Source organism: Chrysemys picta, chromosome 21 (genome assembly GCF_011386835.1).
Source record: "Chrysemys picta bellii isolate R12L10 chromosome 21, ASM1138683v2, whole genome shotgun sequence".
Taxonomy (NCBI): domain Eukaryota; kingdom Metazoa; phylum Chordata; order Testudines; family Emydidae; genus Chrysemys; species Chrysemys picta.
This window is the reverse complement of record NC_088811.1, coordinates 13,288,146-13,359,906: the sequence shown is the minus strand read 5'-3', so window position 1 is coordinate 13,359,906 and position 71,761 is coordinate 13,288,146. Positions and strand designations below refer to the sequence as shown.

At 42.1% G+C, this 71,761-nt stretch overlaps 1 protein-coding gene across 2 annotated transcripts; it reads right to left on the bottom strand.

Annotated features, from left to right (window-relative positions):
• Nucleotides 1-24,778: 24,778 nt before the first annotated feature.
• On the bottom strand, nucleotides 24,779-51,709 carry PDPN (podoplanin). 2 transcript variants are annotated; one of them, XM_005292789.5, is made up of 6 exons: nucleotides 51,345-51,709; nucleotides 36,644-36,723; nucleotides 35,308-35,437; nucleotides 31,560-31,598; nucleotides 30,717-30,828; nucleotides 24,779-26,049 (listed from the first exon to the last, which is right to left on the bottom strand). In XM_005292789.5, the coding sequence occupies exons 1-6, from the start codon at nucleotides 51,412-51,414 to the stop codon at nucleotides 26,043-26,045; spliced, it is 438 nt and encodes a 145-aa protein (XP_005292846.1). In that variant the 5' UTR covers nucleotides 51,415-51,709; the 3' UTR covers nucleotides 24,779-26,042. The 2 variants fall into 2 exon arrangements, with proteins under 2 accessions (XP_005292846.1, XP_005292847.1); XM_005292790.5 differs by having other exon boundaries at nucleotides 30,723-30,828; nucleotides 51,345-51,684.
• Between the last annotated feature and the right edge of the window lie 20,052 nt (nucleotides 51,710-71,761).

Sequence of the window (71,761 nt, the reverse complement as noted above, 5' to 3'; positions counted from 1 at the left end):
AGTGCAAGGTGCATTTCTTTGACTTTGATTTTTCCAGTATAAACATATAGTGGTGTGTGATATATACATATAAAAGCCAAAACACTTAACATTTATTATGGATAATTTTTCATTGAATGACTTATGCACACACATTTTGCTTAGGGGTTGCTTTTACTTTGATTATTGTTATTCATGGTCTGTTACTGGTCATTTAGGAGTATTTCTGCTCCCTGTTTCGATGACTGAAACTTTTTAAACAGAAAAACAAATGGTAAATGATGGGAAACAAAGAATAATAAGTAACACACCTAGTATGAATGTTTAAATGAGTGATCATTCATGCTAAAATTTTTGACACTGTTTAGGATTTGTTAATTTTCACAAATATCCATTAGCCATCCAAATACTCAAAAACAATAATACAACCCCAATGAACTGAACCCACCCCTTTTATCTGTGTAAATATTCATCTATTAATTTTGGAATTATTCAGACAGTTCTATTCCTTAACGCCTAGTCTCAGCACATAAGATACCCTAGCAATAGGCAATTTTAGAAATACCTGAGACAGATAAATGGTACTTTGTCAGCATTATATGTGTCAGATCATAGGGATTCCACCACCTTCCCTGGGAAAAGGAAATCTTTAGTGAGCTCACTGTTACAAAACTTTTCAGCCTGTATTTACCTTTTCCTTGTTTTAGCCCGTTACTCCTACTTACAGCTCACTAGACCCAAAACAATTCTACTCCTCCTTGGTGTTCATATCCTTCAAATACTAATAAAAAGTTCTTGTATTGCCTCATTAGTTTTTATTTAATCAGGCTATAAATATTTAGGTCTGGAGACATTAGAGAAATTTGCACAGGTATAAATACCTCACTGGTGCAAATTTTCAAAAACGTTCCTAATGTAAATTTAATCTTTCCCTGTAAGTTAGATCAGCCCCTTCATGTTTTTTGTTGCTGTTTTCTGACTCCCCTCCAGATTGCCTAAATCTTTCTAGTATTTCTTGCCATTTGCTGCTTTAATTCAGTACAGCGTAAATACAGTAGATGTAGAAAGTGAGAGATATATTTGCAACTTACTGGCTGGCATTTAAAACAATTTTTTATTTAAACAATTAGGATGACCACATAAAATACATGGTAGGCTGCCATGTGTCCTCCTGGAAACCAAAGGTCTGATGCGGTTGCAATAACTGGTGCTTTTCTAAGGTAAAATACTAGCTCCTGAGTCTGTGTTTACTTTGAAGGGGAAGAAATATCACCAGAGAAAAAACTTTGATGAGACTGAACTCCTCTTGCTGTCAAAGTCTTATTAGCATATGAAAGGGGACTTCTGCGAACTATGCAGTGTGGACAGTACATTTTCAAAGTCATAGTCTCCAACACAAGAGAGAACCTTCATCAGAATTCAAAAGCCACATTTGTCTCTGGAAATAACCGAGGTTCATTTCATAACTGCAATAACAAAGGTATTGACACTGGGTAAATTGGAGTTCCTGCTGTGAACCAAGGCATTTGCAATCCAGAAGTGACATTACAGGTTTACTTATGGAAGACAAAAAATAGTAGAGACCATACTTTCATCTTTATGCACAACAATTTAATATCACCAGCCAGGTGCTTCTACTTACTTGAAACCTACATTTATTGTGAGCTGCTGAAATATGTATAAGTGAAGCACAATTCCTTCATGCATTATCAGGACTCTCAAGCTGCGATCATTTAAATGAGCAATCTGAGATAATAAATGTCTTGTCAAAACAAATCATAAAATCCTTCCTCACAAGAGAGGAACTTTAAAAAAAAAAAAAAAGACTTCAGACTCAACCCGGACTGAGTGAGTCTCATAAGGAATGTGTGAAAGTTAGCAGGTCTGCAGCATTAAGGAAAAAACAACAACAAACCAAAAACCAGACAGTGAACATGACACCTTATTAACTCTGTTATTACAGCTCAAAACAGAAGAGTTTCCAGTAGCAACCTCACGGTCTCATGCAACACTTAACTCAGGATCTCTTCCCTCTATGGTATTTTAATACAAGACTCAGTCTTTTGTATTTCATGGTCCATCAATGATTCAGCTCTCAGTGTTGTTTCTCAGTGGTTGATCATTCAGCCATTTTGAGCCAAACTGAGCTGCTTAACTTTAGCATAGAATATGTCAGACTGGATGCCATTAGACTCTGCTGCCTGCAAACCTGTTTGGCTTCATTGGTTGGTTTTCTTGGGATAGCCACATGTTTGCTTCTACTTGGAGTCATTTACATGAATCTGGCTACTCACCTATAAGATGCTTTCTTCTTTTTTCCTGCATTTACTGTGTATGAAAATTTGCACCATCTGGTGGCAATCGTGCAGACATACAATTCAATTTCCATTTTATTTCCCTCAGTAAAGTCCCCAGACCTTTATCTGATTACGGGCACAGACTAGAGTGATGTCAAACATGCAAGCCATATTTCTGTGTTTCATGATTTCAGGATTGTCAACCCCAAATAGGTAAAGCACAGGTAAAGCAGTGTCCACCCTGGCGTTTTGTCAGTGGAAGTATGTCAGCTTTGGACTCAAGTCTTTCGAGGAGATGATGTAATGATGGGGACTACATCTGTGGGAGACAAATTTAGCTGTAAATGCATGCAAAACTGTCAACAAAAGTGGAGTTATGTCAAAAACCCTTGTGGTATAGATATAGAACGTCTCCTCTCCCAAAGAGTAACTTGAATGAACCACTGTGTCACACACTCTCAAAGAAACTGCGAAACCACCTGATCAGCATCCTATACAGCAAACAGGGAAAGATTAAGAATGAGCTCTCAGAACTGGATACTCTCATAAGAAACCAACCTTCCACACAAACTTCCTCATGGATAGACTTTACAAAAACTAGACAAGCCATTTACAAGACAAACTTTGCCTCTCTACAAAGGAAAAAGGACACTAAACTATCTAAACTGCTACATGCTACAAGCAGCCACAACAGTAGTTCCCTTAACCCACCCAGCAATATTGTTAATCTTTCCAGCTATACTCTTAGCCCAGCAGAAGAGTCTGTCCTATCTCGGGGCCTCTCCTTTTGTCCCTCCAGACCCATGAATATGATACAGTTCTGCGGTGACCTAGAATCCTACTTTTGACGTCTCCGACTCAAAGAATATTTCCAACATACCTCTGAACAGCATACTAACCCACAGAATCCCCCCTACCAGCACTACAAAAAAAAAGGATTCTGCGTGGACTCCTCCGGACGGTCGAAACAACAGACTGGATTTCTACATAGATTGCTTCCGTCAACGTGCAAAGGCTGAAATTGTGGAAAAGCAACATCACTTGCCACATAACCTCAGCAATGCTGAACACAACGCCATCTACAGCCTCAGAAACAACCCTGACATCATAATCAAAAAGGCTGACAAAGGAGGTGCTGTCATCATCATGAATAAATTGGAATACGACCAAGAGGCTGCTAGACAGCTCTCTAACACCACATTCTACAGGCCATTATCCTCTGATCCCACTGAGGATTACCTAAAGAAACTACACCATCTGCTAAAATGCACAAAGCACAGGAACAAATCTGTACAGACACATGCCTAGAACCCCGACCAGGGGTATTCTATTTGCTACCCAAGATCCATAAACCTGGAAATCCTGGACGCCCCATCATCTCAGACATTGGCACCCTAACATCAGGCTTGTCTGGTTATGTGGACTCTCTCCTCAGACCCTACGCTACCAGCACTCCCAGCTATCTTCGAGACACCACTGACTTCCTGAGGAAACTACAATCCATCGGTGATCTTCCAGAAAACACTGTCCTGGCCACTATGGACATAGAAGCCCTCTACATCAATATTCCACACAAAGATGGACTACAAGCTATCAAGAACAGTATCCCCGATAATGTCACAGCTAACCTGATGGCTGAACTTTGTGATTTTGTCCTCACCCACAACTATTTCATATTTGGGGACAATATATACCTTCAAGTCAGCGGCACTGCTATGGGTACCCGCATGGCCCCACAATATGCCAACATTTTTATGGCTGACTTAGAACAACGCTTCCTTAGCTCTCATCCCCTAACGCCCCTACTCTACTTGCGCTACATTGATGACATCTTCATCATCTGGACCCATGGAAAAGAAGCCCTTGAGGAATTTCACCATGATTTCAATAATTTCCATCCCACCATCAACCTCAGCCTAGATCAATCCACACAAGCGGTCCATTTCCTGGACACTACTGTGCTAATAAGCGATGATCACATAAATGCCACCCTATACCGGAAACCTACAGACTGCTACACTTACCTACATGCCTCCAGCTTCCATCCAGGACACACCACACGATCCATTGTCTACAGCCAAGCTCTAAGATATAACCGCATTTGCTCCAATCCCTCAGATAGAGACAAGCACCTACAAGATCTCTATCAAGCATTCTTAAAACTACAATACCCACCTGCTGAAGTGAAAAAACAGATTGACAGAGCCAGATGAGTACCCAGAAGTCACCTCCTACAAGACAGGCCCAACAAAGAAAATAACAGAACACCACTAGCCGTCACCTTCAGCCCCCAACTAAAACCTCTCCAGCGCATCATCAGAGATCTACAACCTATCCTGAAAGATGATCCTTTACTCTCACAGATCTTGGGAGACAGACCTGTCCTCGCTTACAGACAACCCCCCAACCTAAAGCAAATACTCACCAGCAACCACATATCACTGAACAAAACCACTGACCCAGGAACCTATCCTTGTAACAAAGCCCGATGCCAACTCTGTCCACATATCTATTCAAGTGACATCATCATAGGACCTAATCACATCAGCCATACCATCAGGGGCTCGTTCACCTGCACATCTACCAATGCGATATATGCCATCATGTGCCAGCAATGCCCCTCTGCCATGTACATTGGCCAAACCGGACAGTCTCTCCGCAAAAGAATTAATGGAAACAAATCTGACATCAGGAATCATAATACTCAAAAACCAGTGGGAGAACACTTTAACCTGTCTGGTCATTCAATGTCAGACCTGCGGGTGGCTATATTACAACAGAAAAACTTCAAAAACAGACTCCAACGAGAGACTGCTGAGCTGGAATTGATATGCAAAGTAGACACAATCAACTCAGGATTGAATAAGGACTGGGAATGGCTGAGCCATTACAAACATTGAATCTATCTCCCCTTGTAAGTATTCTCACACTTCTTATCAAACTGTCTGTACTGGGCTAGCTTGATTATCACTTCAAAAGTTTTTTTTTCTCTTACTTAATTGGTCTCTCAGAGTTGGTAAGACAACTCCCACCTGTTTATGCTCTCTGTATGTGTGTATATATATCTCCTCAATATTTATTCCACTCTGTATGCATCTGAAGAAGTGGGCTGTAGTCCACGAAAGCTTATGCTCTAATAAATTTGTTAGTCTCTAAGGTGCCACAAGTACTCCTGTTCTTTTTTTGAATGAACCACACAGAGCACACACATTCTTGTTGACTGTCGTTAAAATAACCCTATATTTAGCCCTGAGTTTCTGATTTCTGCACCTCTTTTTATCAGCTCAATGAAAACTAGCAATGCCTCCTGTCAGAATGAGCCTCTTGCAGCAATCGAAATTTGTTTAATGTGGTTATATTCAAAGAAGTGACTTCGATAGCATTGCAGGGTTCATTGTTTGCTGGCTTACAAATAAAGAGGTGGCTTTGGTAAATGACCACCCAGCACACTCATCCTGGGATTTGAAAGTCAAACTGGATCCTTTCCATACGTCAGCACCATACGAAAAATTCTGCATTCAGAACTTAGTTACCTATCGTGTATATGTTGCACAAACAAGAACAGAATCCAACTCACTCTCTCTTAAAGGAAGAAAATGTCTGTCCCTCTCTGTTTTATCCATGCATGCACGTGTATAATATATTATATTCAGTACAAGTAGGAATTAAAAAAAAATTTCTCAGAAGAATCAGCAGATCTGACTCAGAATAAATACTGGGAGAAGATGTGATGACTAAAAAGGTAACTTGTTTACATAATCACTTTTCTAACCACGATCACACTTTAAGGATCCTTCTCCCCCCACCCCAGTATTACAGAACCTTAATATGAACAGTAACTAATAAAACTGGAGGCACATGAAATATGGATCACTAGGAAGGAATCTATGAGCTATACAGTCTGAAGTAGCCTTGAAAATAACTTAACAGATGCTGATATGTGTAAGTTTTTCTTTTGCTAATTGGAACAAGGTCCGTATTATCAAACTTCTCTGTGCCACTCCTGCTTGTTTTGGTAAACACAGGAGACAATGTGCTGGGTGTTGTTGTTATGGCTAATGCTAGCAATTTCTCAGGGTAATAGCAATAAAGACACAAATTAACTGCTTGTTTGGCAAAAAGCATTGGGAGATTTATTTTTCAAACTAGACCTGAATTATATATATGGTCTGCTTTTCAAATAGAACTTTTCTGAATGCTGGTGAGATGAAAGAATTCTCTGAACTGTTAAGATTGCTAGCGTCCAGTTCAAATGCTCTAGAGTGTACCCAATTGACTCATGTTAAGACTGCTGATTAAAACTGAGCTACAACAATCATGAGAGAGCTGAAGAAGCACCCATCCTGCCTTTACCTGCTTCCTGGGAAGGTTCTGCTTTTTAATTCAGCCAGCCTCAAAGGTCCTACGCACCAGCCAGGCTGGGAGTGTCGTCTGTCTCAAAAGGGCCTAAATATTAAACTTGATTGGGTCCATCAAAGGAAACACTCTCAATTCTGAGTAGCAATCAGGAAGTCTGATCAACCCGAAGGACATTGTATAAACTTACAATCACCACAAGGTCTTACCCCAATGGGGAAAAATACCGTAACCAGCCAAGCTTTGACTAAAGGTTTCAACAAAGACTCTACTAAGTATAATATCCAGAAGGCAGAAGTGGAGTTCTGAGTTTAACAGCAAAGTGGATATTGACTGAACCAAATTTTGTTATCAATTAAATGAGTCTTTCTATTCAGCCAGAAAGATCCAGGTAGAATGGGATTTAGGTGTTTTGTTACCTGGCAGTTCATACCTTTTCTTTACAGGAGGAAACTGAGACTATCATAATAAGGATTTAATTTAAATAACTATACATGTATGCATAGGAATAAGCAAATAACTCTTATGTGATTATTTTAAGCATTGCCCTTCCTTTTTTTATTTTATTTATTTCCTGTCTTTTTCTTTGTCCATTTTAATAACCCTCTGCATAGAGACACATCATTGCATTGTATGAATGAGTGGAAGGAAATGTGATGTAGGGCTACAGCCTACTATGGGTGGGTTGAGTTTGTCTAGTAGGTTAAGTAGAGGTTGGAGAGTTTGGATGCAGGGTTCTATTCCTGGCTCTTCCACTGACCCATTTAGAGACTTTAATCAAGTCATTTCACCTCTCTGTGCATCATTTATACCCTCTGTGATATGGGAATAAAAATTAGGGCTAGGTGAAATCGTTGTAAATTGTTTTTTGGCAAAAATTGTCACCTATTTGTTTTGCTAAGATTTCAAGTCCCTCAAATTATTTTGCAGGTTGGCTTGCAAAATCTACTCCCAGCTTGAACTGTCAAGCTTTCAAAACTTCAGATGACTGGTTGTACCATAGCTGTTATCTCTGGCAGCTTTGAGTTGTGGAGAAAAGACAAGAGAAACAGGCATCAGGTACACACACATTTGTAATATATTATATGAACTTATCATGCCAGGCAGGGATAGTAGCAGCTGAGGAGTATATTTAGATTGTAAATTCTTTTGGGCAGGGACTCTTACTATATGTACTGTAGTTAAAACAATGGGGCCCTAAACTCAGTTGTGGCCTCCAAGTGCTACCATAATACAAATAACTTGGCACTGGGATCTGCACTGGATTCATAGATTCATAGACTCTAGGACTGGAAGGGACCTCGAGAGGTCATCGAGTCCAATCCCGTGCCCTCCTGCACTCTTAGATGACTCACTCTGTTGACCAGTCAGGGTGAAAGGCAAAGCTAAACCATCAGCAGCCAAAAGGTGTGACAGCAAGTGCCAAGACTTTCCACTGAGTGGTATCAGGTGGTGACCCTTATAAGAGCAATCTCCCAGGGCTTTGCGACTGCCTTCTCCTAAAACCGACCAGGCTCTGTGGGAGTTGGATCAGGCACTAGAGGACTGTGAGCTTATCGCTAGTGAGATGACTGAGTCTGAATCAATGCCCTACAATTCATTGTCTTACCCATTCCCAGCTTCCCCTCTCAAAGGAAGGGAGAACATTATAAAAAATATTAAAGCAACCTCTCTAGCCTTAAACTCTTGCTATGAGCTAAAAAAGGTTGGGCAACGACAGGCCTGGATCTGAGCAGATTAAATAGCACAATGAATGGAAAAAAACACATGAACTTCTTCCAGTGTTACCACATGTTGGGCTGCACATATGCAGAATTATGATTCCAAAACAACTAATATAGACAAGACCTTTGAGGCCACTTCATAGCCTTGGTTTTATTAAAAATATTCTATATGTTTAAAAGGATGGAAGATAGGAAGTTTTCCTGTGACAAACATATTCCCTATTTTTCTTGTAAATAATAATGTCTCCATTAATTCTTGCCACTAGCTGGTGCTAGGATACAATTTACTAAGCATGCAATTATAATGAAACATCTGCATTATTGGCCTGCAGTAGGGAATTCTTCCCTCTTAATAGTCTGCCTGTGTGTCACTGTTAGTCTTTCTCCGTGGTCTGATTTATTGATGTTTAAGGCATTTTTGTGGTTTCTACCCTGTTCCTGTCATGAAGCACACCTGGTCTGGTTGGTATTTCAGACAGTTTACATGCACTGGTGTTTTAACAAAGCATTACCTCCTTCCCCTCTCTCACACATACTTTCTCTTATTGCTTTCTACTGGGTTGCTTCCAAGATATTCCCCGGGAAAGCAAGGTATTCGTTTGTTAATCGTTACATCATTAACTAGAAGAATCCCCCCTGAAAAGCAGTTTTCAAAAGACTAAACTGCAATGAGTGGGTTAAATATTTCCCAGAGCCAACACATCTAGGTCCTAATGAACAGATGGTATTTTCAATCTCCCCATGCATCACGGTTAATAGCAATGAATGTTTTCATGATCTCATTAACATTTTAGGGCCTACAAACAGCATGTCCTAGTGCCAAGGATACTTTCAAGTGGGTGAATCTAGCTCTGGTCCAGCTAGAAAGTCTTGTGCTGCTGCCTGAACTAAATGCTTTTCACTAGTAAAACAAGTGCTATGGAATGGCAAAAAGCTGTATGGTAAAAGGGTTTTTTTTTGTTTTTTGTAATTTAATGTTTCTCAACCAAAATAACACAAATATCCCATCAAGTTCTAAGGGTTTGTTTAGGCTAGAAGAGTAGACTGAGATTAGGTGTTAAACTAAATCAAGGTGACCTGCATCTACATACATTAGGTTTCAGAGTAACAGCCGTGTTAGTCTGTATCCGCAAAAAGAAGAACAGGAGTACTTGTGGCACCTTAGAGACTAACAAATTTATTAGAGCATAAGCTTTCGTGGACTACAGCCCACTTCTTCGGATGCATATAGAATGGAACATATATTGAGGAGATATATATACACACATACAGAGAGCATAAACAGGTGGGAGTTGTCTTACCAACTCTGAGAGGCCAATTAATTAAGAGAAAAAAAACTTTTGAAGTGATAATCAAGCTAGCCCAGTACAGACAGTTTGATAATAAGTGTGAGAGTACTTACAAGGGAAGATAGAGTCAATGTTTGTAATGGCTCAGCCATTCCCAGTCCTTATTCAAACCGGAGTTGATTGTGTCTAGTTTGCATATCAATTCTAGCTCAGCAGTCTCTCTTTGGAGTCTGTTTTTGAAGTTTTTCTGTTGTAATATAGCCACCCGCAGGTCTGTCACTGAATGACCAGACAGGTTAAAGTGTTCTCCCACTGGTTTTTGAGTATTTTGATTCCTGATGTCAGATTTGTGTCCATTAATTCTCTACGCAAAAGAATCAAAATACTCAAAAATACTTTTGTTTGATTGTCAGGGCTATGTCTTTTGGGGACAGCAGGTCTTGAGTTCTATTCCTGTTGTTGTGTACTGTGAAGTCTTGTTCAGGTAATGCATTGCTGCTCCTTTGCCAAGCTGGAGTAGTAGATTTCAAGGCCTTGCGAGTCAGATTCCCATTGGGAGCAGAAATTGATGACACAGCATCAGGTATTTTCTTAGTGTAAGTTGTTTATTTACAAAATGTGCACAACAAGTCCTCTTGCCTCAAAGAAGGGTGGCAACAAACTCCATGCAAGTAACTTCAGGAAAGGCCGCATTACTACTGCCCTGTCCCAAGAAGGAGCTGCCTTGAGCATCTGTTTGTCTCCGGGATTCACAAAAAATACTCCATGCCCCCTTTCCTCCCTCATTTCCTGAACTGTACACTTGGGAACCGCCTAGTTCAAAGTTCCACTTGGACCAGATGGTTTGGATACAGTGGCTCTGTTATTAAACGCCCCCCCCCCTTTTGTGCTACTGTTTTTGCAGACACAAAAAAAGCTTAGAAAGGTCCAACAGCCCAGATGTAGGAGAGTGCCTTAATTCACACAATACCGTTAACAACTTGCTGAGGGCAGGTGTCTGCCTGGTGTCTTCAATCCTTTCTATGAAGAGTGTCATCCTGGGTGCTTATGAATCAATGGCCCCAAATGGGCAACACATTAGCACCTCTTGCCAGAGCATTGTATGGATTAGCCTGGGTGCCCACAGAATCATTGCAGTGTGCATCCTGGCTAAGGAAAGACTGGAAATGAATCGTTGTGAAGATTCACATACTGCCTCTTGTTGTGACTGTGATGATCAGGGTCCCGACACCCCAGGGGGAGGACACGGGGCCTGAACCCCAAAGAATAAGCAATTGAATCAACTGATTGTATGCAATATTACTGTATTATAAATGTGTACCAAGCAAGGTCTTTTATGAAAGCCAGTGTCATGTTGGTGATTAATAGCCTGACTCTGGTGACAAAACAATGACTTTGGGGAAATATAAGTAGAAGCAAAAAAGCCATTTTGGCATCCCTCACGGATGGGACAGAGGTACAGCAGCCTCTGAGCCTGTGAAAGTTGGATCCCCTATTCTGGAGGGCTAAGGATGCTGGTAACCTGATGTAAGAAAGAAAACTGCTTAGGCAAAGATTGTAACTTGCTAAGATTAAGTTTTAGTGACTAGAAAGCGTGTTTTGTTTTGTTTTGTTTGTAACCAAACCCCTCTCTCTTTCTCTTGCTTAGTATCACTTAAATCTCTGTTCTTTGTTAATAGTTTTGTAATAAAACAAGAATAAATTTATCTGCATGCCGTGTAGTAAAGTGAAGAGTGAGTTTTCAGCTAACCTGAAAGGCTGGTGTGCGCTTCATCTTTTTGGAGACAGTGAACTTAGTAACTTCTGTGAGTGTCCAGTGAGAGGGACTGCAGAGAGATATGTGACATCTCAGGAGTTGGGGGTTCACTGACCGTTACCTACCAGGGAAGGTTTTGACTGGCAGAGTCTTGAAGAATTTTCTGGCAAGGCAGACAGGCTGGTGTGTCAGGAAGCAGACACAAAGTTTAGTATCAGCAATAGGATGACCAGATGTCCCGATTTTATAGGGACAGTCCCGATATTTGGAGCTTTTTCTTATATAGGCTCCTATTACCTCCGACCCTCTATCCCGATTTTTCATACTTGCTGTCTGGTCACCCTAATCAGCAAAGCTCTCATGCTTGCTAAGGCAGAGGGGTAACTCAGTGGATCACAGTTCTGGGTGTCGGGACTAGAGGATCACAGTGACCCCTTTGGTATTAATGAGAATTCTGATGCAGATGGGGGCAGCATATTCCTCCAAGAAGAAAGCTAGTGTTCTGCCCATGGAACCTCTTCACATTCCTGTCTAGGGTGACCAGACGTCCCGATTTTGAGGAGTCTGTCCCGCGTCCCGACCAAAGTACAGTTGGGACGCCATTTGTCCCGATATTTTGTTTCAGGCCTTTTTTTTTTTACACTCACCTGTCCGGGTCTTCGGCGGCAATTCAGTCGCTGACGGTCTTCAGTGGCATTTCGGTGGCGGGGACTTCTATCTTTGGCGGCAAAGTTTATTACCCGCTGCCGAAATACTGCCGAAGACTGTCAGCGACTGAAGGACTCTCCGCCGAATTGCCGCCGAAGACCCGGACAGGTGAGTGTAAAAACAAAAACAAAAAACGCCCCTCCCTGCGGTAGTCCTGATATTTTCCCCTTACCATCTGGTCATCCTATTCCTGTCTCCTGACATACTGAGTACAGAATGGCAGACAGGAAACAAGGAAGAGCTCGCAGTCCCATCTTTTTCTCCTGGGAGTGTACCTGGGAGGATTGCCAGTTCTTCCCGTTTCCTGCATGATATTATGTTTCGGGACAGGAATGTGAAAAATATCCTCAGGCATTCAAAAAGAAAAAGTGTCATTTGAGAACAGAACAAGTGCTGATAGCAGGAAACTGAGTTGTTTCCTAGTTTGAGTGAGGCACAAGTCACAAAAGGTTTCCCAGGAATAATATGTATGCATCAATACACTAGAAAATGTCTAGGGTAGGGACTGGATGATTCAGGGAATTGGCAACGGGGATTCAGGGTATGTCTGTGCTGCAAAGAAAAACCCTCAGCACCAAGTCTCAGAGCTTGGGTGAACTGGCTCAGGTGTGGGGCTAAAAATAGCAGTGTGCATATTCCCTCTTGGGCTGCAGCCAGGTTTTGAGACCCACCCCCTCTACTGGGTTTCAGTTAACCACTGGTACAACTTATCAAGGATCTGGTGGCTTATCCATACCTTGAAATCTTTACATCAAGACTGGAAGATTTTTTTTAAAAAGCTATGTTCTAATTCAAACAGAAATTATGGTCTTGATGCAGGAATCCCTGTGTAAAAATCTCTGGAATGAGTTATGCTTGAGGTTAGACTTAACTTGATGATCATAATGGTCCCTTGGGCCTAAATATCTATGAATTTGTGCATATGTGTGCATGTATGAACGCCCAGCTTTAACCTTCAAGGTCTCAGTGTAGAGATGAGGGTGATGTGACAGTCGGTATCTTAAGACTCTGTGATTTCTTTTTCCAACTGATAATCCTTTAACTAAAATTTCATAAAGGTCTTTTAGTGTGTGAATCTGAGCAAGAGTTTCCAAGAGTTTTACCTGTCACGGTGTATCCTCCTTCGTCTTTTGAAGATGGTGCCCCTTCTAAAAGGTTTTAAGGGGAAAAAGGCAGTTCTTTCTACATGACTGAACTTCAGAGTGAAAACTGAGGCTCAATGTTTGATCATCTAAAGGAGCCCGGTTCAATATAAAAATAAGCACGTCCATGGTCTGCACTGTGGAAGGCTGCAAAAGCCACTTAGGATGAAATGTCTGTGGCTTCCATGTCCTTGCATGGCCTTATGCAGCATGCAAACCTGGAGAGATTTGTTGCTGAATTAAGGTCCTAATGCAAGTCATCCCTGACATGCGACACCTTCTGCAGGACCCTAGTCAGTGAGCACAAACCTTATGCTTGCATCAGGTGGTAGGTCTGTGATGTGGACACACGAAAACGCAGCTTCTCTGGTGACTGACATGAGCTTTGAACATGGGTGAAAAGTCAGAATGCTAAGCTACGCCACGCCTTTGCCATGTAACCCCTATGCATCGAGTTACATTGCAGGCACTATGTCTGGGTATTTAAGGTTCTCTTTTGGGGTATTAAAAATCCCAATCCTGATCTATTCTCATCAAGCCGTACACATTTCTAAGATTTTTGCACTTTCCCCCTAATGTTAACTTCAGCTGAGATACCATTTTGCTTTAACACCTGAAACTGCCCAGTCAGGTCAGATTGGTGGCGTACCTGAATTTTATACTGCTATTAGATGCAGCCGTACTTCGATTTAATAAACTGTGGGACATTTTTTAATTGTATCTTTCTTGGCACATGACAGTTCATTGTTCCCATGAGCTGATGATACTGTATATTTTGCACAGTAGCCATGTGGTTGGAGGGATGATCAAGCAGCGGCTTTTCTCATCTTCTAAGGCTCGTTCTGGGAAAATAAACTTGACATACTAGAAAAACTGTGTTAAAGAAAATTAGCCTCCATTACAAGTTGCTTCAAATCTGCTGGCTGGAACATGCTATTTTGGGGCAGTATTGACACAATCAAATATTTATTCTGCTCCACAATGGTGTCCCTACAGCTGAAGGGATATTTAAGCTTTATCCTAAAATTACTTCTTTGGAACGAGGACTGAATTGCAAGCCAGATTTCTCAGGCATCATCCCAGGCCACTACTTCCACTCAAACAAAATTATCTGTGTTCGTTGATTGCAGTAGCAGTGTCTACTAGTTGTGTGTGTTTTTGCAGAACTGAAAACTTTTAGTGTGTATATATAGCTTGGTATGTTTGAAGTAACAATATTTAAAAGTCTAGAGGTGAGTTAGAAAAATAATTACTTTAATTAGGATATAAACTCAACTACATGAGGTAGCTGGGGCAGGAAAGTTCTGACTCCATCCAGCGTTCCTCTAACACAACTCCACTCCCCCAGGGGCCTACTGACTGAGAGAACACTCAGCCATTGAAACACAAGAGAGTCATATCCATGGTTTTCAAGCTGTTTCATTGTGGACCCACCTCCCTTTCCAAAAGAGACGGCTGAATAATAGTTGTTGAATAATGCATTCAGCTAATTTCTAGAATAAATTGTTACTTATTCTTCCCAAAACACACACGTACACATTTATATTCTGAGCTGTACTGCTGGGTGAATAATTTGCAAATATGTTCATCAAAAATTAATTTTATGAATTTCACTACCAAAAGGTTGACTGGGCCAGCTGTGTGTTATATATTTTTATTGTCAATTAATGTCTGCGCTGCACCTGTTTCTGACAGTGAATTTAAAAAACAAACGCCCCACAGTCGAAAGAACACAGGAACAGACCAGGGACAAAACATCAGTGAACGAATTCAACGTCTAGATCAGATATTCAGATTACAAATATTTGCAAGTGTGTGTGAAACCTGAAAGAGAAACAAAACAAGCTTGCCAGCTACACCTCACGCCAGCACTGAGAAGATTACTGGGCAGAACTGCCATTCATCAGTCTCTTACTCTAATCTTTTGGCATCACAATAACTGACAGCATACCTAGGAGACAAATAGCAATAATCTAATTCCTTCTCTCTGGATGCCACTTCTGGATTCTTTTTAGCTAAAGCATTGCAAACTGGCCATTTGGAACCCACTGCAGAACTAATATAAGCAGCAACACCTCTGGGGATGGAATGTGAATATTATGCAAAAACCAGAGGTGGTGACATTCCCCTCTTCAGAATTACTGTGATAGAGATTTATTAGCCCATTGGCGACTGCAAAAATAATAAAGGCTCATGACAAAGAGCAGGAAAGAGAGAAGAGCTGACATTCCACTAACCCAGCTCTCATTCCTGATGGATACAGAGCAAACCTTGAGCATATTAGAAGGGACTCCTTTTGTCCCTAATCCAGCAAAGCATTTAAGCATGTGCTAAAATGAAGCACGTAAAACATTTAAGCACAGACTACTTACTGAAGCAAAGCGTGTGAGTGGTTCGGTTGAAATAACAGGACTACTCACAAGTTAAGCACCTGTGAAGGTGCTTTCCTGGATTGGGGCATCTATTAACTTGGTGTCATCAAATCTCAAACTTTTTCCTGAGTATTGAAAAGAGAGGCTGGAAAGGAACAAGAGCATGTGGGATTTTTTCCTTATATGTACTATAGATCCATCATATGACAGTAAGGCCTTCTTATTCTGCAACTACCAATACTGGTTGACAGATACGGCTCAGCAACGGGAAAGTAGCCTAGTTATAACCAGAATTTGACTAATAAAGGAGTACAGAAAAGGCACCAGGAAAACGATGTATCTTGTATATAAAATGCTGTTACTCTGACCTATCAGCTCATTTGGGGGGGAGTGTCTACGAAAGCACCCCTGTAGCTTTTGTTTAGTCTTGAGAAGTTTCTATTTTAGCTTTAGGGATGCAGTTTATAAATGTGTGCAGTGTACACACACAAAGAGACGTCAATGGAAATCCAGCAGAGACACAAAGTCTACCCAGAAAAAGCAACAAGTGTCCTGTGGCACCTTATAGACTATCAGACATATTGGAGCATAAGCTTTTTGTGGGTGAATACCCACTTCGTCAGACGCAAAGTCTATCTGAAAGGTCATATGGCCTACAAGTGAATGAATATATGTTTGAAATTTGGCTCTGTGGTAGAAACATGTAGTTTGGCTGTGGGCTGAAAAGAGGCCTCTTGTCGATCTATACATGCTATAAAACGGTTAAGAGTTATGGGACATTAAATAGATTGGGGGGGGGGGTAAGAGTGTGTCTTTTCTTAAATAACCCACTATCTTGATAACATTGTTAAACTCCTGCCCACTATTAAACTGATCTGAACGGTCTAATCTTGCTTAGAGAAGGAATCAGAAGGAAAAGCTTAATGGTTAGACAAGTCAAAATGTTGCTCTCCAAAACCGGTTGATGTTTAATGTTTAAACAAAATGGGCCTGATTCACTCTGCTGTTGCGTCTCAGGGTTTGAGGCTCCAGCAATAAATTCCGAGCTGCTCACAGTATCCGTGACACTAGAGAATCTGGAGGAGTTAGTCCTCACTTCCTGTTCTCAAGCAGTGGGGTAGTTGTTGCTGGCTCTAACTGTTCACTATGTTCTACTGTGCAGTGACTGTATTTCAGAGACTGGTGAAGCGATCACTGCAAAGAGCCCAGTTTTCAAAGCTGGCTGCCTGGCTCTGGGGCACCAGCTTTGCATTTTGGGTGCTAAAATCATGCTCTGGATGTGACTTTCCAAGGTACTGAGCACCCCACAGCTCCAGATGATGTCCACAGGAACTGTGGGAGCTCAGCACCTTTGCTGCCTAACCGCTGATGTGAGCATTCAGCTGTGGAAATGAGAGCTCCAGCATAGATGCCTATGTCTGAGAATTGAGCCTGTAGTCCACAAAGAGCTTTGGAATCTTTTAGGATGAAAAATGTTGCATAAATGCAAAAGACTATATTATTATTATTAATTATTAAAAGAGCATGTATCATGGCCCATTGTGGCTTTTTAGAGTGGTTTGGAAGAGTTGATGTAAATGGATTTTCAACCAAAAAGAGAAACTTCAATTTTTATGATTCTCCCCTCCCCCCCTTCCCTTTTTTTTGAACATCTCTAGTTCTTATGTTGCAGGAGGCCAAATTGTTCTTGCTCATTTGTTGTTTTTGAAATCTCCTGTTTCTATTGACACTCTCTGTAATTAATCAATCATTCTTGCCAACTGCTTTCTGGAAACAGAATACGTACCCTTGAAAATGTATGGAATCTGCAAGGCTCTTTGCCTGTTAAGACACTTGCCAATTGAGCATTTACAGGAGTCTGAAAATCTACCCTCTCCAGCCTAGAGAAGTCTAACAAGCTACTTGACTGAATGGGGACCTTTGTGTCCTAACCCAACTGTTTGTTGCTGAACAGGGGGCTGCGGATTTGGTCTGACGCCTAAATCCACAAGGCCCAGACAAAGAGACACATGGCTAGTGTGATGCCGGGTTTATTTATACATAAATGGCTCCATGCTACAGCTGCAAGAAATGTACAAAGCAGTAATTCAAATTTCTTATTATGGCACCTAGTGTTAAGTTACACACCCACTACCACTTTCTACATCCTGTTAATAACTATGGGTTACCACTAACAACACTAGATGCTATAAACTTCAGTGTGATTAAGAAGCTATCTGTGATGAGGTGCTGATGTTGATGGAGAATCTAATATTTAATCTCGCTAACTGGAAGAGACTATGAATAGTTATGCCAGTCTATTCAGGAATGATACTGAGGGCCAGCTGTGATAGTTACTGAGTTAGTCATAGTGGTTTGCTGTTATTTTCAATGCAACCTTTGGATGGTCTAAGAGGGGTTAGTTTAGATGTTGGGTGGGTTTTCACTGTATTAAATTAATGTGGGTTTCCACAGAGCAGACATTTCTCACTTCAGGATTTTTGGCATATTAGTCAAGTTACCCTGTTTACTGTGCCATTAGTTGCAGTCTATATGCACCATATTAAAGGGCATAAAAGTGCCATGTTATACATAAAATGTGTAATGGAAAGTTACTTCATCTGTGAAGTAATGTGGCCAAGTTGTTACTGGACTGACTCTTATGAACTCCTGGAATTCTAGTTGTAGCTCTGTCACTGACTTACTGTGTGACCCTGGGAAGTCATTTAACCTCTCTGCCTCACTTTCTCCATCTGTGAAATGGGGGTAATACTTACTTATCTCACAAGGCTGATGTATAATTAAGATTTTTGAAAACCTAATATGAAAGGGGCTGTTGATGCGTAAAATAGTACCTAGCCATTTCAACATACATCTAAGATAATATGCAGTGGTAATTAGTTTCAAATGGTAAATATCCACATTTTAATGGCAAACACTGAATTCTTGTTTTGATTTTAATCATTAGTGTAAAAGATTTGCACACTTTTAAAATTAGAGTGAGAGTGCCTTATGAGCTTTTATGATGGCTACAGTAAAGTTGTTTTTTGTGTTAACTTGTTCTGATATCTCAGCATATCCCCAGCAACTTGTTTTAAGTTATCACAGTGAAAATATGGTGGAAGGCGGAAATTTGTAGGACTTATTGTACTGATACTTCTGCAGCATATACGCAGTAACAATTGCCTTTATTGTCCATTGCACTGTCTTCCTCCCAGACATCCATAAACCGAGATGACAACGTTTTATGAAGGTCCAGTGACATCCGGTTTTCTCACAGGAAACCTGGTCTCTGCCTGTCCATTGTTAGTGAGAGTCACACTCATGACCCAGAGCTAAGTTGCAAAGGGAGCATTACCGCTGTGAACTTGATGAGGAATTGGAGGTGTTTGCCTGACAATAGAAAGTGTTGAAATGTTAAATGTTATTCTTTGTGAATGAAATCCTGATGTGGCCAACAAGTCATGGTGGGGGAGCAGTCATTCCCTGGTGCACTTTTGGTTACAGGAATCCAGCTGATCTGGGGTCCGATCCTGTAAACAGTTTTGCACATGTTAACTAATCCAGTTTGCTGGATTAGGCACCAGGTCAGGATTTCACAGCCCAGCCCAGGACAATGTGCTGCTCCCCTGAACAAGAAGCAATGTGCATCCCCATCTGCTGGCTACTGTTTGCTGCTGGTGGCAGAATGATCCCAGTCCAACACCCACTGGATTAAACCTTGTTACGGGTTGAGTTAAAACCTCATTGCAACTGATGTTTGATTGTACCCTTCACTTAAGATTTCAGCAAGAGAGAATTAAGAGGCCCTTCCTAAAGCAAGACGTAAGGGAGTCTGATGAGAAACTACCATGTGGATGGTGTGTTCCACTGGGTATTGTTTTGACTGTGTGTGTGTGTGTGTGTGTATATATATATATATATATATATATAAAAAGTCTAGTGGGGATAGGGAAGGGGGCAGACTTGGGCCAGATTCAAGGGCTCACTGCTCCGTAACATGACCATATAAAGGGGCCATAACAGCCTTCAGGGGAACTTCTCTAGTGCACGAACAGTATCGGCCCAGATAACACAACATAAATTAGCAGCAGGTAACTTATGTTGGGGGAATGACCTCTGGAGCAGCCCAGAATTCAGGAAGTCCAAAGCATAAAGCAGAACTCAACCCTCAACAAAAGACAGAAGCCTCTCTCCAACACAGATCTAACCCACAGACCCATGCAGCCTGGAATCTTAAAATTTCTCTCGTTGTAAAGGGCATTATTTCGAGCACAATGAAAACCAATGAGTGGTTTTCATTGTGGGATTTTAAGTCTTCAGCACTTTACTTACTGGAATGAGATTCTGAATTAGGAACAAGCTGTGTTTGATTTCTAGAGCCTTTGCATTCATATATGTATGAATATTTACTTGTGATACTCAATATATTTCTATTGCATCTGTGGGAGCAATGGTGTTTCCCTCCAGAGGCCAAAACTCACATCTTGAACTAGGGATGGAACGGACTCTCACTCCTAGCAACATCTCTTGGAAACTGACACTTCTGCACTCTGTACAGTGTGCTTTGTTCTTCTGCTCCTCCCTTGTCCTTAATAGCTAGAAAACCAAACCCAAATAAAAAATCATATGCTCAGAAGATAAATCCATTCTGCAAAGCTGCCCATCACTTCATTGCCTATCCTGCTCACTCAGATGTCTCTGCAATTGACAGTTCTAAACAATGCAGGGATGACATCCTCGAGTTGGAAAAATAAAGGATTGTTTGTGCTACATGTGGGGTGCACTTCTGTCAATAACTGAATAAACAATCAGAACAAACACTGTTTGTTACTATATTATGATCAGTTCACAACCACCAATTGGTCTAAACACAAATTGGTGCCATGAACCAGGAACTGACTAGCAACTGCATATGAAACCATTTAAAAGTGGACTGGTTACGTTACTAAGTATGCCCTGAAAGGAGGATGAATTAGAGAGCTTAATAAGTATGTTCCATTTCTAATTTACTATTCTATCAATACCATGCACATGTAGCACATATATGAGATTGGGATATATATACATTTGCAGAATAAGACCTGTGTGTTTGTCTGGCTTAGAATTTAACACAAAAAATAAAGAATAGGTGAGACAGAGAAATGGAAATACGTTGTACATGAAGCACAGTCCTATATGGAAGGAATTTCTCTGAAGCATTACCAGGAGTTAAAGCCCATCAGTAAAGTAAGTGATATACCTTGACAAAGAGGGATCAGATGTTTTACATAGTAAACTTTCTGACCAGAGGCCCAGCACAAAGCCTATACAATGCTCAAGCCTTCAAAACGGGACTTTGATGGTGCATAGGCCTTGAGCTGGCCATCTGCTTAGAGTTAATTTCACCCTTTAAGATTTAGGTTTTTCTTTGTGTGAGTTAATGGTCAAAGTGCAGAATTTACAGCTATGTTCAGAATAACTGTGGCAGTTCCATGCATGGAATAAGGGTAGTTTATGGCCCTTAGTGAGAATCTCTGAATTATTGGCCAAAAAACCTCAAAACAAAACACCTTATATGGATGCTGATGCTTATCTTTGAGCAGGCATGTTGTGAATGATCAAGGAGAACTCTGGAAACAATCCATAAAGATTGCCTGACCTCCTGCCATGCTATTTTTGGCGAGCGTGTGCTGTTACTTCTGGCTTAACCACTATGGGAATTCAGGTAGTGGGATAGGCACAGGAAAGGATTTATTTTCTTTTTTTGCAAGTGCAAGTCAGCAGCAGCAAACTGAACTGTTGCAGAGGAAACTGGTGAAATCTGCGATATTCCCTGTAATGGCTGAATAATTCATAATTCCAGATGGCATCCATTTGGTCAGTGATCAAGTGCACCACACAGGGAAGTTTCTAGTACAGACATTTTTCAGAGTCTAGACTGACGCAATTTACTCTTCATATAATCGTATCTTGCCACAGTAAGAAAAATCAGAACAGGAGTACTTGTGGCACCTTAGAGACTAACAAATTTATTAGAGCATAAGCTTTCGTGGACTACAGCCCACTTCTTCGGATGCATCGTGGGCTGTAGTCCACGAAAGCTTATGCTCTAATAAATTTGTTAGTCTCTAAGGTGCCACAAGTACTCCTGTTCTTCTTTTTGCGGATACAGACTAACACGGCTGCTACTCTGAAACCTAAGAAAAATCAATATCTTTCCTGCTTTCACATGGATTTACACACATTTCAGCAACTTCATACAGGTCATGTATGAAGTTAAAATCAGATAGGAAAGTCATGTACGTGAGATTCACAAACAAGTACATAATAATCCTTTAAAAATATCAATGATAAATATGGATTCCCCTCGTCCTCTAAGGATACTGATAGTAAACTAGTTCCCTCAAAATTCCAACATATAACTATGCAGAGAAATAAACAAAACAAAGGATATTAGTGGGAAATGATGAAATACAAAACTTATTTCTAAATTATTAAGAAACACAAATGTCTGTATATGAGCTGAGCTATATGAAATAGGAATTCTGTAGAGATGCTCACCTCAGGGCATATTTTCTTTTCAATGCACATGTGTGAGTTTCACTTATCCTACTGCATGTTACCAGATGTGTTTACCCGGAAGAAGACTGTACAGCCCTTAATATTTAAAAGGCAATTAAAGGCTAAGTTGTCAGAACTGTTTAAAACAATTGGGCAGCTCACGAGTACTCCTACTGAAGGCAATGAAACTATCTGTGTGAGACCTTATCTACATACCAGCTTAACTATAATTTAATTATTTTAGTTAACCCGATGTGGCCTGTGGGGGTGAAACCCTTGCCCCACTCAAGTCAATGGGAGTCTTGCCATTGACTTAGCTGGAGCTGGGACTTCACCCCCTGTGGTTTAAAAATGCTGTATATCAATTCAGCCTAATTTGGTAAGGAATTGTTCTGTAGCTAAATTGAAACACACCATGTTTAAATTGGTTTCAGAATGTCCACATGTGTTTAGCACAATGGTCTATCAAACTGATTTTAGTTAATCAGAGCAACTTTGTGTGTAGACAAAATTTAAGTCAAATTAGATTGAAGTGAAGTAGGCATGTATTTTTTCAGAAATGTATTCCATAGCTATAGAAAAATATCCCTTTACATTACAACAGAGTAATATTAGGGTGACAACACTTTGATAATTGAATTACATTGCATAGCAGTAGTCTTTAATGAACAACAAATTAATAGCAATAATTCAGTTTTATGCTTTTCACCATCCTATGCAGGCAACTCTAAATTCCATCTTGTCCATCACAGAAACAGCTCACTTTAAATGTACAGCTCTTGATTATATTTTTAGGAGAGCAGTCACCCAAAATCAAGCCTAAAAGGCATATTGCCATTTTATTCTAAGTCAGGCTCCTCAAACATTAAAGATATTCTGGTACCATTAGTTGGAGGGAACTTCACCCCTGTGTAGAGGGCCAGTCCCATTTAAGTCTTCAAAGTAGGCCTTAAGTTTATGGCCCTTAGTGAGAATCTCTGAATTATTGGCCAAAAAAACCTCAAAACAAAACACCTTATATGGATGCTGATGCTTATCATTGAGCAGGCATGTTGTGAATGATCGAGGAGAACTCTGGAAACAATCCATAAAGGTTGCTTGACCTCCTACCATCCTTTATAATTAGTTGATGATGAAGAGAATGTTACATTCCACTTTTGACATTACAAATGTCCTCTCAGTGACTGTGGAAGCAAATAGATTTAAAGATACAGGCCCAAACCCAAATCCTGTATCGAAGCATGTCTGAATTCTGAGATTTTTTTTTTAATCCCAGCTCTGCAAATTGGACTCTATAAATGGGCCAGAGCAAAAGCCTGTATCAAAACATCCCAACCCCCAGATCCAGATTTGATATTTTTTTTTCCAGTTTGGGCCCTTCTCTTGATAGAAAAGTTTGCACAAGCTCAGCTTGACGAAACACAGGGCTGAACGTGATGGAGGCCATATTAAAATGCCCTAAACTTGAAGTCTGCTAAATTAAAATGTTTACTGATCACTAGAATTTCTTTCATCTCCTATTCTCTCTATACTTTATGAGCTCAACATAGTCACCAGAGATCAGGATTCACCGATGCACAAGTTGGAGCCTTGCACTGCAAACCGTTTCTAAATTATTTTTTCTCACGAGTGTATCTAGACTGGTACATAGAAGTTTTTAAATACACTTGATTTTTTTAGTAAAAGAAATGTGCCAAAGTCTGTAAAAGACAAACAGAATCCAGGACAGACAGACAGTAACAGAAGGAAGAAAGATTCAGGAAGGTAAGAATTTAAGTGGTTTGTGTATAGCAGGGGTCGGCAACCTACGGCACGCGTGCCGATTTTTGATGGCACGTGGGGTGGGCTGAGCCGCTCAGCCCGCCGCCGCTCTGGGGTTTCCGCTGCTGGCCCCTTGCCAGCCGGGGTCCCGCTGCCAGTCCCACTCAGCACCCGCTGCTGGCCTGAGTGAAGGAACCCCAGGCTGGCAGTGGGCTGAGACCCCGACTGGCAGGAGCCGGCGGCTGAAACCCCAGAGCGGGGGCGGGCGGAGACGCTCAGCCTGCTGCCACTCTGGGGTTCCAGCTGCTGGCCCCTTGCCAGCTGGGGTCCTCACTGCAGCCCCACTCACCTTGCTTCCAGTTGGAGTTCCAGCGCAGGCCCCCTGCCATACAGGGTCCAGGCCTCTGGCCCTGCTCAGCCCTACCAGCCGCCAGCTCCACGCACCTCAGCTGCCGATCTGGAGTTCCAGCTGCTGACCTCCTGCCAGCCAGTTATCAACTGATCACTCAGAAGCCTGTGTGCAGCTTAAAGTATCCAAATCCGTGCCACCAGACGTTGGAAAACTCAGCAAGGAAAAGCAAGGGCAAGGATCACACTAAACTAATAAGATCTGCATTTTAACTTAATTTTAAATAAAGCTTCTAAAACATTTTGAAAACCTTGTTTACTTTACTTTACATATAACAGTAGTTTGATTATATATTATAGACTTATAGAGAGACCGTCTAAAAAACATTAAAATGTATTACCGGCACGCGAAGCCTTAAATTAGAGTGAATAAATGAAGACTCGGCACACCACTGCTGAAAGGTTGCTGACCCCTGGTGTATAGTGTAAAAGAAAATAAAGACTAACGGTTGCAAAATCTGACATAAGATACACCATAGTTTTTTATTTCCAAAGCTCAGCTCTATATGATAGATCATAGCAGACAAAGGAAATGGAAGAGCAAATCTGGAAACGTTGGCATGTTTAGTCCACTCTGCAGAAGTGGATTCCAGAGTAGGCCCTTACAAAACATGACATTTTGCAGCCATTTGGAACTTAAAGCCTTTTACTTGGAAATCTGTCACATCCTGTCCCACGGCATCATGTATACCATGGTAAAAATTATGTTGTGTCCAGAGAAGTGTTACACCTCATCAATATGTGCAGTGATCTGATGTGGCACAGTGTGTGGCCAAACTCAGCCTGCCATACAGTTAAAAAGAAAAGAAAAGTAAAGAAAAGAAAAAGGTATACAAGAATGCCATTTACTGATTCAGACATCGTCTACACATCAAATCCAACTCTTATTGAGTAATAGGTTACGATGACCCATCAAAAATGGGTATTTTCCTAGTACTGCTTAAGTTAGGATGTGTATTCCAATCCCTGCACATCTCTGCAACAGAGAAGACAGAAGGTCTTGGCACAACAGTCAGAGAGATGAGTTGGTAGGTCAGTTCCAGCTGGGCCTACCATGCTTTTCTGTATAGAAGTGCAGCATCCTTCCCAGAATGATTTAAGTGCCAGGCCATGAATGCAATTTGCTTACATCATTTAAATACAGTTGTCTCCCTCTGAAGTCAATTCTAGATTTGTTAGGATGAAGTTACTTTCTTACCTTGCTAAACAATACAGATTCAGTAAATCAACATCCTACAAGGACTGGTGGTTTTAAACATCTATAGGATAGATACACCAGACTTTCTGACTTCACAGTGAGCTTATAACAGAAAAGAATCTGGATTTAACTTTTCAGAGGAACCAATAGGACGCAATGTGAGATGACGACTTTTTCTTGGCATGGTTTAACACCTATCTACAATTGTATTTATACTACCAATAAAGCACCTTTCCGCTGCATTTGGCTTTACTTGTTGTTTTTCTTTTCTATAGCATGTTTTTTTTGTTTCATTCCTCTTAAATACTTTTGATTATTAAAGTCCTATGAATCGTTGCATTTCTGATAAGTCTGTAAAGCATCCCTCTGGAAAGCTGTGTGGAGTCCCCATGGATTTGGAATTCTGCATTCACGATTTCCATGGATCATTTTCTCACAGCGATACAGGAGCAGAGTCTCTAGCAGTTGTAAAATAGGAAGCACTTTTATTTTCTGGCTTAAAACGACATGATTTCCTTCTTCACTTATTTTTAGGGCCTGTGAAAAGAAATGAAAAAATGGGGTGACGTTATACTATTTTGTGTCCCAGAGTCAGAAAAATATATTCATTGTGTGTCTTCTCTCTTGTCATCTCTCACCTCTTCCTCCCGGCCTTTCCCACTGCCTCTTTCCTCCCCTTCCCAGTTAATATTTTCCTCTCTCCAGTGCCTGTCTATCACCAGTGCAGCTTGCTTCTGCTGCCTATTTACTAAAGCAGGGTGAAGTGCATTCCCCAAATACAGTATTCAGGGCCGGCTCTAGGCACCAGCAAAACAAGCTGGTGCTTGGGGCGGCACATTTTTAGGGGCGGCATGGCCGGCGCCAGAATGCCGCCCCTAAAAATGTGCCCCGGCCGCCCTAGCTCACCTCCGCTGCTGCTGCCACGGCGCGCAAAACAGCCGTTTCACGCGCCACTACTCGCCCTCCCTCCCAGGCTCTCAAACCTGTGAGGGAGGGGGAGCAGCGGCGCGCGAATCAGCTGTTTCGCGCGCCGCGGCGGCTCGGGGTCTCCCCCTCCCTCCCAGGCTCTCAAACCTGGGAGGGAGGGGGAGATCCCGAGCGGCCGTTTCGCGCGCCGCTGCTCCCCCTCCGTCCCAGAGTTGAGAGCCTGGGAGGGAGGGGGAGAAGCGGCGCCCGCACCACGGCCACTCGGAGTCTCCCCCTCCCTCCCAGGCTCTCAAACCTGGGAGGGAGGGGGAGACTCCGAGTGGCCGCGGCGCAGCGCTGCTTCTCCCCCTCCCTCCCTCTCTCCCTCCTAGGCTTGAGAGCCTGGGGGGAGGAGACAGGGCTGGGGATTTGGGGAAGGGGCGGAGTTGAGGTGGGGCCGGGGGTGGGGTAATTAATTTAGGGGCGGTGGGGCAAAATTGTTTTTGCTTTGGGCGGCAAAAATCCTAGAGCCGGCCCTGACAGTATTCAATACATTTTTACTTCTTTCAGTTTTGCAAAGCACTCATGGGCTGGTCTTGCTGTTCGTATATCTTGTCAGTACTAGAATATATTCCAAGAATGTCAGAAGTGAACAGAAGACAGCCTATGCAGCATCCAGTGTTGTCTCTAGGTATTCCAGCCTCAAAATGAGTCACCCTAAGGTGAAACTCACCCCTGTGCAGTGGCCAGCAGAATGCCACTTAAATCCTCCTTAAACCTTATTATAAGAACATGTGCTGTTCCAGAGCACCGTATCTGGGTGGGATTTTCAAAAGTGCCTAAATGATATGAGCACAAGTGTCAGGCATTTTTGAAAATATTATCCTCTGTCTATCTCCTTAGTAGGCCTTGTCATCATAGTATCTAAGCACTTTGCAAACATTGACGCAGGTGTGTTCAACCAAACCATGCAGACCAGTTTTGAAGCTATACAAATTCATGAATGGGTTTTAACATAGTGTAATGGCTCAAATCTGACAAAAAATTGAATCCTAATATTGATGACATATTTGCAATTTTATCCCCTCCTCATCATTTTTCCAGCTCTACTATTGATTGTCCCATTGTAGAGATGGTAGCTCTCTGTAGCACTATCTCTCCCAATGGTAAATTGGTAACATGGGGGAAGAGATTAAACAGAGAACAGTAGAAAGTTGAGAGGCACATCCAAGGGTTGGAGGGGATAGCGTTTCCATTTGACACCACTATATGTGGAAGATTGTCTTCCAAAAGCAGGAAGGAGGCAGATGCCACCAGAGCTGGAGATTTTGAAGGGACTTTGGAAACTTGAAATATCTGCTCCAGACACAGTCACATACCAGTTAAATGATAGGTGATAGGAGAGCATTTAAAATACTTTAAAACCAGATTGGCATTTCATTATAATGACCTATGATATTGGCGATGGAAAGTATGCATAGATTCCATTGACAATGTATAGAGAAATATTGTTTCCTTGTTTCTACTGGAGCAGAAATTGGAAATGAAAAGGATCTGTTTGCATTGGGTACACATCCATTTCACAGCAAACATATTTGCTGGATAAATTAAACAGGAAATAATAACCACACTCAGTACTTAGAGCACTCTCCGTCAGAGAATTTCAATGTGCATTACAAACCTCTCTCCTTCTCTACAGCCATACGGGGAGAGGAGGCACAGTCCCAGATACAAAATTGCAGTATAGAGCTGAACTCCATTAAAGTTCCACTTGAGCCATTACCTAGCACAGAGGTTCTCAAACTGGGGGTCAGGACCCCTCAGAGGGTTGTGAGGTTATTACCTGGGGGGATTGTGAGCTGTCAGCCTCCACTCCAAACCTCGCTTTGCCTCCAGCATTTATAATGGTGTTAAATATATTTAAAAGTGTTTTTAATTTATTAGGGGACATCGCACTCAGAGGCTTGCTATATGAAAGAGGTCATCAGTACAAAAGTTTGAGGACCACTGACCTGGCAGAACTTGGTGGGGGATGCAGGGGCACTTGGAGGCAGAAGGACCAGGCTTTTGTGACTACATGGATCCACTGACTAGCCATTCTTGCCAGCACATAGGCTGAATGGACTGTGGACTGTTCCTCAGGCCTGAGATTACAGTAATGGCTGTGGAGCTGTTCCTGAGAATTCTCCTAACTCCACAGGGTCAGACAAAGCCAAGCCTGTTTTCTTAGGCTTAGCACAATGAGGAACAGGGTGATTTGCCTTCGGTTGATTAAGTGGAATAGGTATGGTTAGTACCCCCCATTTTACAGAAGGAGAAACTGAGTCACAAAGAGGGTAAGTGGTGCTCCCAAGGACCCACAACCAATCAATTTCAGAGCCAGGATTATGACCCCAGCCTCCTCGGTTTCAGTCTAATGCACTAACTACTAGATGGTGCTGCGATTCTTCAGTCTACACATATAGCCTCGCTGTCTTTCAATGAAGGTAGAAACTGATATTGTCTGAAAAATTTGGAATCGCACCTAAAGTCATGCAAAGTTCTCCAATTTGGGGGCTTTACTGTAAACACAAAATTCTCAAACTGGATTCCTAAATCTTGCAATGAGCCTCTACTAGCTTTTCAGCAGATCTGTGTTGATTTATGATTTTGGATGAAAACCATCTAGATAGTGGTGGGGTTTAGCCAATGTTTATTTGGACCTTTGGGCTTACTTAAATCAAAAACTCAAGAAAATAAAGGAAGCTCGGGGGGAATGAACCCATTATTTTCCAGACTCAGAAGTCTGCCAGACATGTAACAGGGCAAATAAAATCAAAACAAAAAGATTGTCTTTACTATTTGTTTTTTATGAGGGCCAGGTTTTCAAAGAGGGTGTGTGCAATGGTGTGCTTCATTTGCAGAGAATAGTACATGCAAATACAGCTAAATAGGTGTTTGCACCTGCATCTTTCTGGTTGGCATATGCAGCCAGGATAATTTCATGCATAAACTCTCTGACCAAGAATCTGCTAAGCTTAGCTCTAATTCTCTCAGTAGGGATACCTTTAAAATTAGTTTAAATTGGTTTTTAAAACTTAATTAAAGTATTAAATTTAGATCATAATTTAATGTAATTGAAAAAACTAGACTAAAGGGAGACAGCCCTTTGGGTCCGTCTCCTTTGATTTGTACTGATGTTCTCATAAACACTGACGCTGAGAGACAGGACTAGATCCTCAGTCGGTGTGAACTGGAGCGATGCCAGTTAACCCCAGCGTAGAATCTGGTCCTGTGTAGATACCAGCATGAGACAGCTGACTCTGCCACAGGTTGATGCACTGAGTGAAACCTGCACAGAATAGATATTAAAGAGAAGTTAGAGGCCTGTTCCAGAGAAGACTGCCTCAGTCTGATTTTTCACTCTGGTGAGTCTGCTCCGACAACTGACAGCATCAGTTTATCCTTCCCTAAGGCTCCTTGGCTGGGGACCGACTGTCACAAGAAACAGGTCAGCGAATGAGAACATTTTCTTGTCTCTGCTCACCCCTGCCTGACTAACTGTCTCTACTGTATAAATGATTAAGGATTGTAGATGACCCAGTTGGAGGAGTGAAGGAAAGAAACTGACACACCCTCCCTCAGCACCACCAATAAATAAGTAAATTATTCAGACTACAGCCCAGCAGTTTTAGATTAAATCACAGAAAAAACTTCCTAACTGTAAGAACAGTAGGAGAATGGAACAGATGCTTAGGGAGGTCGTGGAAGCTCCTTCACTGGAGGTTTTCAAAAGGAGGCTGGAGAACCGTCTGTCTTGGGTGGCTTAGACACAACAAATCCTGCATCTTGGCAGGAGGCTAAACTAGATAGCCCTTGTGGTCCCTTCTAGCCCTGTGGTTCTCTGCTTTTATATCTGGAAGTGGATGTTGATCAGACTTTTTTGAAGCTTAGATATTTCTTTCCCTTCTTCCCCCTTCACTTCTGTTTTCCAGACACAACTGGAATGAAAAGCACCGAATGCCATGATAAAGGGCAGTCCCAAACTATGTTTCACTATGTCCAAAAGTAGACTTGCTAGAAATATTAGGGCCCGTTCCTGTGAGCTTTCCAGTCTCTCCTGGGGTTCAGATAAACTGCTAGAATGTTTGGCTGCGTATCTGGAATGTATCCAGACCTTGGGCTTGATCCCCCACCCTTTGAAGTCAATGGAAAGACTACATTGGATCTTGAATCAAACTCCTTTTGAAGTGTGTCCGTCACTGAACCTGGAGATATAGCAGCCTCTAGCCATAAAGCCGGCCTAGTAATCTACTTACGAGTACCTGCCCGACATTTTCCTCACGACGGCAATGATGATTCCAGTAACGATTCCCACTGCTATTATGATTCCAACGATGATTCCAACCAGTGCAACTGTTGCCAGGCCATCTGAGTGGGGAAATGTATAGGATGTTAGCATGTTTTCCACGTAACCCATGTATAACTATGGGGCCGGATAGTAAGAGGTCCTAATATTTTGTAGTAAAATGGAATTATTTTTGTCACATTCGATTCCATGGGAATCTTCCCTGAATCCTGTGAACTGTAAAATATGTCATTTAGATTTAGAGAGACATGACAGGTCCGACTGGACCAAACTCTGTTGGTGATAATGCTTAATTTGTGCCGGGCTAAGCCCCGGCACCTCTACGCTTGGCAGTTCAGAGCCCGGCACTTCCAGGCTTGCCGCATCAGTTATGAAAGTAAAAAAAAATTTGCTTGAGCCCCGGCACCTTTTTCATTGCCTATTAAGCACTGGTTGGTGACACAAGGTTTTGAGCTTACACAGAGTTCTTCCTCAGCTCTGTATAGCTCAAAAGTTTGTCTCTTTCACCATCAGATGTTGGTCCAATAAAAGATTTTACCTCACCCGCCTTGTCTATCTCGTACCTTGGGACTAACATGGCTACAACAATACTGCAAACCACTTGAAAATATGTCATTTAGGTTTAGCAGTTTCCTTGCTCACTTTCTTTGGGCCTGTTGGAGTCAAAGAGAGTTTGTCCGTTTACTTCAATGGGCTTTGAGACAGGCCCTTTAAAGCCTTTAAAAGTTCATAGCCGTATATCATGTGGGATTTAAGTGCATCTACTCCTTTTATAACCAATTTGGTTACTTACCTTTCTCGTCTGTAGTCCCTGGCTCGCCACCCACTTCGTCTGGAAAGAAAAAACCAAAATAACTTTTTAATACGGTGACTGTTATGTCTTCATACCATGATGTCACACTGTAGGGGAGGTTATAAAAACTACAGCCCAACGGGTCTGAGAATGAAACCACTACAGGTGCGCAGTTTAATAGGGTGTTAATTGGGGAGTGAGTGTAAATAGAGAGCACACAGAGAGTGTAGAGTGAAAGGAGTTGTGAAGAGACTGAGCCTCACAGCTGAAATAAAGGCTGTGTCTACACGTAAAATGCGACAGCAGCACAGCTGCAGCTGTAGCGCTTCAGTGTAGATACTCCCTACAGCAGCGGTTCTCAACCTATTTATCATTGTGGGCCGCAGGTTGAGAACCACAGTGCCCCCCACCTAACACCCCCCACAAACCCCTATGCTCAGCACCCTCTGCCCAGAGATCCCTCCAAAGAGTGGGGCCAGGAGCGGAGAGCTGGGTGTGGGGTGAGGGGCAGGGACCCGGATCCTGCTGCGCGGGGACCTTGACCCCCCACTGTGCGGGGTCAGGGGGCAGCCAGGACCCCAACCCCAGACCCTGCTGGGTGGGGCCGGGCGGTAGCCAGCTGCCCGGACCCCGGATCCCGCTGGGACCCCATTGCATGGGGCTGGGCGGCAGCTGGCTGCCCGGGTCCCCCTGGGACCCCGTTGCATGAGGCCGGGCGGTAGCTGGCTGCCCGGACCCCAGATCCTGCCAGGCCTCCGTTGCATGGGGCCAGGCAGCAGCCGGCTGCCCAGACCCCAAGCCCTGCCATGTGGGTCCATGCGGCAGTCAGGAGCTGGCAGCCCGGAGCCTGTCCTGCAGCAGGACAGCTGAGAGCCAGCAGCCCGGAGCTCGCTGTGCAGCAGGGCAGCCTGGAGCCCGGAGCCTGCAGCCTGTAGCTCACATCTGACCTGGGCTGCAGCTGTGGGCTAATTGGGCCGTGGATTGAGAACCGCTGCCCTAGAGTGCAGGAGGGATTTCTCCTGTCACTACACTTAATCCACCTCCCCCAGAGGTGGTAACTAGGTTGACAGAAGAATTCTTCCATGTCTACACCGGGGTTAGGTCAGTTTAACTACGTTGCTCAGGGGTGTGGATTTTTCGCCCCAGGTCGACCTAACTTGTCAGTGTAGGCCAGCCCAAAGACAAACCGACTAAAGAGATCTTGAATTGGTGTGAATCAGGATCAGCACCATTTAAATCAATAGAGCTACACTGGTGTAAAACCACTGTAAATTAGATCTCACAGATCACCTTAACTCTGGTGTTTCCTAACTTTTGAGTGCTTGACTTTGCAACCTTAATGTTCTTTTAACACAGTTTTTTGTGTAATAAATAATAGCAATATCTTAGCTAACCTAACTGCAGAGTGACACCTGCCTGGTTAAAATCAGGACAACAAACAGGCAGGGAAGTGATCAGTGTCCCAGATATTAAAACTAGTGTCGTTTATTTGGTATATCATTTTATTTCCTACATTGGATCCTTAAGTGGGCTAGTCAAACTTGGACTGAGGCTTGAGCCCAGAGACATTAATCTTTCATTTTTTGTTTTTGATTCTGCTCTAGATTTATGCCTAACCGGACAGGAAGGCAAGTTTGTTTTGGATGCCATGAGCTTGTCTGACCTGAACATATCTGTTACAGTATCTGCACCCCATGGGGCCAACTACCCCCCCCCCCCGAGTTTGTACTGCACAGTGTGTTATTGGCTTGCAATCTGACAGTGCAGCAGTAGGATGCTTTATGACACAATGCCAATGTTTTAAGGAAAATGTGTCATTTTTAGGACGACTTTGTTTGTGTTTTGACAGAAAAAGTAAGACACTGGGAAGATATTTTTGCTCTTTGGCACAAACTGGGCACTGATGGCTAGGACAGCTCAGTACACCCATAATATTTTATGGCACTTAAAAATGCTTATAATAATGCACAAACTTTTCCTTCTCACAGTTCCTGAGCATTTACTCATTCCTCTTAGTTTTAACATGAAAGGTACCAATAAAAATAGGGTAGATCAGTAATAACCCTTTTGTAACTGTTCAAAGCCCATGCAGTTTCAGGGTATCATGCTACAGTTAATTGGTGGGTCTCAGACTGCACCTTATGAAAAAACAATTCTTTGGGTATTAAATTCTGAACAGCACTAATTTAGGGAAGGGTTCTCTGTTTTAAGTGACTGGTGAGATTGCCTATAAAGGGCTTGCAGCTGTTATGAGGCAGAATGGTTTGTGGTTAAGGCACTGGCTGGGGACGCAGGTAATCTAGGTTCTATTCCTGGTTCTGCCACTGATGTCCTGCATGACCTTGAGCAAGTCACTTTTCTTCTCTATGCCTCAGTTTCCCCATCTGTAAAATGAAGATAATACTAGCCCCCTTGCAATGGGGTGTTGTGTGTTCATTAATGTTAAGCACTGTAAGATCTTTGAATAGAAGTGTTTAGCGAGCATTACTGTGCACACTACAATTATTATGGTTGTTGGAAGTAGATTTTAATTTGAAGACTGGAAGATTTTTAGTACAAAAGGTGTTCTGACCTAAATAATAGAAATTCTTTGTATATACTGTCTTGTACTTACTTGACTGATACCAAATTTTTTCCTTCTTCCGATAATTAAAAAAGTGGCTCTGTATATAAATAAAATGGTAGGAACTTGATATTGCCTTGGCTTAACTAATGCATACACCTTTGAACTCCAGAAACTTGGGGCCAGATAATTTGGTCACCACATACTAATTCCAAGTAGTCATTGGCCTGCATCCACCCCATAATCTGCTACAATTTGGCATGAGTGACAGTCTCTACTTAATAAAGAACCAAGCCTAAACTAACAAGTGTGTTGCAGTTTGGAACTGCAATGCATTGTCAAAGCTTGTGGGTGGGAAGTTTGTACAGAGTCTGTACAATCTCTTTCTCTAGCCAGTGTTATTAACTCCTTACTTGAGTAGCAACCAGGAGATGAAACACAATAGCTGCTTTCTTTCCTAGAGGAAAGTGATCTCAAATCACCCACACATAATTTAGAAAGTGAGTCTGAAACTCCCCCTCTAAAATTCAGAGTTGGTTACCATTGCTTCTGTTATTTAATAATGAACAAAGTCAAGAGATGCCCAGATTGGCAGCAGAGACAAAGAATCAGGTAAGGAGACAGAAGAACATACATTTTTAAACAAATGTGTTTGATCTTCTATCCAGGGATATACAACTGCTGCAGCATAGAAAAGCAGAGAAAGAAACCAGCAACAAAAGACAGAAATTTTGTCTGAGGACTGTAGTTAACTTAATGTCTCTTCTTATTTATCAACAGATAGAGCCAGTTCCAATGTCCAGGTAGAACAGTGAGAGACCTGGGGCAGCGACATCTCCAATAACTGCTTGTGTGAGTGACAGCAGTTTGGGAGGTGGAGGGTTGCAGGTACTTAGGAAAGCAGAGCCCAAGGCCAGGCTGTTCCAGACAACTGTATGAAATTTGCTTTGCAGGGATCTGTGGAACTATTTCATATTGCGGCTAGACGAATGCCATCCCAGTTCCACTTTGACTTTCCATTTTGAAACAAACCTCATATGCAAAGCTCAGTTGCAACCGCTAGAATTCATGGGATTTCAGTGCAAAGCCATGAATAGGCCCAGCTTGGCTTTGATAGGTTCATGAACCTCAGTGAACATAACTTACAGTCTAGTAAAACTAAAAATCACAAGTAAAGGCTTCTACCTTCAGAATTTTCAACAACATCCGGATCAGTAGAGTTCTCACTGTCTTCATTATCGGCGACCATACTTTCTGTGGTTATTAGATCTTCTAAGGGGAACAAGTTTCTTATGGTGTTCAGTCTTGTAGGCAACTGGGAGGAGTGAATGTAAAAAGAGAAAGAGCAAGACAAGGTAAGACCCAATCTCTTGAACATTTATATATAAAGGCAGAACTTTAATTTCCTCGCCTGCATAAAGTCCAATGTCTGGGTTCTGAGGTCAGCTCTGCTCTTTTTGTTCTACTCCTGCAGCAAAGAAGGACTGAAAAGGTATCCTATTGTCCTAGTTTGAGGGAGTCCCCTGTGGGCATATAGAAAGGATAGCCATCTCCTATGCAATTGCCTGCAGATCCTCCTGTCTATGGCTTGATGGGGATGAAGTGTGACCGTGCTGCAGTCCAGCAATCCCTAGGCTGCTTAATTCTACCCCAGGACTGGGCCAGAAGCAGCCACATGATCAGGGAGCCACAACCAGGTACCTTTTATCCCCAGCTCAAGATCAGTTGAGAATCAAGCCCTATGTTTCACACAAAAAAAAGTGTGTGAAACAAAGACAGAAAAGAAGCAGCCCTGTTTGGCTGTCGTGTGTTTTACAAGTTTTTATAATAATAATATAAGTCTATATTTGACTGTCTGGATTTTCAGTGTGAAAAACACATGCTGGATTACTGATCAGTAATAAGCTATGTCCACCATGAAGGCCAGCTTTTAGGAACGCAGCTGTGGGGAAGTATTTCCAGTATCGAGGACAATATGGCAGTTCATCAGTTTCTAAAGGGAAAAATTAGATCATTGGGTTTTTGTTCATTGTCACTAATTCAACTTTACTGTAAAGGAACAACAGTCGATGCAACTGAAAGTTAGAACTGCTTGCCACAGCAATCACTAACAGCAAAACATTGTCAATGCAGAGGCAGGGAAAGGGGAGTTTTACCCAGTGTCGTAGAAATTTACAAATTTGTTTGTCCATTGTGTTACATCAGTTCAACATCAGGGCAGCTCCACCGAAGCCAATGGAGGCACACCAGGGCAGAACTGGTATAAGACAGTGCATAGCAAGCCCTGAATATTCTGTGAAATTCAGCAAATGTTATAATTATTTTCAGCTTCATCTCCCACCACCCAAAGTTTTGCAAAGCAAAAAACTGGTATTTGGCCACCCTTTATTTCTGGAACAAATCATCACTTATTGCCATAAAGCCACAAGCTCAAAATCTGACTGCTCAAAAGACAAAGCAAGAAGACAAGGAATACAGTGCCAGCTAGGTCTGAAGATCCTCAGGTTCAAGAGACACCCACCAGAGTTGGCCTTTCTTCAACCTCTGAGTCATTTCTGTCTTCGAAACCGAACGTGTTATATTCCAGTGGAACTGTGCTTGCTAAGGGAAACACAGAAAATGAGTTAGGGATTCAGTTGATGGTCACTTATTATGGCTAAATTGAACATTCTCCAAATTAAGTATATTCAACATGAGATAGGTAGATATGGCAGTGGAGGTAAACTATCGGTATATTGCTAATATACACATGTATATTAGCAATATACTTTGGTTTAACGTTGTGGCCTAAGTCTTTGGTTTGTATTGAGTACCCTAGCCAAGAAATCAGCTGTCCTTTATTTACAATGTTTAAATAGTTTTGGCCAGAGGTGCTGAGTCCACCAGGTACTGTAAATGGAACTCGTGGTGAGAAGTAGGATTTTGCTTTTTAGAGAGGTCCCTGGATGCCGAAACAATACTCACCTGTGATTGACTTAAAGTAACAATGAACAGCTGCTCGGTTGTGCCATTGGAATTCATGTGATAGAGCATTGAACTGTGAAGAGGACTCTCAAAGGCATGTGTTTGGGAAGGTTTTGCACTTCCCCACTAAGGACAATACAAAGGCAAGTCCCTAGAAGCAAGTTAAATCAGATATAGTTTAATTCTAAATTAGACTGGGTTTGCCTGTTACCACGACTGGCATTATTAAACACTTGATGGAGGGGCTCAGTGTGCATCTGGTTTCTACACAAAATTTCTTCAAGTGCTGTGGAGTGATCTCTAAATTACTCACTGATTTCCATATCCAGTTCTTCTTTCCTTGAATACATACTGCACTATATATATATTCCCCCAGTCTGGGCTGCAGTGCATTTATTAGAAATGTCTCTATCAAGAAATAATTTAATTAAGACAGTTGTCCTGACTATTTCACTAAACCGCAATGGAACGCCGTAGCGATGATATTCAAACAATTTATCTGTCACCCTATAGACTTCAAATCAACTTAACACCTGATTTTGTACAGAAAGCAAAATAATGGTCCAGGCCTATAAGATGCTGAGCATCCCCATCTCCTCTTGAAACTCTCAGCTCAAGGCTTCGAATACCAGCAATATTCAGAGTTTCAGGCCTTTCTGATGCAAAATGGTAGAGATCAAAGAGAAAAAAATAGGTGAAATTCTGAGCCCCCAACGTTAGTAATGTCTTTGTAACTCTAGTTTTTCCCATAGTACTCATCATTTATTTCTAATGATTTTTGGAAGGGTAGGCAGTGTCAAAGCTTCAAATGTACAAAGTTTTAAGGCTTGAATTCAATGGGAGCTGTTGGTACTCACGTCTCTGAAAACCACGCTACCTACTGAGGTACCAACGCCCTGATCCAGGAAAGCACTTAAGCATTTATGTATCTTTAAGCACACAAGGAGTCCTATTGAAATCAGTGGGACCTAAGTATGGATGTTGGTGCCATACTGGAAAAATGCAAGTTTTGGAACAGTTGGCCTTAGTTTTTTCTTACCAAGACATATTTAGGGGGGAGGGATAGCTCAGTGGTTTGAGCATTGGCCTGCTAAACCCAGGGTTGTGAGTTCAATCCTTGAGGGGGCCACTTGGGAATCTGGGGCAAAATCAGTACTTGGTCCTGCTAGTGAAGCAGGGGGCTGGACTCGATGACCTTTCAAGGTCCCTTCCAGTTCTAGGAGATATCTCCATTATTAATGTAGTTTAATCAAAAGAGGTGCTTATGGAACACCACAGGTACGGTGTATACCCTGTACACCAGCTTGTCTGACAGGCCCAGATTTGACATAGGACTGATGTTGAATAAATGCATTGACTGAAGAGGGCATGAAAAAAGAAAGGGATTGTGGCAGAGGAAAATACAGAGAATTGGTTCACCCAAAATTAACCTGACCAAGGGGCTCAAAAATCTGAAAACCATCCCTGTTAATAATCAGAGTATTCTGAACAATCAGTATCTGATTTTTTGCTTCCCTCATTGGGTAGTTTCTATTCCACAGTATTCCTGCAATATGTTTAATGAATAGAATTGTTTTATTCAGTACCTTTCATGTCCCAGTGTGATTTACAAAGTGGCAAGTGATATATTTGCAGTGCTTTGCATGTGAGCAAAGAGGGAAGCTATTCACGGGGCTTATAGCAAGCAGGGCTTACCACATAGTTTTAATATTTTATTTAGGGGGAAATTATTTGCCCCAATTATTATTGGATTATCTTAATAGCAGCCTCATGTCTTGTGTGCCTGACATTAGGGGGTTATTGCTTTATTCTCTCTCTCCCATGAAATGGTTTTATAGAACAGTTGATTTAATGTGCACACTATTTTTTCTTCATTACATTGTATATGAATGTATAGTGCCTTAACAGCCATGAGGATTTATTCCAAGATTTTGAAATGTGAGAATCTAAAGTTAGGTTTCTAAGTCCATATTTAGGCACATATAGAAGTTTCTGTTTAGAAGTCCAAATATAGATTTAGGAGCCTAAATATAGGCCCACAGATTCTATTTAGGTGCCTGAATATGGATTTAGGACCCTACTGTTAGACACTCAGTTTGGAACACGTTGACCTAAATTCCTATATAAATGTCCAGAACAAGAACAGCAGGGAAGCAGCCATGCAAACTTCCTCTAGAGAGACAATTTAAAGGCCTTGATTTTCAGAAAGTGCAGAGGACCCATCTGCTGCAAATCAGGCCCCTTTCCGATGTTTCATTTTGCACACCTAAAATTTGAGGCAACTAAAATCACTAGTCATTTCTGAAAAATTGGATCTGAAAGATGGACTACTTCAGTCCTGACTGGTCTCCCTGCTCAGACAGTTCATATGTGCACGAATTGCAGTAGTTTTCCATGATGTCCACTGGGAAGTGGCTCAAAAGCACTGAAGCAATTTCACACAGACCCCAGTCAGCCATCAAGGGTAACAGCTTTCAGTCACTACCAGGGTGAATTTGAACTTGCATCTTACATACGAAAGACTGTATAGCCCATTATCCATCTCCTTACTTATCTCTTTATTCTAAATGGAAGTATTATTTTCCTCCTGAGATCTATTTGCTGTTGATAAATGAAGGATTGCTTACTACTCGTTTCTGGTGAGCCAGGGTATTAAGGAGTAGTGTATATTATTATTTGTATTGTGGTCGCACCTCAACCAATCAAAGATCAGGGCTCCATTGCACTAGGCACTAGGGATGTAAAATGTTAACCGGTTAACTGGTAAGCATTAGTCTTACTGGTTAACTCGCCTTAACCGTTAATCTGTCGGCCGGCCAGCCGGCCAACCCCAGCAGCCCCGCGCTGGCTGGTCCACTGACCCCAGTGGCCCCAGCCATGCTGCCTGGCCAGAGTGACCGGAGCACTGCCGCCAAGCCGGAGCGGCCCTACCCACCCCGCCCGACTGGAGCCGCCCCAGCCGCGCCAGATCAGTTAACCATTTAAACGAAATATTTTTAATCGCTTAAACAGTTAACTTTTTACCGGTATTTACATCCCTACTAGGTATTGTATTCACATAACAAAAAAAGAGCTGGCCCAGTGATCTTATAATCTAATCATATCATTCTTGTGTCGGAAAATACTGTAAAAATCCTTTTTCTATCTAAATTATTTTTAAAAAATTGTGTTTGATGATTATTTTTCTCTTCTATTTTTGAAGGCATTCTAAAAGAGCAAATACTGATACACATTAAATGTTTCCCCGGAGCAGATCTAAACCATAAAGTATTTAATAAAGGCATTTCTCCAGATCTGAAATGGCTACTGAACATCAAATATTTAAAAAGAAAAATCCAGTTACTGAACAAAAAAAGTCTAAATGCAGATACAGAATAAAATACTTTGTCTTCAGCCCTCTTTGGGTTTACAAAGTAATGCCTTTACATTACAATATTTGGATTAGGATGCTGTATATACTGTGTGTAAACCGAGGAACATCTGCTTGAGAGTTCAACAACGCAACTTGTGAGGATCAGTTAAAGTTATAATCCCAGTCCCAACTGAAAAAACATCCCTTATACACTGGTCATAGAATAAGCACAGATGGAGAAAACCAATGAATGGAGGAAAACCCCACATGGGAAGTGAAAAAAGTTCACTACACGCATAACAAGAACCCCATTCAAGGAAATTAATTATTCTGTTAAGTAGCAGAGGGGTAGCCGTGTTAGTCTGAATCTGTAAAAAGCAACAGAGGGTCCTGTGGCACCTTTAAGACTAACAGAAGTATTGGGAGCATAAGTTTTCGTGGGTAAGAACCTCACTTCTTCAGATGCAAGTAATGGAAATTTCCAGAGGCAGGTTGGCGGTGCAACGGCTTTCAGCCCTTAAGAATTACTTGATACCATGGGCGCCGAAAGGAAACAATGCAGCAGAACAAGTAGAGCATTAGTGAGCTTCACAAAGTGAGACATAAGGGGCAGTGAAATAATCCAATTTTGTATGCCAAAGGTACTGTAGGAAATCTCTTTGTCTGTATGTTTGCATTAGTTATTTATATAGTGCGCAGCCTGAAAGAGCTCCATCTCTTTATCTTAGATTAGATTAGATAAAGAGGTGACTTGATCATGGTATATAAGTACCTTTATGGAGAGAAAATATCAAGTACTAAAGGGTTTATGAACAAGAACCAATCCTTGAAAGCTGAAGACAGATTAATACAAATTAGAAATAAAACATAATTTTGTAACAGTGAATGTGATTAACCATTGAAACAAACTACAAAGAAAGGGAAGTGGTGGATTCTCCGTGTCTTGATGGCTTCAAATTCAGGCTGGATGCCTTTCTGGCAGATAATCAAACATTAGGCTCAATACATTGGAAGTTGGGTGAAATCCTGTGTCCTGTGTTTTAAGGGAATCAGATTAAATGATCTAATGGTTTCTTCTGGCCTTAAAATCTATTATTCATTTTTGGGTTTTAATTGCAAGTGAAAAGGGTTTGTAAACTCTCATTAGTTCTCTGACCCCAAAAACCAGAGGTTTGCAAAACTTCAGATTCTGTTAGGTTTGTCGACCCTAATTCTCAATACACGGTGACCAATGTAGTTAAATGCATTTCCCACACGTATACTATTGTACACAAGGAATGAACTCCATCTGAGGCATGGTCTACACCACAACTGATGGTTGTTAGTAGCATAACTCAAGTCGACATAGCTTAGATCTACTTACTGTGGGGTCCTCACTACACTATGTCAACGGAGTACAGAAATCGATGGGACAGCACTCTCCCATTGATTGAGCGTGTCTTCACTAGCCCCGCTAAATCAATGCCGCTGTATCGATTGCAGCAGTGCCGATTTAGCTCCGTAGTGAAGACAAGCCCTGAGTGAGCGAAGACCAAGCCTGGAATCCCAGCCCCACTGATGTCAATGAGAATTTTTTCATTGTCTATTATGGGGCCAGGATTTTATCACAAGGGTCATAATGGAGAAAACGTACGTAACTGGGGCAGTCCAGTATTTATGAGCACCTCTCCAGTAATAAAAGCAGTGTGGAAGGCCCAGTGCTTGCAAGTGCTCTTACAGTAATAAACCAGCATGTGTAGTCTGACTAACAAGTAATCTTTTGATTACAAACCAATGTAAACACACAGGAGAGGAAAAAATGTGAATCTGATTTCACCTTCAAGCTTTCCAAAGTTTAAAATATTACTTGAACAAATCTGGGGGGAAACTGTCTTCACTGGGAGTGAAATTCACCTCATGCAAGTGTTCAGCACAAAGCCCATTCATCCCTTAAGTCTTCAAAAGGGGGCTTAATTGGGACTTAAGTAGTGCATGGGCTTGGTCCATTACTGACCGTGTGTACAGATTTAAATTTCACCCAGGCTGATCCAGATTTTAGGTTGACACCGCAGAAAGCAGCAGTTCAGTTCGACATACGTTTCTGTTATTATTTCTGAGCAGTTTGTAAACATAACATTCCCCTTTGGAACCATGACTCCTTCCTACCACTGCCTCATCTCTTATCATTGTTATTTCAGTTGTCGATTGGTGCAGATGTGGATTAATCAGTGCATTGTGCATTGCCAAATTCTCACGGGGTGCATTCCAGTTCACAGCCCCCAACTGCTATTGGGTTGCAACGTCTCACACCACAACAAGACACAATGCCTTTGAAAGCTCAGTATTGCTTTGAAAATATTTCAAATGCTTATACATCCCATGGCCCACATCTGTAAAGATGAGCTCATGGCTCACTTTTATCATGGTGTGACAACCTCCTGGAAAAGCCTCTTATGATTACTTTCAAAGTAGGCCTGTTGTGTAGGTCAACAGAATGAGCAGGAGTTGCATGACAGTTGTCAGTTAGCATGTCTCTCAGGTATCTCCAAGAAAAACAAAGAAGCTTTAGAAGACAGAAGATACCACCTTTTGACTTTCCCTGCAGCCTGAGTGAATAAGACCCCTGTGTGGAAAGCCAACACACAGCCTGTGCCCCACCTCAGCCCTCAAAATAGGGTTTAAATAGGATATAAATGGTGAGTAGACTTTGGGCTGCCCCGCTTCATATGGTGAGTTTCACTCCCTGTCAGTAATGGGAATATTTAGGTAAAAGCAGTTAAAGAATCCACCTTAACAAAAATTGGAAGAGGCTTTTCAATGTTTTTTTCTCTGTCCAAGTACAGAATATACAATCTGAAAAGAAGCATTCTGCAGTGTAAAGGTTTTTTTGCGTGTGCGTAGCATGGATTTATTCACATCATATGCTGACATAATAAAACATGAGACTGTGTATGACCAACTATATATAAAGGAGAATACACTCCTTTCAAACAATTTACCTTGGTCACTCAGAAAACAGTCAGTGGGTCACTGCACCTTAGAATTCAAGTTACTTTATTCACATTCATTAATTGAAATCAGCAATCATTACCTAGTGACGAACTCTCAGGATTTAAAAACAGAGCATTTGTCAGGGTCAAAGCAACTTGAATTTTAAATGTAATTGAACCAGTGAGTGTGCCTCAGATGCCAACACTGATTGACCCAGGTATGGTGGGTTGTTTCAAAGTCTGGGGGCCAAATTCAAACCTAACAGAAATGGGTACAACTCCCTTGATTTCAATCCAAGTTGCACCTGCTTATATAGAGTCTGTATATGGACCTGTAGATGTATCGTGTGCAGAGCCCTGAGATTTCAGATTAAGGTCAATGCGTGTGTTTATATGAATGCTCCTTTTCCGATCAGAAACCCACTGTCAGTTTTGGTAGGAGGTACCAGAAGCAGATTTTTGTCGTATAATGGACATGGTATTCTATTCACCAGAAGAAGTAAAGGCTTGGTACCTACAAAGAACTAGCCAGGTGACGGTGTTTCATGACTTCCCCACACAATTTCCATTGATATTGCTATTTTGCAGCAGCTGTACTCAGGTGTTGCCCAAGTACCATGCTTGGATTAAAAGCTGATCATAACTGTACATTTCTTAGGGATGTCTCATATACAGCATGTCATGCCTTTCCCATTACAGAGGTAGTAGACTGGAGGTAGTTAACATATCAGCCCAGCAGTACTGTTATCTACACCATCTGTAATGTAATTACTCCATTTTGAGTAACGTCCCAAATCTATATTCGTAAAGTTAAAGGGTTGATATAAATTACTGAAGCCCTATGAAATAATGCTGTCTGTGGGAACCCTCCTCCTCCTCTAGTATCTGGGAACTGATCCACCATATACGAATATCTTCTATACCTACTCTATGTTGTAATGTAAAGTAACATGTGCATTCACCATGTCAAGTCCTATCAAGCTTCCATATGTCACATCAGGAAACAATGGGAGGTGCTGTCCACACTGCATCACACAGAGTATAGATTTTCATGAAAGCCAAGGGACAGCCATCTACACATGCTACCCTAAGCTTGGAGGAAACCTGGCTTCTTTCCATCCCCAAAGTAATTGCTACCTATTGGATACAAACTAGTACAAGATTGATTAGGAACAAGTGGAGGGAAAATAGGAGCTTTTGAAGAACATTATTTGCAACTAGAGCTATGCAAAACTCACCAGTTTCTTTTATTTTGGTTTTGGTGGCATTTCACAACCTCTAGGTTTAGCTCTGGATGCAAACTGGTCACCTGCTTCACAACTTCCATGGTCTCGAACTTCACTCCACACATAAAGTTCTTGTTAATATTCAAAAGACTGTAACTTTTAGATGCCTGAAAAATCCTATTTACGAAACTAGTGGAAGTGGCAAAACTGGCAGATTATCCCATTAGTTGCTGAGTCATATGTTGCTGAAGCTAAACTACCCTGGTTTTTGCTTCTGGAAGGAAAGACCTTATGGTCAATAAAAATTTCTTTTGAAAAAATATTGCGGGATACAACTGTGGCATTCTCAGCCAAATATAGCAGCAAAGAAACCTGTACATGATTCCAAGATGGGAAGCAGTATATTCACCATGCCACTCTCCAAAATGTTGCTTGGATAGTTTTGCCAAAGGTCTGGGGCCAGCTTCTGCTCTTTGTTATGTGCATAGAACTAAAGCCAGAGTGAGGCCTTGCAATTCTATTTAGCGCTTTGTACATTTAATTTAAAGGAGCAACGCTGGCATGTCGCTTCTTGTATTAAAATGGTTATTGCAAGGTATATTAAGTTTTATGAATGTACATATTAATTTTTAGCTTAGGCTGTGTCATTGTGTGGCATGAAAATTATGCTATTAAGGAAGAGGAAACACCTTTCCACTTAACGGAGCTGTTTAAGAACTGGGCTGTACTAGAAAATTTAGTGCCGCATTTGTTCTACAATATGGCTAATGTCGTCCTTACTGCTCATCATGCTTCCGGTAGGGCCAAATTCTCTGCTGGCTTAGTCATCTCCATTATGACATCAGACAAATTTGGTGCTTAGGGTTTATTCTCAGATTTTAGGCGCAAAGTCACTTCTTATTTAAAATGTTCTTTACCAGAGGGCTAAGTCTGGGAGGCATCAAAGATGGAAGTTTGAGAGAAGCCACCACCAATGATGTGGGATCAGAAAGTTAGACCAAGGAAAATCTATTTGTGTCTAATAATACCCCCAGTAGTGCCATGGTGAAATCTTCATATAGGCCAATGAGATACCCACTATTATGGGCTGAGTGCTTATTTCAATCGAAGCCAAACCACCAGTTCTCCATCTTGTCATGTCATAATTAAATATTATGTGGTAGCCTACTTTGCAGACAATGCAGTTTATGAATGCTACCACAGATTTAGTTCATGCTGAAAAAATGGAACTTTCAATTTGATTAACTGTATCCAAACCTCAAAAGAAGTATTAGGTAAGTACTTGGAAGGGAGACTTCCTGAGCACCTATGGCTGTTAAAGACCCTATGGCATTGTTTGTAACAATGGGTGTATTAACCTAAGTGTCCAGACCAAATTCCACCTGGAGTAACTACATTCTCCATGCTGAAATTCCCCTTTGGAGACAGCGTTCTTCACTTCTTGCCGTAAACTATTGCGTTCATAGTGTTAATGTGTGTAATATGCAGCTCATTCATTCTACTCCAGAGACGATTGCCATTTGGTAGTGAGCAAAGTGATCCCTATATATATCTTAGCACAGATCTAACCCCCATGAGTCTGAGATTCAAATCCCTGGGTATGGACCCACTTTTGTCCCTTATTGTTTGAGTTCTGAATCTGCAACTAGGAAATGACTTTTTAAAAATGAAGCTGTAGTTCTCACTTACACACATGACTCCAGCAGCTCAGGCTTTAACAAAAATATAAAATATCATGAAACTCAGAGTAAAATCCTGAGAGGGGCAACAGCGGACTATTTGGAAGCATTGCGTGGCTATTTTCAGAGTGCTGTTGGCTCTTTTTTCTTATGGTAGTTTGCGACTGAAAATCATGGCATGACATGTGGCTGTGCAGTGACATTTTGAAAGGTGCTGCCCTGATTTTGTTTTTGTTATTTAGGAAGAGGCAGTCTGTGTCAAGTAAACCCTGGAGTGCCTGATGCTGGTGCCCAATACATGCCCTGACATATGGACTTGTGGTCTGGTTTTTTTGGCACTGAATGGGAGAACACTGTGAACCTAAGAAAGCATCTTCCTGTTGAAAGCAAGCTCCTGGTGCACAGTACGGGATCCAGTTGGGGCCTGATTTATGTTGCAACGTGCTTTGTCGTCCAGCCGCTCCATGTGGTTCATGCTGCATGACAACATTTTGCTGAACTGTCAGAAACATTTCCTGTGGCTGGTGTATCTGGCCGCCACACCCTGCAGCAGATGGTTTCTGGTGACTTGACTGGTCTAGCCAGAGGAACAAGGCCGGCACTTTTCCATCTCTGAGTCTGATCCTGCACGGCCAGCTAGCAAAGAAACAGCTGATTCTAAATAAATCCTCTGAGCTTTCCAATACTGCACTTAACTTTGCTCATATAAAGGATGCCTGCAAAATTAAGTAATATTCTAACTGGGGCAGATGCAAGGGAAAATGACTAGAGTTCTGGAGAACTACTGTCATGTAAATGACCAGTAGCCATGAATATGAGGCAAAGCCAAGGGAGGGAAAGTGACTCTTTACTATTCAGAGATTACAGCTTTTTTTATTTTGCAGCAGAAAACCAGCCGTAGAACCAAAGAGGTCAGAAGAAAGACCAATAGTGTTGATTAGTTCACCACCTGCCGTTTCAGGATAGATCTTTACAATATACTCCTTATAGAGTTAGAGCTGGAAAAAGACCTTTCGAGTCATCTGGGCTTTACACCTTCAGTTATGCTGTCTCCTGAGTCTTCCATGTTGGTACATTAAATCCTCTACCTTCAGTACTGCAGTCCCAAGAATGCAGCATCTGACCTAGCATCTATTGATGCCTGATGACTGTAGCATTTAGCTAAGCCACTACTGTTGCTGTCCCACAATTGCAATAGCTGCCCCATCTGCAGGCCTAGTAGATTGTGAATATCTCGGTCTCCAGAGGAGCCAGGAAACACAGCTTTCTGGGGCTTAAGCAGTTCACCAAGACTGCAGATATCAAGGTCCAGATTCGGTGTGAATCTGTCTTGTATCAGCCTGGCATCTGAAACTACAGTACAATAACGCACTGCACTCATCCATGCACTACGGGAGTGCAGAGTGCAGCGCTGAGATAGTCCCAGGGATCCGAATTTGACAAGTACATAAGCAAACAGTACAAACTCAAGTGGTGGGTCAGCTTCTTGTACAATGCGTGCAGCACGCTGCTCATCTCATAGCAGAAGGTAGGCTGAATCTATGTACAATTCAAGCAGAATAAAGAATATGAAAAATGAGTAAACAATGGCTAGGAAGAATCATTGGTATCACAATAAAAGAAGTCTTTCCTGGAACTGCGTCCTTCCCAAATATCCGATTCAGCAAAGCACTTAAACACACATGCTTAATTTTAAGCACATGCATAAGTGCTTTGCTGAATCAGTCTCTTAATGTCCATATTTATTGGTTTCTCTGAACATATGCTCAACACTAGAAATTTGAAACAGTTTGGACTTGAATTTGGCTTTCACAAAAATTTATTACTATTCATGATGTACCTCTCCAGGTAGTCAGCAAGACACACCCATATAGACTCCGTCTCACACACATAGTAGCTGGATGGGTTTTGTAATGATGAAGGCCCTTCTGGAAAGCATTCAGCATGAAATCTACCCTCTGCAGAGGGTTAGCTCAAGGCCTTTTGAAGTCCTCGTAAGATGGTATAAGTGGCACAGAAGTGGTGGATAGGCTCTTTTGCCCTCAGAAAGTCTTTCAAATGTAATTTCTGGTGAATGTTACAGAGTTTGTTAGCAACAGGAAGCTTCTCCGGGTATTTGTGAGATGAAAAAGTATAAGGCAATAGAAAACAATGCCAGCATGAGTGTGGTTCCATTACTGCTGTCCCCTCTGAGGCCCTGTGGCCAGACGTCTGAGGCATCGTGTTCGAAATAAATTGTAAATGTTTGTTACTGGTTTTCTCATTTGTTTCCTGTTTGGGAGACCTTCCCCCCACCTCTTTCTTCCCAACCCTTCATCTCATTGAGAAACACTGGGTACCAAGCTGTGCCCCAAACAGCTGTGAGAGCTCTGCTGCATTAATTGTGTGTGTGTGTGTGTGTGTGTGTGAGAGAGAGAGAGAGAGAGAGAGAGAGAGAGAGAGATTTCTGTGGCGTATGAGGGTGTAGTTTCAGGCTTGCTTAAAACAATGTCCGGAGGAGGAAGTACGCTGAGGTGGAGTCCAGCAGCCTGTTTGCTCTGGACTTAGGCTAGGTCTACCCTAAGGGAGGGGCGGTCGATTTAAGATACGCAAATTCAGCTACGGGAATAGCGTAGCTGAATTCGGTGTATCTGTTCCAACTTACCCCGCTGTGAGGACGGTGGCAAATCGACCGCCACGGCTCCCCCGTTGACGGCGCTTACTCCTACTTGGGCTGGTGGAGTACACGCGTCGATTCAGGGATCGATTATCGCGTCCCGACGAGACACGATAAATCGATCCCTGAGAGATCGATTTCTACCCGCCGATCCGGGCAGGTCGTGAAGACAAGCCCTAAGCTTTCTGTAATTGTTTATAATGATCTGTGACTGTACTTTTTGTCCCTTTCCACAAAATCTCCTGCCAGTCTTGCTGGCCCAGAGGTTGAGATAATTTAGGTCAGAATAATTATATTTAGACACAACTCTGCCTAACAGTGCAAAAAAAATCAGCTTAGTTTCTATTGGCCAAAGAAATTGTATTAGTCCTGTGGGATTTGTTTATCCATAATCACTAATGGGTACAAGTTAAATGACACAGTGGTACAAATGCCCATCTGAGTCTTGTTTATACTATACCAGACACAGATTCAACCAATGTTGGTGCTGCACCCACATGGAATTGTATGTCTCAAAAATCTTAACCCCAAATAGACGACAGATTAGACTATTAAAGAGCTCCCCAGTCTATAGCACGGTTCTGTAAACCAACTTCTAACAGAGGTCACCAGAGTTCAGCTCTATCCAAGCTGCCCAAGAAAACCATGTTAGCACTTTGCCAGCAAGAGCTGTGTTCAAACATGTTTCTGGCTAACACAGTTTGAACTGTAGTGTTGTGACTCATTCAGTGGAGATGGGCACAACACCCACTCTGTCGCAGCCACACTCCTTGCGTCAGCGCTCAGGGAAAGTAAGGGTTTTTTCCTTTCTTAAACAACTAAAAAAGCCCTCTTTCAGCTGCACTTCTGACATCCCCAAAACTGGTTACAGTAATTACAGACAGCAATTACATATCTGCCTGCTTCATTTTTCACAGCTGGATATTCTGGTGCATTTAAAATTGGACAGCAGCGCTGGGCGGATTCACCATTTCTCTGCTGCTTGGGTAGTCATTTATACCGGTGAAAAATAAGTACAAAAACCAATGGAAAATGATGCTAAAGCAGAAAAATACCATTTGACACTTTGCACCGATGTATACGAGGAGGTGCAGGGTAATGGGGATTTGAGCCAAATGTGCTTATCTTGGGGAACACAAAATGGAATAGGCAAACGTTTTCAAACGTGTCCACTGACTTTGGGTGGCTGTAAAGTTTGGGAGCACAACTCAAGACACCTTGAGCCTGATTTTCGGAGGTGCTGGGCACCGGCAGTGCCAGTGACAGTCAGTGGGATAGGTCTGCAGCTGACATAGCTCCACAGATTCCAACAGAACGGAGGATCTGGTCCAATATCTTAAGTAGCTTCCCAAAAGCAAAAGCTTGCAAAATAATTTTCTGCTTTTGAAAATTCTGGGCACGATTAACACATTTTATCCTGTCATGCAGAATTCTGTTGGCAAAAGCCCGCTATATTACACCACTGCAACCCCATTGATGTTAATTGCCTGTTGGCCAGATTCTGATATCTTGATTTATATTGAATAGCACATTACTCAGTTTCAATGTGACTCATCATGGACTAAAGGTACTATTTAGTGTAAGTGGATCAGATCTACCCCTATACATTTTAGCTGGATAAAAAAATCCAAGAACTCTAAGAATGCAGAGTATTTCATGCTTCTAATACCTAACATTCAAAAGACATAGTTTGCAAAATGTACTCCCCCTGAGCAGGCACGGAGCACATTTCAGAGTCTAGTTACATTTGCTTAGAACCTATCTTAATCAATAATTTTTGCCATTTCATCAATTTCCTTAAGAACTGTCACAATACTTGTTTAAATGGAAATACAGTCAAACATGCTTCTAGTGAAGTTAGCATCAGCAAAGCCCCTTTGAAAGAGAAGGAGTGTGAAAGTCCTCCATTGCTACAGTGCACCGAACTATACAGTGCAATCTGCTAACAAATAATTTGTTCTTTGAATAAAAATCACTTTGGTATCAAAGGTTCCACAGTTTAATTTCAGTTACACGAAATCATTGCTGACAGAATCCTCTTGCACACAGTACATGGTAAAATTGGAGACATTTTCAAGGGCTGTTGATGTAATGCTTTCACTGAGTGCTTATAATAGTTCCCACTGCCTTGCATTCCTGTGTAAAAGGCAACATGCACAAAAACTGGTTTTGAACACTCAGTAAACCTTACCAGTTTGAAAACTTGGACGTGTCTCTCTCATGTTAGACACTCACTCAACAGTGGCTTTAAGAATTCAAAAGGGAGGGCTTAATAAACAACACAGACCTGTCCCACTGCAAATGAATAAGAACAACACAATCTGTGTTAATTACAACAAATCATTGGAAATAATTTCATCATAGGATTCTTCTTACCTTCTTCAGCAAATGCCCTGGAGGGCATGCTCCCTAGGAGGAAGATGAGGAGTTGAGTTTGAATAAACATCTTTGGTAGTTCTGTTAGAGAATAGGTTTCCAATCCTGGGATCAAACTATTCCAAATTCTGATTATTTTAGAGACAGCCTGGGAGAAAGTTGAAATCACAAGCAGAAATCACTGTGGAAAAACTTTTGGGTTCCAAATATTCCTTTCACTGCAGTAGCTAGAGGGGTAGGTTTTCCCAGAGTGATAACTATATAGCTAAAGAAAAGTAATTGAGAATGGAGTCAGCATTTTTTGTTAACTCAGGGGTGGGAGGCTATCTAAGGTGGTCTTGAAAAAAGAGTCAGGCCCGCCCTCTGCACTCTGTTTGGCCAGCACTAAAATTATGATCTCAGACCAGGTTTAAAGTTACAAAATCCGCATAGGATTTTTAGAAGATGCCTGAGACAGTTATCTTTAGTGAAGGGAGAGGGGAATTCAGGCAGAGGGAGGTGAGCAGGGAGTTCCCTCCTTTCTATAAAGTCCCCTTTCAAAAATATTTAGGGACCCAGGGTAAAGCATAATTTTTCCTGTTTTTTTCCAGCAGTAAACTAATGGTGTTTTCTTCACTTCTCAATAAGCCTGTGTGTGTGTGTGTGCAGGGATAGAGAAATAATTGTGGAACAGAGGATTTAATGCTGCTAGTAAACACAGTGTCTGATTTTGGTATGTGTGTGTCTGTCTGTGTGTCCTCAAGTGACATCCTAACCGTCATCTAGCATTTATATATTGGCATGTTCCTGCTCTAGCAAGCACTGAGAGCATTCTGCTCTCTGAGACCTTGGACAAGTAACTTAATTTTAGCCTCAGTTTACTCATCTGTACCTACTACCTAAGGGTGTTGTGAAGCTTAATTAAGTCAGATAGATAGAGTAACTGACTGACCATTCCTGGGACACCCCCGATCCCCCAGAATAGTGGAGTCCCTTGGTCCTCCCTACTCAAGGTCCATCTGCGCTTCCCCTCACCCCTTTTAGGAGCAATGTGCCCTGTATTCCTACCAATTGGGGCCTCCACCTAGGGCTGGGTGTACGAAGGCCTAACACCCTATGACCACTAGGATATTCCTTAACTAGGACAGTAAAGCAAACACCACATAACAATAAATGACAGTTCCGTCCTTGGACAGGAAAGGGGTCAACTGAAAGGAGGAGATGGGAGCGGGCAAGAGTTTCACGGATGAGAACTAAACAAGGCTCCAACCAGTCTTGTAACAACAACAGAAAGTTCAACACGAAATCAATAGACCAGATGGGGGCAGAGGGCTTGGAGCTCAGGCTATAGAGAGAGTGTCTGTGCCTGGGCGGCTGACAGCTCTCATGCCAGCAGGATGGCATCCAAAGTGGGACTAAGCCCTGGCTCCCAGTGCCTGGAAGGCCTATGGCCTCTGCTGGTCTGCAGCCCCTACAACTACAGTGTTGCCAGCTCTCGTGATTTTTCCACGAGTCATGGGATTTTGGAGCCTGTCTGGCAATGACGTGAGAGGATCCCTTCCCAGCCTGAGAAAGGATCAAGGTGGGTGATGAGTCCCTGCAGCAGCCCCCCTGCAGTCTGGAAGGGGGAGATGAGCACCCTGCTGAGCCCTCCCAGGTCTGGGGAGGAGGGTGAAGAACTCCAGGAGAAGCAGAGGTCAGACTGGGGGAGAGGGGCAGAACTGATCTGGGGCCTGAGGGGCAGCAGTGAACTGATGGGGCAGGGGAATGGGCAGAACTGATGTGGGAGCAGAACTGGGAGCAGGATTAATTGCTGGGCAGAGGATGGGCAGATATAGGGGTGAGAGTCCCAGTGGCAGAGCCAAAATCCCCGTACCCGATAAATCCGGGGAAATGGGCAACACTAATTGTCACACATCTATCCTGGACCTGTGGAAGCAGCCACTATGAAGTCCTCAGACTGGCAGGAGCTACGCGCGCGCACACATGAATGAATGAAGGCCCACAGCCCCCGTAAGTAGTAGGTACAGATGAGTAAACTGAGGCTAAATTTGAACGTGTATATAAAGAACTGCAAATGAAAGGTGCTATAAACAGAATTCTTTTGGGTGTTTTTCTAAGCAAATACATGGCATTTGTGGGTTGCCAGTGAGCTGGTTGGCTGGGGGCAGCGTGCTTCACAGCAGTTGAAATCAGTCTTGTATAAGGCATTGGGAAGATGTTCCCCTTGCTAAGGGAACAAAAATCTCAGCTGGAAATTGGATTAAAAATGGAAGTTTGTTTAACCTCGTGATATTTTAAAACACTTGGCACTTTATTTATTTATTTATTTTAGCCTCCTTTATTTAAAAGATTTTGATTATATTCTATTTGAAATTTCCGCATGTGCTATTTTACTGATTAAAAACCTATGTTTGTTCTCCCTCCCACCCATTACATATCGGGCACCTTAATTAATGCTGTTGATTCCCATCTGCACAATGTAATGTTAATCATTTACTCCATAGAAAATGATATACAATATCTTCTGCTACCATCCATCAAAATTACCGATGTCTTGATTTCAGTGCCATTCATTCCATCCACTAATTTGGCTTTGGAGAACATGATGGTCTTCTTGAACCAGAGGCAACAAATAGAAAAGTTCCCCTTTTTTCCCCCGCATTGACTCATCATGCTGTAACAGCCTTCCTAGGGATTGTTTCCAAAGGATAGGACTTCTAGAAGTGAAGGGCTGGATGTGTTATTGGCATGTGTCTTCAATGGAGAAGATCCTCTTATTCCGGTGATGAATTTGGCTTGATGTCTCAGCACTGGTCATTCCGTTTTCCCAGCAATGACACATCCCATTTTTCAGCAATTCTGCATTCAGTGCCAAAGGTTTAGCTATACCAGTAAGTTAAGTGCCTATAGCCAAATACTCCTTTTTGAAGCTCAGATCACTAGGAAATTAGAATTAAACACTAAAGCTCAATGTTAATTTAAGAGTTAGCAGCTTTTCTTGACTATAGCCTGCCTGGATTATTGTCTTCATAGAACGAACTAAACAAATATATCCATGTACTGTGTTTCAGCATGTCCTGAGTTTCCTATAAAACCTGGGATGGATTATTCAGGGGTTGAGTTGGTTAAAAATTTCCCAACAGAATGTTTTGTGTTGGTAAATGCGATTTTGTTAAAAATGAAACTTTTCATAGGAATGTGCTGATTTCAATAACACTTCATTTTAAAAAAATATTCAAAGTAGTTTGACCTTATCAGAACAGAATGGTTAGATTTTTTTTGTTTCAGAATAACTTATAGTCTAGGTCTTTATTTTATATTATTGTATACAATTTAATATCATATCCAATTTAAAAAGTCTAAATCAGATCAAGATGTTTCGACTGACTTGAGAGAAAAATATTTGAAAATGTTACCTAGAAGAATTTGAAATGTTTTGGTTTTGTTCTGATTTGGAACAAAAACAAATGGAAATGTCAGGGTCTTTCCAGGACATTAGCCCTGTTTTCCCCCTTGATCAATAAACCTATTTACAGGTACCCTGAGAACTTTGCATGTTTAGAGTCAAATTTGTCCACAGATGCATGGATGTATCTCTTGTTGGCTTCAGAATGAGAATCGTTTTGAAGGAGGACATGTAGTTTGCTGGATTAAATAACTTCATTCTTTAAAGTTCATTTAATTCTATTTGATAGAACAGAAAGTGTCTCAAGTTGGGCTATCAAAAAATAGAGGCGTTCAAAGATCAGTGGCTACTTCTGAACATTTTTGTCTAAGTCTATTATGATATATACCAATTTCTTCTGACCAGTAAGTCAGTCAGTTCCTCATCAGAAAAAGGCTTTAGAGGATTCTATCTACCGGTCTATCAAGAATTTTATAAAGTCAGCTTCCAAGCACAACAAAAAGGAAAGGAACTTGCCTAAGGAAATATAGCAAATCAGTGGCACAACTGGGAATAGAACCTAGATCTTTTAACTTTTAGTGCTGTGTACTAATCAATCGAGTACACTACCTTTAGTTGCCACTTCAGCTAGCACTAGTTAGTGAGACCCATCCAGTTGTTAGTTATGACAAATTATTTCTCTAGTCTCTGTCTTTCTTTTGGTGCATGTGCATGGCTCCCTTGCATAATGTTTATGAAAACTGTTCATTTACATCCAAGGGCGAGAACGGAAGGAGAGGTCCCTAAGAAATATGTAAATGAAGGAATTTGGAGCCATTTTATGACCCTGGGAATGAAAAAAAAACCAAAGCAAACAAACAAAAAAAACTAAAACAAACCCACAGTGATTTTCTTTAAAATCACAGTTTTAAAGAATAATCTTCAGAAGGGGAATCTCCTTATATATGGGCATGCACCTAGGATAAGGGATAGGAAGTTTGAAACTAGATAATAGGCTAAATTCCTCCCTAGTATAACTCCACTGAAGTCAGAGCTCTTTGTGAAAACATATCTCGCCACATATTGTTATTCTACTAATCTAGCCAATATAATTTGTAAAAAAAAAAAAACGAGAACTAATGTTTTGTTAATGGAGCAAGAGACTTCAGTTCATCCCTAGATCAGGCCCCGATTCTACAGTTCAACCCTATTCAGCAAAGCACTTAACCATGTGCTTAACTTAACTTTACTTGATTTCATGGGATGTAAGCACATTCTTAAAGTTAAGCATGTGCGTAAGTGCTTTGCTGAATAGGGATGGATCATGGGCTTGGCTACACTTGCGAGTTAGTGCACAATAAAGGAGCCCCATACGCACTAGCTCACTCCCCCGCCACACTGGCAAGGCATGTAGATCGCTCTGACTCCGCAGCTGCAGTGCTCCTGGTACTCCACCTCGGCGAGTGGAATAACGTTTGCTGCACCTCCGCTGGAGCGCTGTGGCGCCAGTGTGAACGGGGTGTTGCATTACTGCGCTCTGATTGCCCTCCAGAAAGTCCAATAATCCCCTTAAGTCAAGTGGCCACTCTTGTCATTGTTTTTGAATCACTGCAGGAATGCGGATATGCCCTTTGAAAGCTCCGTTTCTGACAGCCAGCTGCTTATCTGCTCCGAGACAAAGCAACTATTACTGTGGAATGCTGTGTGTGAGAGAGAGAGGCGGGGGTGTGTATGTGTGTGTCTGTTGCTGTCTGAACTTAAAAGACAGCATGCTGACATGCTCTCAGCCCCCCCAAAACCCACTCTCTCTCCCCCCACATACACACAACAAACTCCCTGTCACACTCCACCCCCCCGCCATTTGAAAAGCACGTTGCAGTCACTTGCATGCTGGATAGCTGCCCATAATGCACCACTCCCAATGCCGCTACAAGTGCTACAAATGTGGCCACGCCAGTGCGCTTGCAGCTGTCAGTGTGGACAGACAGCAGCGCTTGCTCTCTGAAGGCGGGTTTAACTCAAAGCGCTCTACATCTGCAAGTGTAGCCCTGCCCTTAGGCATGTGTGTAAATGTTTTGCTGAACTGGCACCTGGACCTCTACAGATGAGTGCCAGAGTTGTCCCATACCTATAAGCCTTACTAAGAAGACTCACCTGAAGTCTTACCAGTCAGATTCTTCAGATTGGCATGTACCATGGTTGTGAGTGGGTGAGTCACCCTTTAAAACTGCCTGGTTTTGCACAGGGCCACTCTGTGAGGTTTTAATCACAATGCTTTAGGGGAGGAGGGAGACGGGGCCTTGAACACAAGCTGCTCTTTTGTTTTCATTTCATAATCTCTTCTTTCCTTCTGACCCTATCAGTCATTTACACAGCCTCCTGGGAGGCCAGGCTGTCTCTCCGATTTAGTTAGAGCAGAGGGTGAGAGATGCTGGAGGTGGAGAAAGATCATCCAGCAAAGTTTAATGTCTCAGCAACAAAAGCATTATGAGATCTGGGATCATTTGCTTTTCTTCTGAATCATGGGGTTTTGCAAGAAGGACCTGATCCAAAGACCATTGAAGTCAATGGAAAGATTCAGGGCTTAAATTCCAGACTTCAGATCGTATTTTTCAATGAGGTGCTTCCAGCTCTGCAGATGGGGAAGGGCTTGACCCCAGATGAATCACTGTGAGTCTGCTGCGCAGGAAGGGATGAGGCTGAAACAGAGGGCCAGTGCAGACAACCAGAATCTGGCTGTCACCCATGGAGCTCAGAGGTGTGTGGGCTTCCTCCACACAATCACGGAGGGGTGCGGCCAGGGGATCTGTGGCTGTGTTAACTGGGCTTGCCACAGATGATTTGGCCCTGCTGTACCTTCTTGGTATGCAAATTCCCCTGTAAGTTTAATTGCCTGCTTTTTTCTTAATGCCCTGTTGTAAGCTCTTGGGTGGTATTGATTTGTGCTGTTACAACTGGCATATGTCACCCCAGGGATGGCTGTATTGCTCTGGTGAATTAAATAATCCCTTGCTGTATATTAATGGCGTGATTCATATCCACGGAAAGAATTCAGACCCCAGTGATACAAAGTCCATCTGAAGGACGGGGGACCCTGCTGCACAAGGCAACCATAATCCTTACTCTGCCGGGGGCCCAGTGCTGCCCAGGAAGCCATGGAGAAGGCTTGGCAGTGAGATCTGGGAAACATGCTCCTTGGTTAGCTTCCAGGGGATGCTCCTATGGAGCTCCAGGTATAGCTTCAATTTCCTTGTGCAGAAATCTCAGGGAATGACAGCAGCAGAACCACTCTTCTGCCTTCTCTCTGGGATGATTTCCCTCTGCTTCTCCTAGCACAAGAAGTTGCAAGTTGTGAGTCAAACCCTAAGCTTTTAGGTCAATATTATCTGAAGTGGCCCCGTGCCTCTGTTTTGGGGGTTCCCCTCCTGAGACCCCGATCTTTAGAAGAGCTGACCATGCACAGCTGCCATTGACTTTCTTTGCAGCGGTGGGTGATCAGCACCTCCGTAAATCAGAACCACGGTGCCTCAAGCTGGACCCCCCAAATCAGAGGCCATTTCTGAAGCATCTGACTTCATGGTTCCATCCCAGCTGAAGGCGCTATATAAATAAATAAATACAAGGCCCAAATAATGGAACACATGTTTTATTTCCCTTTTCAAAAGGTTGCATTCAGTGTAAGGGAAGAGACCTCCCTGCTCATGACTTTTAAGAAGTTTTCTAAGGGGTTGGAGGTGACCAGATAGCGCGTGTGAAAAATCAGGACTGGGGAGGAGAGGTAATAGAGTCCTATGTAAGACAAAGCACCGAGTGTCAGGACAGTCCCTAGTCACCCTAGTTGGAGGGGAGGTTCTGTGTAAGAAATTATTCAAAAAGTCAGATAGGAACCTTTGTAGAGTGGATCTGATTTCCTGAAAGGTTTGTTCACACTAAAGCAAAATTGCCATTTTGAAGCAGAATAATGAAACCTTGTAGCTGTCATTCTGGGTCGCTTCTTCTTTCAACTACTAGGCCATTTACTCAGTGGCCACAGATTTTGAATCAGGGGTTTTCATAGTTCAATACCTGCCAAAGGGAGGTTTTGGCTGTAGTGGGAAAACAGGAAATGACTTGAAAATTAATAAAGCTTGAAGAAAACAGCTTTTATGTTTCTGACCCAATTTTGCAGGGCCCACAGCTGCCCCAGGATACAGAAACAGGAAATTTGGCAACGGAAAAAGGCAAGTTCATTCTAGTTATAGAGCAGCTTTGCAAAGGATAACAAATTGTAGGCTTCAGTAGCTCTTTTCCAGTATACGTTCTGGTGCTGGGGAATGGCCGATGTGCATTCTATAAACTGGGGTTTCCGGAGAAACTCTTCAAGGGCACGGGGTCCCAATTGCATTAGGGCTAATTCCACAGAAACAGAAATTCTTACAGCAGGTGGGGCTGCACTGTAAACAAAAAAGCGTTATAACAAATGTGGGGCCAGCCAGAAACTTCCCGCTTGTCTCCATGCTGCATGCCCTGGCAACTAGAAACTACATGGGAGGAAAGCCAGGAGAAAACTTGAAGTCTCCCTTTTCAAGAGTCCTGGCCACTTGAGCTATAGGAGAATCTTTATTTGATGCCACGGCATATAGGGCAGTGACGCACGTATGCACTAGCCAGTTCATAAGGAAACTCTGATGGTTACTTCACTGCAGTGCAGAAAATGAAGTGAAAAGGACAAATCCTTTGTTGATTTACACCTCTTCAATTTCAGACCATCAGTGTGGAATTTTTCACATTCAGAGACTTGCAGCAGTAATCCTTTACCTGTCCCCCAAATAGTCAAATACCTCATTTCTTACTGTAAATGACAGAACACCCATTTGTTCATTTAAGTGACCAGAAAGCAGAAGCCAAAGGTACAGGTGCAAGGAAATAGGCATTAATGTGCACAGCAAAGCCAAACCAAAGCTTTTTATTTTTAATGGGATGTGGAAGCTGTAGGGATCCATTTGGAGACTGACAAGAGAAACACCCTTGAAATTTACAAAGGCAAAAACCATTTATTAAAGAAAGAATTTCATTTTTACTGTTTATATCCATTTTTGACTATACAGTGATCACCATTTAAACCTTGTTGATTACCTTTTGCTGGAAAAATTAACGTGACTGCAACATTCATGGTATTATATTTAGATTGAACTTGGAGCATGTGATACGGCCAGTACAGGCTCCCTGTCTGGATTACATCTTCCATGATGCACTATGGCCACGGGACTCCCATGATGCACTGTGGCAGCTTACAAGAGGAGAGACCATGGTGCATCATGGGACATGCAGTCTGGCCCAGGAGCTTGACCCAAAGGGGAATATTGGGGCTGTAGTAAGAGGAGACCCTGAGATATAAACCTTGGTATCAGAGGCCCGGTGTGAGGCCTAAGGCCTGAACTAAAGTAATGGTCATGACTTTGCTAACATAAAGCAAAGTTAAGCTGTGAGCCAGAGGCAGGCCCTGCTCACAGAAGCTGGCAAGGAAAGGGCTGATGCTGCAAAAAGAGACATACCTAAAAGGTACTGGACACCAGATATCAGAACATACACTATACTGGAACATTCCACAGATAACATGGAACAGGACGACCCATCCCAATGACAGGGCAAAAGGGTAAAATGATGGATAGTTGTTTTGATCGAACCAACATGTACAAGGTGAGAGGCGGCACCTTACTACGTAGAGGGGTTGTACCTTGCTACATAGAGGGGTTGCACCTCAATATGTCAGGAGTGATGTGTAACTTGTTTGTACCTGTGTATAAGAATGTATCCTTGGGGTGGTGTCTTTGTCCGGCCGAGGGGGCAGTGGAAAGTCCCGCCACTGACTGAGCCGGGTTCATTGCCAAGAGGCACTTTCTCGTAGTATGCCCGGTAGACTAAGTAATCTACGGGGAACTGCAATTGTGTCCAAGGTCGCAATAAACCTGGCCGAGGTGCCTTCGTACCTTACTAGAGTCTGTGGTCATTGGGGGTTCTCGTTGGGTTTGCTGTGTCAGCTATTTGCAGAGCTGGGACTGCACACAGAGGGAACACGCACGCAGCCAAGTGATATCAACATAGGAGAAAGCAGAGCACCACACTGGTAGCATCTGACAACAGGGGCATGCTGCAGCCAAATTACAACTCAGGCATATTTTGTTTTGATTTTCCCATCAGAAACTTTGGATTTTCAGCCAGAGGTTTTCAGTTTTTCCATTAAGATTTTCCATGGAAATAAAAGCAACCCATTTTCAAACCAGCTCTATGTGTCAGACATTAACTAGATAGTAGAGTTGACATAGCCCCATTTCACAGAGCTACCTAAGTAGAAGCTGCAAGATTCCAAGGGTTCTTTTCCAGAAAGAAAAATGGGGATCAACCCTCAAAGGCCCCAGAAGAGGTTCTAAATACCCAAGGTTCTGTACCAGTTTTTGCTGACTTTTCAGCTTGAGTCACTATGTTAACTCATTTCTGCAAAAGCATTTGGCCAACCCAGTGTTTTAGAGTATGCAAAACCAGATCCCATTCTGTTATAAAACACTTGACTCGCATTTGTTCCAGTGGATACAAAGGGGGTGAGTGTTATGGGCCTTTTCCAAAGCCCACTGAAGTCAATGGGAGTTTTTCCCTTGGCTTCAGAGGGAACTGGATTGTTCCCTCAATGATTTTACCTACATGATTTGCCAATTGTGTTTCTTTGCATATACTTCCCAAAACTTTGTGTATACTTCCAGCTCAGAATAAATGATCAACAGACCAGTTTGCATGTATCACTTCACATTAGCTGCTGTCCGCGGCATAAGAAAGAGATCTTGGGGTCATTGTGGATAGTTCTCTGAAAACAGCTGCTCAATGTGTAGCAGCAAAATGTTAGGAATCATTAGTAAAGGGGTAGAGTAGATAGTGAGACAGAAAATATAATAATGCCACTGTATAAATCTATTGGACGACCCCACATTGAATATTGTGTGAAGTTCTGGTCACCCCACCTCAAAAAAGATATAGTGGAAGTGGAAATGGTACAGAGAAGGGCAACAAAAATCATTAAGGGTATGGAATAGCTTCCATATGAGTTGAGATTAAAAAGACTAGGTAGTTTCAGCTTGGAAAAGAGACAACTAAGAGGGGACATGATTTAGATCCATAAAATCACGAATGATGTGGAGAAAGTGAATAATGAATTATTTACTTCTTCACATATCACAAGATGCAGGGGTCACCTAATGAAATTAATTGGCAGCAGGTTTAAAACAAACAAAAGGAAGAACTTCTTCATACAACGCACAGTCAACCTGTGGAACTCATTGCCAGGGGACATTGTGAAGGCCAAAAGTATAACTGGGTTCAAAAAAGAATTAGATAAGTTCCAGGAAGATAGGTCCATCAATGGCTGTTAGCCAAGATGGTCAGGGATGCAGCCCCATGGCTGGGTGTCCCTAGCCTCTGATAGGCAGAAACTATCAGACAACAGGGGATGGATCACTCAGTGGCTGCTTGTTCTGTTCATTTCCTCGGAATCACCTGACATTGGCCGAAGACAGGATGCTGGGCTAGATGGACTTATGTAAGAATGTCAATCCAAAAAGCTTTCCATCACACACAGATTAGGGAATGGGAGAATGTGAAGGTGTTTGCTATGAAAACTCTTGTGGTCTGTTCTTTCCATTTGCTGTTTCATAGTAGCTTTATTGTATGGCCCCAAAGCAGATAACAGCTCGTGACTGACAAGCACAATCATTTGGATGTGAAGTCAGATTTGAAGCAGATAAATATAAAGATAAAGATAAAAGAGGGAGGCGATGGGCGCTGGCTACTTAGAAATGTGAAATGTGCCCTACAGGCTTGGACTGGTGACTCTTGATTCTTCTACTTCAGGGATGTCCATAAACCTGCATATTAGGTAGACAATTTGTAAGGTAAACAATTATAAATCAAATATCCTTCCTTGAACATTAATACTCCGGACCATAAAATAATATATTCAGGCCTGTCAGCCCGGCCACGACTGTCAGATGTAGAGTTCAGAGAGATTATGAAATCAGAACATTGAATCAGTGCTGGGCCATGGGGATCTCAAATTAGAACAGTAAATCCTAGCTTCCGTCTCTACTTTTCCTAATTTACTCCTCAGTTTTAGAGGTTAGGAGCCAGCTCCTCGGCTGATCTAAATCAGCACAGCCTCGTTGAAGTCGGTGCAGCTATACAAATCTACACCAGCTGGCCCAGGATGCATAGACAGAAACAGAAAGAACGCGTGTTTCATGCCACTGTCAATGAGAAATTCCTGGGTTCAGACGGAAGCAGGGTGCAGCCTATCATTTCCACAAAGGGACCACAGAATACGACAGCAAGCGTGCACTCAAAGCACAAAGCTTCCATGGGAATTCAGCTGGGAACTCTGCAGGATCTGAAGTCAAGGTGTGTAATACGTTTTTCCCTTGTAGCTCATATGAGTTGAGAGGAAGCTCAACAGGGTAACCTGGAAGGAAAGTGACGGAAAATGTACCTCCTTTATCTTGACAAACCCCAAGAGACAGGAAGAAGATGGCTATGGAGGTTGGTAATGGGGTACATCATCTTTCAGCCTAAGCCAGTAGCTTTTAGGTAGACTAAGTGAGGTACGTTTTGTGTATCTCAGTTCACAGTTCAAGGATTGAACAGGCCATGGAGGTGGTCCTCTTGATCAGGTGGAGGTGTGTTATGGGGAAGCATGAACTTATTTGTGTCATACCAGTCTCTGAGAATCCCTTCATGAGACTGTATTCAGGCAAGCATTTGAGGGTATGTTTTTACTTCAGAGTTAACCTGGGCTCTAACCCAGGACTTAGTCTGACCCCCTCTATTGTCCACACACAAAAAATACCTCAAGTATGGAGATGCCTGGGCTAGCCTACCCAGCTGAAGTTGTAGGTTAGAGCCCGTGTTTTGCTTTAACTCAGGCTGGAACCTGCCCACTTTGCACTGAGGAAGTAGGCTATATCACTCAAGTTCTGATAGTCCTCCCATGCCTTCCCACAGTTCCCCTTGAAAGACAGACAAGTTCTCCTGCAATTGGCCCAATTGACTGGGAAAGAAGCCTAGAGCCTCTCAGCGCACTCACACAAAATGCTATATGCCCCCAGACCCACATGGCCGAGTGCAGAAACAGAGGGGACAAAGTAACATAGATAAGGTTTTGTAGTGGGGATGCTCACAGCCAGGCTAGGATAACCCAGGTGCTCTGACCCAGGTGCTGATCACCCCGGCTAACTTTGCAGTGAAGACATACCCTGAGAGAGATTTTTTTAAAGAGAGGAACCACAGAGAGATGGAGACTTTTCACGGGAAATTTCCAAACAACATGGATTTAATGTCAAGCCAATTGAAGGCTGTTTTTAGATTTACTTTACTGTTACTTAAGAATATAGAAGAGGCTATAAAAACAACTGTTTGTGCTCAGGTTTCAGAGTAGCAGCCGTGTTAGTCTGTATCCGCAAAAAGAAGAACAGGAGGACTTGTGGCACCTTAGAGACTAACAAATTTATTAGAGCATAAGCTTTCGTGGACTACAGCCCACTTCTATGCATCCGAAGAAGTGGGCTGTAGTCCACGAAAGCTTATGCTCTAATAAATTTGTTAGTCTCTAAGGTGCCACAAGTCCTCCTGTTCTTCTGTTTGTGCTCAGTCAGTTGATCTAGATATGTGACATAAGCCAAGGTATTGCAACTTACAACAGACTTGGCACAAAATTCCTCCACTAGGTCCCAGATCTATCTATCTGTCTTCGTTATTTTTTAAAAAGAACAGGAGTACTTGTGGCACCTTAGAGACTAACAAATTTATTAGCGCATAAGCTTTCGTGGACTACAGCCCACTTCCTCGGATGCATATGCATCTCTAAGGTGCCACAAGTACTCCTGTTCTTTTTGTGGATACAGACTAACACGGCTGCTACTCTGAAACCCGTTATTTTTTAGCATCCGTCACCATAGAATATAAGTGCCAGATACAGTTATTAGCAATTGCCCTGAGATGACCACCTGCTCTTCACGTCTTTTCTATTTGGCTTCTTGTACTTTCTGCTTTGTTACTGTCTTTCTCACCTTCAGCTGCCATGGGAAGCTGTGGCAAAAAGGTGAGTCTTTTAATGTATCTGAAAATGGTCGCACTCAGTTTTAGCTCCTCCGGAACATTGTTTTACAGTCAAAGGCCTTTGCCCAAGAATGTCCTACATCTGTCTTTCAAGAGCTTAAATTTGACCACTGCCAGCTGCATCGTCTCTGGAATAACAGCAGTCTTGGTGGGTTGTTAATGGAGAGGCGATCTCTGAAGTGGCCAGGTTTCAACCCAATGAGGACGTGGGGCCTTGAACTGACACTCAGAGTGAACTAGGATTCAGCGACGAGGCTCTGTATAGTTTCGTACTAGGGAGGTGGGTAAGCTGGACTTTCCATGTTGCCCGCACAATCAGCAATAGCCCAGTCTGGAGGGGATGAACGCCGGCAGCTTTTTGACCTGTCAAAAGTTTCTGGGCTCGGATATTGTGTTTCAAAAGCAAATGACATTACAAATGACATTAATGTGACTTTATCTCCTGCCTTTGGCATTTCAAAGCCTGGGGTTTCCTGTTTCTTACTGCGGGGTCATTGCCAGAAGCAAGGTTTGAATCTGTACCAAAGAATGGATCGCTACCTCTTGAGCCTAAGAACCAACTACTGATAACTTGTCCGGTAGCAGTAGAAGGGTGTTAACCTCTGTGAGGCCTAGCCTCTGGGGGATGGGGTAGGATACACACTTTTGAAGTATTCTATACTACCTTGATTAAGAAAACTTGTAGATCATCAAAAATACTTTTCAGATTCTACATTCAGATGCTACAGTGATAAGCGCTGTATAAGAACCTGTATAGAATAGGATCTCTTTGAACGAGCTTTTGTAGGAAGATAGGGTCTACTGTAGTGGATCAAACCATCAGTTCATCCAGTTCAATACCCTGCTCTGACAGTGGTCAATATCTGGTATTTTAGATTAAGGGGGGAAAAGTATACTGTACTAAGCCAGTCATGAAAGGTTGTATCGAGGAAAAGGAAAGGATCAGTTGTGACAATCAGTTTATACCCACAGGCATGAGATGTGATTATCTTTTCTTAAGGAAGCCCAGTTCAAATTATTAACAAAAGGAGTCCCATTGACTACAGTATGTAATGTAACTGTTCATTGTTTCCCCCAATTCCCTTTTTACATTAGCAGAGAAAATAGAGCTTATGAGACTTTCTCAGCGCTCATTCCTGCAAACATTAGTGTCACTGAAATTAATGGGAGGCCGTACAGTAACAACCGTTTGCAGGAGTGAAGACTTGCTGCTTAGGCTGCACAATACTTGATTTTTGCCACTTTATCCGGGAAAAAAAAAATCTTTCCAGAGTTTGCCAGTAGTTAGCTGTACATGACCTACAATAGTGTGACACAGAATTAAATATGGAAAGCTCACTCTTTACTTTACTTTGCTAATTTTAAATCTGTGGATGACCACCATGTATTTAACCAAAAATTACAATGTTGACATAGGTTCTCTTAGGGCACGGATGGTTATTTAACTAGGGCAGTTAAATATGGAAAGCAATACAGCAAGGGAACAAAAAAAGAAGAAGCCGGACACACGTCCTGTGTATTCACCCTCATCAGATCTATGATGTCTAAAATGGATCTGTATGAGCTTGTTCTTGTTTTCATGCAGCTTCAGTGTTTTAAAGTGAGTAGAATCTATTAAAGCAAAGGTCTGTCATTAGGACTTTGGGCATTTTCATTCTTGTTATTAATTTGTCTGTGCTGAGCACTGACAGTATAAAGACAGAGATTATGATTTACAGAGGCACATAGGAAACCGTTCAGATATAAATCACGGGGGTTGAAATTCATCCCTGTGCAGAGTCAGCACAAGGCCTATGCACCATTTAAGTCCTCTCCACAGGCCCTTTCGGTTTCTTCTGCGTGGGGTAAAATTCACACAGGGTCGCTAGGAGATGGTGCATAGTGGTGCGGCGGCTTCCTTTTTGTAAATAAAAACTAGTGCTTCTTTGGACAGAAGACGGGGTGTGTGTGAAATTCTGGCCACACAGAAGGCCATGATAAAACTCCCATTGACTTCAGCCTGGTGTTTCTAACGAGGGATATGATACAGAGATGGTGGATTCTTCTACTTCCAGGATACAGAAAATGTTCCAGGGATAAGGGTTGTCATAGAAGAAGGTGCAAAGATGAATGTGAAAAGAGGGTGAAAAGAGAGCAGCTAGGAGTAAAGGGTGGCTGGAACAAATGTGAGAGGGAAGGAAGACATGACAGCCAAGATATACATAGGACTAGAGAGCTGCAAAGCTTTGAAAGTAAAGAAAGGGTGCTCACAGAGTGGTAATTCCAGTGTCTTTCCCTGGTACTGTAACAGTAGGATATGACTTGACTCTGCTAGGTATTTCCAAATCATTTTTAAAGAGGTTGAGCAACAAGGGAGCCCATAAATTTTAGAGTCTTTCTGTGACCACTAGAGGGAGTTGCATGTTTACTGATATTGCACTTTTTAAAATTCAGTCACTATTTATTTGTTGGTTTCCACTGTTTCCTCAACCCCCCACCAAGAATCTCTAGCAGACAAATACACTGAACAAACCAGACTCAGGGGCTGAAGCTTCTGTGCCACATCTTCAGACACCAATGTCTCCCCCCTCCCAGATATATTTTGGAATGGGAATGAAAGAAACATCACATGCCACAATGAGAAGTCGATAAAAGGCAACAGTAGAAACAATTGTTTTTTTCTGAACTGACAACTGCGGTAGTAATGCTGAGTGAATGGGGCCCTGAAACAAATTCAACAGTTAATAGCAATCTGAAGGTATCTAAGAAGCAAAGCATGCCTCAAATCAAACTAAAACCAGTCTGAAAACTTGAAAATTACAACAACAAAATCACAAATATTTGCAAGATCCAGAAGTATTCACAATTTATATGCCCAGTTTTCTAATCACATCAAATAAAATACAGTAGCATTATATTAAATTAATAAGGGCTTGCTTCCATCCATGAGAGCTAGTTCTTTGTCTGGGAGAAGATATTAGAATCAGATTTTTTTTTCTCCAAATAATTAATTTTTCATGGGGTTTGTGAATGCTTTATTTTTCTGATTTGGACTTTACATTTCAAGAGAAAAGTAATTTGATTTGATTTTTCAAATAAAGCAAGAGGAGAGAAAAAAGCATCAATACGTATCTGTGAGGCATGGCTAGAAAGGGTTAAACAACCTGCAAAATAAATAACCCTCAAAAGACAGATGGGGAGATAATGTTTGTGTTTTTGTGTATTTACATATGTCTGAGTAGGGTCAACAATGTAATCAACAGTCCCTGTCTATGGTGTATTCTGATAATTCAGAGGTCAAAAGAACAGCCTAGCAATTAAATGAATTGTAAACACTCGATATCTCAGTATTCATCGCTCTTTGAAATGTATAGTAAATCATCTGTGAATGGTGGAGGAACAAGCAAATGGCCTTATGTTAATTCTATAGCTAGGTACCGGTGATGGACTTCCTTCAAAGTCATTCTAATGACCTTTTGTTCCCTGAGGAAATCCCAACTTTAACATGAAATTGTATAAAAGATCCTTGGATCCTGATTCTGTCATCTCAGATCTGCTGAGGCTTCATCAGGGGAAGTTTGAGTCACAAGACTGAGGTCCCAGTTATGCCGGTATGCCCTGAATATGAGATTTGGACATTGGACTATAACCTATGAACTATTTCTAAAAGAACTCTTTACAATTACAAAGCTCACTATCTCTGCTATGAATCTGCATCTAAATTAATTGAATTCATGTCTGTATGCATATTGATCTTTTAACCATACTCTCTCTCTTTTGTTTTTTAATAAATTTTAGTTTAGTTAATAAGAATTGGCTGTAGCGTGTTTTGGGGTAAGATCTGGAACATTCAATACCTGAGAGGTAATGTGTCTGATCCTTTGGGATTGGTAGATCCTTTTCTTTTATATGATGAAATAAGATTTTCAGAAATCATCATATTTGACTTGGGTACCTGGATGGAGGTGTGGGGCTAGATCACTTTAAGGGAACTGCGTTGTTTGGACTTCTGCGTAACCAGTAAGGTAATAAAGAAGCTGTTTAATGCTGGCTTGGTAAATCTAATTATTGGAATATCCACCAGCTTTTGGGGGATCGTCTGCCCTATTCTTTGCAGTTCACCCTAATTGAATGATCATAGCTGGCCCCCACTGGGACCCCGGTCACAGTATCATAATAAGTAAATATATAGCATACCCGCCGCCGAATGACCAAGGAAGCCACGGGACTGGCGGACCTCCCGCAGGCACGCCGCCAAAGGCTGCCTGACTCTGCCACCCTCACGGCGACCGGCAGGGCGCCCCCCGCGGCTTACCGCCCCAGGCACGACATCAAACGACATCATCATCTAATGAATATTCAGAAGGGGCCAGAGTGAAAGTTGGAGAGTCAGGGCCTGATTGGTCACCACCTTGCACCTTCTGTCATCATTTGCACCTGTACAACATGAGTTCAGAGTAGGTGTGAAATGCTATCGTTTTTGTTTGTTACAGTTTACATCCACTTAGCACTCATGGAAGATGCAGAGCAGCAGAGACTCGGTCTTTATGTGGAGGGTGGATGTGGAGTGGCACAATTAAGGCTCGATGGCATATTCACTGAGAGAGACCTCTTCTTTGCACTAGGAAAGTATTTCGCTGTGATCATTTAATATGATAATATCTTGTCAGCAGTAACTTGAGGGAATGATGGGAACGCAGTTCAAACGCAGGATTTCTATAGCTATGGGGTGAGTTAAGTCAAGCTTTAAATTAGCGGATAAATGCTTTGTGCTTTGCTCTGTATTTACAAGCAAGACCTGTCTTGCGGAAACCAATTCAAGGACACTAAGGAGAGCCAGTCAGCTGCTCCCTTTGAGCGTTGTGCAGCTTTAATGGCACAAAATCGGCTTAAAATCCAGGCACTGTTGCAATGACAAAATGTAAATATTTGAGTCTATGAATTTGAAAATGGAAATACTGATAACTCCATGAAAACAGGTTTCTTCTAAACTTAGGGCTCAGTCCTGCCCTACGTCAATAGCTTATTTCCTGCTGGGGCAGATGGGCAAGATTGGGCTCGTTAGCCTTTTAATAATAATACTTAGCTCTTTAAAAGTTTTTTTCCATCTGGAAGCCTCCAAGAACTCTACAAACAAAGATCTCGTTATCCCCATTTTATGTACTGGGAAACAGAAAAGTGAAGTGACTTGCCCAAGGTCACACAGATTGTCTTTGGTAGAACTGGGATAGAACCCAAGTTTCTAAACTCCAAATCTAGGGTCCTGTCCACTAGAGCACACTGTTTTCCTGCTATGTTATTTTATTAGATATTGGGCTAAGAGCTTTTTGTTTACTGGACTATAAATCTCTCCTTGGTATTAGTGCAGTAAAGTGAATTAAGGGATCATGATTCATATATTCGTAGGCGTAGGCATCTGTACACCATGTGCGACACAAGTGATGTGGACAATTTTTAATTGCCTGGAGGGAATATTTTTTATAATAATAATATTTTCAATTCCCATTATATACTACCTTTCATATTAATGAACAGAAAATAGATTGTATGGTCTTAGGGCAAGGACCCTATGCAATTTGTCCATCTTGTGGGACACCTAGCATACTTGTGGACCCTGTATAATAAAAATAATCAGAACTCAGAGCCCGTAATGCAGATAACAAAAGTAGTTTTATTCCCTTTGTACTAAAAGGGAAACTGAGGCACAGAGCTGTTGTGACTTGTAACCATCAGTAATGGCCAAATATTTTTAAAAATTGTTGACTCCTGGTGGTTTGGTTTCAGACCATGTGTCAGGAAAGCTTAACCTGTGCATTGATGTGTTCCTTCCAAAGTTATCACACGTAAAATCATGTGTGCATAGAATTCCCAGTGGCTTCGTCGGGCATTTTGGGATGCATTCTTGGGCTCTGGGAAAGTGACCCTATGTCACTGAACTCAGTGGAACTTCTACCATGGGAGCAGGAGCAAGCTGTAAGTCACCCTCATATCATACAGCTCTTCAGATTTGTGCCAGATACAGAGATCATCCTCAACCTGAAAAAAGACACCTGGGCTCAAAGGAAACCCTGGAGAACTTCCAAAGTTAGCATCCAGAAATCTGATTTAATCACTCTGCTTTTCTCCTCTATCACTTCTCTGCCCGAGTATTCAAATGTTTCAGAAATTGGCAGGCAGTGCCAAGATATCACATGCTAAGAGCAGTTCCAGATTAAATATAATAATAAAAACTCCCATAGAGGAATGAACAAATTCTGTTCTGCTGAGCGATGCCTGTCAACAGTACTATCAATAGCAATATTCAGGTGAACTATGATACCTGAACAATGGTAAGTCTCAAGACAAACTAAAAAAAAAAAAATCAGTCGGCTTTTCTTGATATGTATGTTAATATTTGCACTTATAGATTTGACAGATTTTCTCAAGGGAAGAAAACTCATGATGCAGCTATAGTGACTGATTTCCTCTTACTCAAAAATTAGAGCAATTAGAACACGTCTCTGCAGGTTGATTTGAAATCATGCCCTTTTCACCCAGTGTGACATTACCCAGGGTACAAGCTGGACCAATGAACAGCTGCTTTCCCTCAGTTCTCCAACATGGGTATCGTTTACACTGCTTTGCTGTGAGAGTTACCACTCCTGTAAGTTACTCCCTGTATGAATGCAATGGCCAGCCACTCATGTATTACTCTGCAAAGCAACACCAGCAAATGCCCATTCCCAGACTTTCCCCCCAAATATATGTCTTGTACTGCCCTGCTTTCTCCTGGACAATATAAACGCAAATAAAGTCAGTCATTTTATTAACAGAAAATTATATGCACAAATCCTATTATCCCAAATAGAGTTTAGACAAACGCTGGTTTAGACAAAACAATAAAACAAATTTATTAACTACAAAAGACAGATTTTAAGTGAATACAAGTAACGAGGCA

Bases quoted from the DNA above. Each gene is read 5' to 3' on its own strand.
- PDPN (XM_005292789.5), bottom strand. From the start codon at position 51,414: ATGTTTATTCAAACTCAACTCCTCATCTTCCTCCTAGGGAGCATGCCC. The intron at 35,438-36,643 runs GTGGGTGTCTCT...CACTCCTCCCAG, and splicing joins TTGAAGAAAGGCCAACTCTG to TTGCCTACAAGACTGAACAC. The intron at 30,829-31,559 runs GTAAGTAACCAA...TTCCCCACTCAG, and splicing joins AGGGACTACAGACGAGAAAG to ATGGCCTGGCAACAGTTGCA.